General features: G+C 47.5%; 1 long non-coding RNA gene across 1 annotated transcript; it reads left to right on the forward strand.

Moving 5' to 3' along the window:
- The first annotated feature begins 23274 nt into the window (after nt 1-23274).
- LOC140905973 (uncharacterized) lies at nt 23275-30182 on the forward strand. The gene is made up of 4 exons (XR_012157009.2): nt 23275-23741; nt 24012-24213; nt 25002-25186; nt 29333-30182. It is a non-coding gene; the product is annotated as an uncharacterized LOC140905973 (long non-coding RNA).
- The last annotated feature ends 41907 nt before the right edge of the window (nt 30183-72089 follow it).

Genomic DNA, 72089 nt, shown 5'->3' on the forward strand with positions numbered 1-72089 from the left:
TACCTAAATACCTTTAACAATCTGGCCCTAAGTGCCCAAGTCAAGTTTGAAAATAGAGCTTAGGTTCTGTGACAGGGCCGGGCCAGATGGCTCTAGGAGAGTAATTTTTTTTTTTTGAAGCAGAAAAGAATTTTATTTGTGTAACACTTACAAAAAATCACCAAAAAGGATAAAGCAAAACTATGCAACAAAACAAAAGCAAACACAAGGTATAACACAGCAGCCTTCAGGAGGGAGAAGTGTTCAGGCTAGCCTGGGCCCAGAGTGGGGGGGCTTCCTCGACACTCGTGGTCTTCCACCCTCCTGAGTTACCTGGTGGCCTAGAGCGGGGGGCTTCCTCGAGACTCATCGTCTTCCACCCCCCTCGAGTTACCTAGTGTCACGCCCAGTGTCACCGATTATTCCTCTCCTGAGAGTGCCCGACAAGATGGGCATGGCTGCGGGGTGGGCGGTTTGGGGGTGGGGGAGACGTACACCCGCGTGTGATAGGACCCCTCCTAGGTGACAGTGATGATGGTATCCACAGTGGCAATGGCTGGGGCTTGGGTCTCTCGCTCTTCCCCTCAATCAAAGGGTCAGATGGAGGGAACCGGACGGGGTCACCGAGCAGAGAACCTCGGACAGCGCCCACCGCTCCTCAAAGGCATCAAGGGAGTCGGTGGACAGCGCCCAGAAGCACTCCGCCCAGATACGTGACTGTACTGAGGATCGGAAAATGGCCCTACAATTGCAGGAGGCTTCATTAGCCAACCTCCCATCTCTAGTTTTATAAATGGCTGTTTTAGCTAGGGCTAGGAGGAGGTGAACCAGGAGATCTCGCGATTTTGTGGGGCCACGGATGGGGAGTGTGTAGATAAAAAGGTGAGGGGAAAAGTGTAGCCAAAAGCATAATAAAATATTCGTGAGGAGCCGGAAAAGGGGCTGCAGCCTGGCACACTCTAAATATACGTGCACCAGGGTTTCCCTCACGTTGCAAAAAGGGCAAGTATCCGGGATGGGGGTGAACCATGTCAAAAACACGCCCGTGCTCACAGCTCCGTGAAGGAGCCTCCAACTAATGTCCCCGACGGGCCTCGGGACCAAGGTAGAATACAGGCTGGCCCACCGGGGTTGCTCACCCTCCAAAGGTGGAAGGAGGGCCCACCACTTTGTATTGGAGCAGGACACCAGGGTGTGGGCGTGAAGGGTGTGAAGCGTGAGTGTGTATAGATATTTCCATGGCACGATTTGGAAGCTGACCGGCTGCAGTTCATGCAGCCGGCTCACAGTGAAAGGGTGAGGGGTTTGTTGGGATCTACGGGGTAGGGGCCCAATTGAAACTCCGGCGGGCCTGGGGTAGAGGGTGGGCGGGGTGCGCCCTCGCGCAGGGCTCGGTTGAGATAAGCCCAAGCAGCAGGCGTCAAGGTGGCCTTCACCTCCTGAAGTATGCACCGGGGGGTATGAGGTCTGGAGAGCACCATGCGCCGAGCGAGCGTCAGGGGATCCAGCCAGTCAACCTACCTGCACTATAAAGGAGCCTCTGCAGGGCCTGGAGGCGGAAGACACGGACCTGAGTGTGCAGACACTTCAGGCCCTGCCCTCCTTCCTTCAGGGGTAGATGAAGAATCCCAACAGGGGCCCCGTGCATTCCTGACCAAAAGAACTCTAGAATCGATGTCCGGAGGTTGGTCAGGAAACCCGGGGCCGGGACCAGGGTGTTGCATCGGTACCAGAGTGTGGACAGGACTAGTTGGTTAAGCACCAGTGCTCTCCCTCGGAGGGAGAGACATCGGAGTAGCCTCGTCCATTTCCGGAGCCGCTCTATCACCCCGCCTTCTAAATTTTGCCAGTTCTCTGGCGGAGAAGGGTGCATGACAGAAAGGTAAACGCCTAGGTAGAGCAGTGGACCCGCGCTCCACTGGATGGTCTGAAGCGCGGGTGGGAGGGAGCTCACCTGCCACCAGTCCCCCACCGCCAAGCCAGAGCTCTTGACCCAGTTGACTCGGGCGGAGGAGGCTGCCGAATAGATGGCCTGGCAAGCCTCCACCCGCGCCAAATCTCCCAGGTCCTGGACCACTAGGAGCATGTCATCGGCGTACACCGACAGAACCAGCCACAGCTCTGGCTCCCGCAGCACCAACCCTGTCAACCTCCTGTGGCGGAGACAGAGGAAGGGCTCGATTGCCAGAGTGTACAGCTGGCCCAAGAGGGGGCACCCCTGCTGTACTCCTCGCCCGAAGCTGACCGGTTCGGTCAGCGTCCAGTTGAGCCTAACCAGACACTCCGCGGAAGCGTACAGCACCTGGAGAAAACTCACAAACTGAGGTCTGAATCCAAATGCCTGCAGAGTGCCCAGGAGGTACCTATGGTCCACTCTATCGAATGCCTTCTCCTGATCAAGAGACAGGAGGGCGAATGACAGATCGTCTCTACGCCTGAGTTCCGAAAGATCTCGGACTAGAAATAGGTTGTCAAAAATGTTGCGACCCGGGACAGTATAGGTCTGGTCTGGGTGGATCATGGACCCTAGCCGCAGCGAGATTGCTTTTGCTACGATTTTGTAGCCCGTTCTAAAGAGTGAGACAGGACGCCAGTTTCGTAAATCGCGGAGGTCCCCCTTCTTCGCCCAAGATGAGCACCGCTCGCCTGCACGAAAGAGGGAGGACCCTGCCCTACAAAGACTCAGCCCACACAGTGGCTAGGTCTGGGCCAAGGATATCCCAGAACACACGGTAAAACTCCACGGTCAGCCCGTCCATGCCCGGAGATTTATTGGTGGGCATGCGACGGTAGGCTTCCGAGAACTCGGCCAGGGTGAGAGGCAGCTCTAGTCGGTCTCGGTCGCCCACGCTGACCGTGGGGAGTTCCTCCCAGAGCACCTTGCAAGCGCCAGAATCGGTCGGATCTGGGGAGAAAAGGCTTGTGTAGAAGTCACGGGCCCTCTCACACATTTCTACCGGATCCGTGAGGGGGGCGCCGTCTTCTGCTAGAAGGCAGGTGACGTGTTTCTTGGCCCCCCTCATTTTCTCCGGGGCGTAGAAGAAACGGGAGCCGTGATCCATCTCCCGAAGGAGGCGGATGCGGGATCGAACAAAGGCACCTCGGGCCTGATGATCCTCAAGGGCCCAGAGCTCCTCCCGCTTCTCCCGGCACGCTCCGCAGAGGGACGGGTCCTTGGGGCTGGCAGCCAGATGCCTCTCCATCTCTAAGACCTCCCGTTCCAACTGCTCTATCGCTGCATTTCTCCGTCGGCTGGTGCCCCGAGTGTAGTCACGGCAGAAGAGCTTGGCGCGGACCTTCCCTAGATCCCACCATCGCTGCGCCGAGGGAAAGGCACGCCGCTGCTCTCTCCAGGCCAGCCAAAACTCCCAGAAGGACATCACGAAGCCCTCATCCTCCAACAGGCTGTTGTTAAAATGCCAATAGGCCGGTCCCAGCCTCTCTGCGTGGAGGGAGGCTGTTATGGTGGCTAGATGATGGTCAGAAAATGGGGCCGGCCGAATGTTGGAGGACTGGGCTTCTGAAAGTTGGAAACAGGATAAATAAATACGGTCCAACCGAGAGTGGTGTGACCGACGGGCCTCCACCCGGACAAAGGTGAACGTGGAAGTGTCATCTGGGTGATGGTCACAGCAGACGTCCACTAGGGAGTGATGTTCGACTATTCCTCGGAGAATGTGCGTGGTGGCCGGGCTCAGCTCGGCCCCTGAGCGGTCCTGTTCCTCGAGGGTGGAGTTAAAGTCCCCTCCCAAGACTAGACACTCGTGAGAATCTAGGGTGCCGAGGAAGTTGGACACCTGCTGATAGAATTGTGGCCGCTTCGGGCTCATTGTCAGGGCATAGATGTTAACGAGGTTGACAACGAGCCCCTCCATACGGACTCGGAGATGCTGCAGGTGGCTCGGCATGGCCTCAGTGACCCCTAGCACCTCGGGCCGTAGGTTGGGGGAGAACAGGGTCGCCACTCCAGTTTGTCGAATCGTAAAGTGGCTAAAGTAGACCCCGTCCCCCCACTCCAGCCGCCAGCTGTCCTCGGCGATCTGATCCATATGGGTCTCCTGCAGGAAAACCACATGAGTACCCCCCTTCCCGAAGGTAAGAGAGCACCTGGGACCTGCGGAGAGCCATCCTGCATCCTCTGGTGCTCAAAGTTGCGATAATCAGAGGCATCATGTGGAGGGCTGGGGGGGTGGGGATTCCGTGTTGGCGGGAGTGTTCATGGCCCCCAGCGGGTCGCGCAACAATCCATGACCCAACCCGTAAGTGAGTAAATCATCATGGAAGCCGCGGACAAGCCCGTAGGCCGCGGCACCGTGCCTTCCTTTCCCTCCACCCTCCTTTAAAAGGGCCCTTGTGGCCTGGAGAGGTTGATCAAAGTCCCCCATACCTGTAGAGCCAGCTGTACCCTGTTGCGGGAGCCACGGCTGTCTTCTAAAAACTCCCGCAATGCTTTTCGCAGCTCATGGTGGGGTGGGGTTGCGATTTCCTGGTTATTCCCTCGTGGGGCTCTTGGTGCAGCCTCGTGGTCTGCTGAGGCGGGCAGGCAGGGTGCGGACCACCATCGGGGCATCTGACAGGCTAAAGTTATTAGGTCCATCTCAAGCCTTGGGGTAGAAGGGGATGGCGGAGGGAAAATTGCAGCTCCTAATGGGTCGCGGCAGGAAAATGCAAAGGCTGCTCCTTGGGGGGAATCCCACAAACGTGAAAGCAATAACCCCAGGGGCGGCAATAGCATTGCAGGAAGAGGTGGATTGGGCAGGGACGGTGTGGGGGCGGGGTCAGAGGCGAGGCTCTGGGCTTCGGGAGGCAAGCAGCTGAGAGGTGGTGCCTCCCAAGCAGATTCGAGGGTTAAGGGAGTGGGGATGGGGCTCCCAGTGATGCTAGGCGCAGGCTCTGTGGTGGATTTGGCAGCCATGGCATCAGGTGGTGGACCACCTTCTGTAGGGTGCCCGCCCAGGAGGGCAGTTAGGGGGAGGGAGCATGGGGAAATGGGGACTGGGGTAAGGTTGCCCAGATCGAGGCCAGCCGGCAGTAGGTCATTCTCTCCCTGGGTGACCGGGGTCAAACCTAGGGCCTCGATCTCCTCATACATGGAGAAGAGGTCATCTTCTGCCACCCCGGAGGTCTCCCCTCTGGCGCCCGCTACGACGGTCGCTTCGGGATTCGCGGGAGGTTTGGGTGATATTCGGGCAGAAGGGGCATCCTCTGGGGTCTCAGAGGGGAGGGTCTCCCATGGAGGGGGAGTACTATTTTATCTTCCCCTCCCAACACCGGCAGAAGAATCTCACTCGTGAGCATAGTGGAAGGCTCAGTGTCAGTGCCTCCCTTCCTGGTCTTCGGGGGGCCTCCGCATCAGATGGGTGCAGCGGAGCTCGAGCCTTCCTCTTGCCTCACTTTCCCTGGACTAGAGTCCAGACTTCCATAGCATCGTCTGGGGGCTGGTTAGCAGGGGTCGTGTCGGGGGGCAGAGGCGATGGTTCAGGGACTCGGGGGGGTAACGGTGAGGCAGCATCGGGGGGGTGGTTCTCCGTGGGGCGGGCCCTCTCCTATGCCCGGTCATATCTTTGCTGCATCCTCCTCCATAGGCTCTGCCAGATTGTTAACAGCAAGGGTGGGGCTCCCTTGCTCGTCCGGGCGTTGTAGGGGAGGTGTCTCTTGGGCCCGGGCAGGAGCAGCGGTGGATCGAGCAGGAGGAGAGGTGGTTTCAGGTACCGGGCAGCCAGGGGCGTCGGCAACGATGGAGCCGATGTCCTGCAGGGTCTCGGGTGCCCCTCCCCACCTGGCCAAGGGGCAGTCTCTTCGGACATGCCCCGCTGATCGGCAAAGGTAGCACCGGGCCTCTCCTGTAGAGTAAAAGACCCGATAGAGGGCTCCCTGGCAGGGGACTAGGAAGGACCCCTCGAGTGCCTCTCCGTCACGCGCCGCCGGCGGCGGTAGAAGCTGCACTTGCCGGCAGAACAAAAGGACGTGACGGAGAGTGGGGTCCTTGCAGCCCAACGGGAGAGGGCTGATGACAGAAACAGGTTTCCCCAGGGTGGGGAGAGCGCGTAACAGGGCGGCATTGGGTAGAAAAGGAGGGACGGAGGTCACGACTAGGCAGATGCCCAGGTCCTCTAGCGGTTCCAGGGGAACGAACACCCCCCACCACCACCAGGCCCTTCTGCACCGCCTCCTGGACGGCAGCCTCCGATGCTAAGAAAAAGACCACCTTCCCGTACATTTTGGAGGCCGCGACAATAGCCATGGGTCCTACCACCCTCGCCAATGCCTGCACATATGTCTCCACGTGGGGCGAGGCGGGCACCAGGAGGCAACGGACGCCGTGCTTCCTGGTCATGGTGGGGAAGGGGCCCCGGCCGCTACTGATGGTAGCAGAGGCAGTGCGTGGGCGAGATGATGAGGCGACAGGTGGTGGGGGGGGCTGCTACCGCTCGGGCATATGCCCTGGGGGTTGGGGGAGGGACGCTCGGAGAGCTGGTGGAGGGAACAGCAGGGAGAGATGCCATGGTCTATGACGAGGCCACAGCGGTGGGGGCAGCCCCTGCCATGGGGGGCCTGGTGATTGTAGTGGGGCCCCTTTCCCTTCTTCACACCCTGGCCTTTCCGGCCAACTGGGGGGGCTCTCCTAGAATCTGGGGGGGCAGTGGGCGTAGTGGCGGCAGTAGTCGCCCCAGTGCCTCCTGCTGCCGATGACCCAGCGGGGGGCGGTGGCAGGTGTTTTGGCAGCAGTGGGCGGGGGGAGGCTTGGACGTTGGGCAGGGGGGTAGGTGGGAGAGGGGCAGCTGAGGTTGTTAGAGGAGCCTCACCCCTCTCATTCCCCACCATTGTGAGCAGGGAGAGACGGGGAGGCACCAGAAGGAGGAGTGGGGAGGGGGAAGCAGATTAACCACTTCTCCTGCTGGGCTGAGGGCGGTGGGGGGTGGGCCAAATGGGTCGGACAGGGGGAGGAAACAGGACTTCGGGTCAGGTAGTAGGGGCAAACTGTGGGGTGGGCAGTCCAGGGGCGGGGAGGGGGGTGGAACGTGGACCCACGCACGTTTGTCCAAAGAGTCTCATTTGGCCGGCTGTTGTATCTGGTCCGGATGACGAAATTCAGAGCAAGCAGCTAAATCCAGAGGCAGATGGCAAGTTGCCAGCAGGGATGGACGGCGGGGGGGCTGTGATGGTTGTAGTAGTGTTGGGGGGGCACCGATGGACCGGGAGGGACAGCTCCGTGCCACACCCCTGTGCCCCTACAAATGCAGTTAAGACACAGTCAAACTCCCCCCACACGAGAGTACAGTTCAAAAGTTACTCAGTCTTACGGCCCCCTCCATGATGATTTGTAGCTTCCCTGGGCAATGTCTCTGTCGGCTGTCTTCTCTTCTGGGATTTGTGGATCATTCCAGAAATGCCAAGCAGATAAGAAGAAAAAAATAAACTGTTGATTAATTACGGGTCCACAAAAACAGCAAATGGCTGGGTCTGAGGGCTTCCACTCCCTTCCTCCGGGGAGTGGGTCGGCATTCCCCCACCCCGGGGTTTCAGCTAAAGCAGTAGCAGTATCCGAGGGCAACCATGCGGGGGGGCTGGCAGCAAGCTGGCAGCCGACCAGCACTCGAACGGCAGCAGAAAAACAGCAAAAAAAAAAGAAGAAAAAGCATCTGGCCCGGTCAGGGGTGGGGGAACTGAAGCAGGGTCAAAAAGTAAGAAAAATCCAGGCCAGGGGCTTTAGGAGAGAATAGAAAGCAGATAGCTGAGCAGCAAGCGAAGAAGGTCCCTTTTCCCTGGGTAAGGGAGCAGGGAAGGTTTGTTTTTTGTTTTTTTGTTTTGTTTTGTTTTAAAACAGAAAAGAAGTTTATTGGTAACACTTACAAAAATTACCAAAGGAAACAGAACAGCTATGCAACAAAACAATGCAAACAGAAGGTAACTGACTTCCGACAGGACCAACTTCTGGCGCACTGAGCAGGACTCCGCCACCTGCACACGGAACTGGGGGTTGTGTAGCAGGGGCTCCGTGAGGAGATCTGCTCCCACGGTGGCCGCCACGGACCTGGTTGCTGAAAACAGTTTCAGGAGGTCCTGGTAGAAGATCGGCAGCCCGGAGAGGTCTCGTGGAAAACCTCTCTGACAGAGATAAAAGAGCTGCCGGTTGACCACGTCCGCCATCACGGACCCTAGCCGCAGCGAGATTGCTTTCGCTATGATTTTGTAATCCGTGCTAAGGAGTGAGACGGGACGCCAGTTTCGTAGATCGCGGAGGTCCCCCTTCTTCGGCAGCAAAGCGAGCACCGCTCGCCTGCATGACAGAGGGAGGACCCCGCTCTGCAAGGACTCAGCCCAGACGGTGACTAGGTCTGGGCCGAGAATGTCCCAGAACGCGCGGTAAAACTCCACGGTCAGCCCGTCCATGCCTGGAGATTTATTGGTGGGCATGCAACAGAGGGCTTCCCAGCACTCGGCCAGGGTGAGACACAGCTCTAGTCGGTCTCGGTCGCCCACGCTGACCGTGGGGAGTTCCTCCCAGAACACCCCGCAAGCGCCTGGATTGGTTGGATCCGGGGAGAAAAGGCTCGTGTAGAAGTCACGGGCCCTCCCACACATCTCCTCCGGATCCGTGTGGGGGGTGCCGTCTTCCACAAGAAGGCAGGTGACGTGTTTCTTGGCCCCCCTCGTTTTCTCCAGGACATAGAAGAAGCGGGAGCCGCGGTCCATCTCCCGAAGGAGGCGGATGCGGGACCGAACGAAGGCACCTCGGGCCCGATGGTCCTCGAGGGCCCGGAGCTCCTCCCACTTCTCCCGGCACGCTCCGCAGAGGGACGGGTCCTCGGGGTTGGCGGCCAGGCGCCTCTCCATCTCTAAGACCTCCCGTTCCAACTGCTCTATCGCCGCATTTCGCCGTCGGCTGGTGCCCCGAGTGTAGTCACGGCAGAAGAGCTTGGCACGTACCTTCCCGAGATCCCACCATAGCTGCACCGAGGGAAAGGCACGCCACTGCTCTCACCAGGCCAGCCAAAACTCCCGGAAGGACATCACGAAGCTCTCGTCCTCCAACAGGCTGTTATTAAAGTGCCAATAGGCCGGCCCTGGTCTCTCTGCACGGAGGGAGACCGTTACGGTGACTAAATGATGATCGGAGAATGGGGCCGGCCGAATGGCGGAGGAGTAGGCCTGTGAAAGATGGAAACGGGATAAGTAAATACGGTCCAACTGAGAGTGGTGTGACCGATGGGCCTCCACCCGGACAAAGGTGAACGTGGAAGTGTCATCTGGGTGATGGTCACACCAGACGTCCACTAGGGAGTGATGTTCAACTATCCCTTGGAGAATATTCGCAGCGGCTGGGCTTGGCTCGGCCCCGGAGCGGTCCCGTTCCTCGAGGGTGGTGTTAAAGTCCCCTCCCAGGACCAGGCACTCGTGCGTATCCAGGGTGCCGAGAAAGTTGGACACCCGCTGATAAAATTGTGGCCGCCTGGAGCTCATTTGCGGGGCATAGATGTTAACAAGATTGACCACGAGCCCCTCCATACGGACTTGAAGGTGCAGCAGGTGGCCCGGCACGGCCTCAGTGACCCCAGCACCTCGGACCGTAGGTTGTGGGAGAACAGGGTCGCCACTCCAGCTTGCCAAGTAGCGAAGTGGCTAAAGTATACCCCGTCCCCACACTCCAGCCGCCACCTGTCCTCGGCGGCCAGGTCCGCATGGATCTCCTGCAGGAAAACTACAGAGTACCCCCCTTCCCGAAGGTAAGAGAGCACCTGGGACCTGCGGAGAGCCATCCTACAGCCCCTGGTATTCAGGGTCGCAATAACAAGAGGTGTCATGCAGAGGGCTGGGGGGGTGGGGGTTTCTTGTTGGCGGGGGTGTTCATGGCCCCTGGTGGGTTGCGCAGCAACCCGTGACCCATCCCGTGGATCAGTAGATCGTGTCGGAAGCTGCGGGCTCGCTCGTAGGCCGCAGCACCGTGCTTTCCTTGCCCCCTGCCCTCCTTTATAAGGGCCCTTGTGGCCTGGAGGATTTGGTCAAAGTCCCCCCATAGCTGAAGAGCCAGCTGTACCCTATTGTGGGCACCACGGGTGTGTTCTAGGAACTTCCGTAGTGCATGCCGCAGCTCATGGGGGGGGTGGGGTTACAATTTCCGAGGTGTTCCCTGGTGGGACTCTTAATACAGCCTCGTGGTCCGCTAAGGCGGGTAGACAGGGTGCGGACCACCGACGGGGCGTCTGACAGGCTGGGGTTATTAAATTCATTTCACGCCTTGGGGTGGAGGGGGATGGCAGGGGAAAAATTGCCACTCCTAATGTGTCGTGGCTAGAAAGAGCAAAGACTGCTCCCTGAGGGGAATCTGCGAAAGGCGGAAAGGAAATTACCCCAGGGGCAGCATTAGCATTGCAGGAGGAGGGGACTTGGGCAGGGACAGGGGTGGGGGCAGGGGCAGGGGTAAGGCTCTGGGGTTCAGGAGGCAAGCAGCTAAAAGAAAGTGCCTCCTGAGCAGAGTCAAGGGTTAAGGGGTAAGGGAGGGGGCTCCCAATAATGCTAGGCACTGGCTCCATGGTGGTCTTAGCAGCCATGGCATCAGGTGGTGGACCACCTTCTGCAGGGCACTCACCCGGGAAGGCAATTAGCGGGAGGGAGCATGGGGAAAGGGAGGCTGGGGTAAGATTGACCAGCTCGAGGCCAGCCGGCAGCAGATCATCCCCTCCCTGAGTGACCGGGGTCAAATCTAGGGCCTCAATCTCCGCGTACACGGGGGAGAGGCCAGGTCCTGCCACCCCGGGGGCCTCTCCTCTAGGGCTCGCCTCAACGGTCGCCTCGGGGTCCGCGGGGGGTTCGGGTGAAATCCAGGCAGAAGGGGCGTCCTCATAAGTCTCGGAGGGGAGGGTCTCCCGTGGAGGGGGGATTCTGCCCTCCAATGCCAGTCCGTCTTCCCCTCCCGACACCAGCGGATGGATCTCGCTCGCGGCCGTGGTGGGAGGCTCAATAGCAGTGCCCCCTTTCCTGGTCTTCCAGGGGGCTTCCGCGTCGGATGGATGCAGCGGAGCTTGAGCCTTCCGCTTGCCTCGCTTCCCCTGGACTCGGGTCCAGCCCTCCATATCATCATCTGGGGGCTGGCTAACAGGGGTCGTGTCAGGGGGCGGAGGCGATGGTTCAGGGGTTCGGGGGGGTAGCGGTGAGGCAGCATGAGGGGTGGGGGTTTCTCCTTGGGGCGGGCCCTTTCCTATACCCGGTAATATCCTTGCCACATCCTCCTCCATGAAACTCCCTTGCTCGCCCGGGCGTTGTAGGGAAGGTATCTCTTGGGCCCGGACGGGAGCAGCGATCGGTCGAGTAGGAGGAGGGCTGGTTTCAGGTGCTGGGCAGCCAGGGGCGTCGGCAGCGACGGGGCCGATGTCCTGCCGGGTCTCGGGGGTTTCGGGTGCCCCTCCCCCCCGGGCCAAAGGGCAGTCTCTGCGGACATACCCCGCTGAATGGCAGAGGTAGCACCGGGCCTCTCCGGTAGAATAAAAGACACGATAGCGGGCTCCCTGGTAGGGGACTAGAAAGGACCCCTCAAGCGCCTCTTCGTCACGCGCCCCTGCCGGTGGTAGAAGCTGCACTTGCCGGCGGAACGAAAAAATGTGACGGAGGGTGGGGTCCTTGCAGCCCAACGGGAGAGGGCTGATGACAGGGTGGAAAGAGCAGGTAACAGGGCAGCATTGGGTAAGAAGAGAGGAACGGAGGTAAGGACGAGGCGAACGCCCAGGTCTTCTAACGGTTCTAGGGGGACAAACACCGCCCCCACCGTCAGGCCCCTCTCTACCGCCTCCTGGGCGGCATCCTCCGAGGCAAAGAAAAAAACGACCTTCCCATACATCTTGGAGGCCGCCACAATAGCCGTGGGTCCTACCACTTTCGCCAACGCCTGCATGTATGTCTCCACGTGGGGCGAGGCGGGCACCAGGAGGCAACGGACACCGTGCTTCCTGGTCAAGGCGGGGAAAGGGCCCCGGCCGCTGGTGATGGTGGCAGAGGCGGGGGGGGCGAGATGACGAGGCGGCAGGCAGGGGGGAGCCCGCTGCCGCCCGGGCATACGTCCTGGGGGCCGGGGGAGGGACAATCGCAGAGCTGGTGGAGGGAAACGCTGGGAGGGGCGCCACGGTTGATGACGAGGCCGTAGCGGTGGGGGCAGCCCCTGCCATGGAGGGCTTAGTGGTTTTAGCGGGGCCCTTTCCTTTCCACCCGCCCTGGCCCTTCTGGCCAACCGGGGAGGGTTTCCTAGAATCTGGGGGGGCGGTGGGTGCAGCAGCAGCAGCAATCACCCTGGTGCCTCCTGCTGCCGGTGCCCAGCGGGGCGGGGTGGCAAGTATCTTAACAATAGTGGTGGGGGGAGGACCTTGGGGGTCGGGCAGGGGTGGTGGTGGGGGAGGGACAACTGATTTTGTTAAAGGAGCCTCGCCCCTCTCATTCGCCGCCATTGTGAGCAGGGAGAGACGGGGAGACACCGGAAGGAGGAGGAGGAAGGGAGAAGCGGAGTAGCCGCTCCTCCCTATGTGCTGCAGGCAGGGGGGTGGGGGAAAGCCGAAGGGGTTGGACTGGGAGGGGGGGGAACAAAATCGGGGTCCGGTAATAGGGGCAAACTGTGGGATAAGCAATCTGGTGGGGGGGGTGCAGACCCACGCACGTTTGTCCAAAGAGTCTCGTTTGGTCGGCTGTTATATCCGGCCCGAAAGGCAAAGTTCAAAGCGAACAGATGGATCTGAAGGGAGATGGCAGGTTGCCAGCAGGGACGGATGGCGGGGGGGCCGTAACAGTTGTAGTCAGGGTGGGGGAGTTAGGGGCACCGATGGATCGGGGGTGGGGGTCTCCACGCCACACCCCCTGTGCCGCCACAAACGCAAGTAAACCACAGTCAAACTCCCCCCACGAGAGTATAATTCAGAAAATTACTCAGTTTTACGGCCCCCTTCACAATGATTTATAGCTCTCCTGGATTATTTCTCCTGTCTTCTGAAATCTTCTTCTCCAGCTGTGTGGGCTGTGTTCCAAGGCTTCTGGCATGCTGAGAATGTTGTAAAGTCCGAGCTGCCAGCAAAACAGCTGGGTCTGGGGGTTTCCACTCCCCCCTCCGGACAGCAAAATTGGCAATCTCCCCCCCCCCTCCTCCGGGGGGCTCAGCTGAGACAAATAGCTGCGCCCGAAAGCAGGCGTCGGGGCGCCAGGTGCTGGCGGCAAGCTGAGGGCTGACCAGCACGTAGACGGGAAAAAAAAACAAAGAATCAAAACAAAGCAAAAAAAGCATCTGGCCTGGTTGGGGGGGGACTAAGGCAGGTTCAAAAAGTAAGAAAAATCCAGGCCAGAGGGCTTTAGGAAAGAATAGAAAGCAGATAGCTGAGGAGCAAGCAAAGGACGTTCCGTTTCCCAACAGGAGAGGTTCCAGAACAAACAGGAACCTTCTGGAGCTAATTAAGACAGGGTGATTAGAAAACCTGAAGCCAATCAAGAAGCTGCTAGAATCAATTAAGGCAGGCTAATCAGGGCACCTGGGTTTAAAAAGGAGCTCACTGCAGTTTGTGGTGTGCGTGTGAGGAACTGGGAGCAAGAGGCCCTAGAAGCTGAGAGTGAGAGCGCGGACTGTTGGAGGACTGAGGTGTACAAGCGTTAACAGACACCAGGAGGAAGGTCCTGTGGTGAGGACACAGAAGGTGTTCGGAGGAGGCCATGGGGAAGTAGCCCAGGGAGTTGTAGCTGTCACACAGCTGTTCCAGGAGGCTCTCTAGACAGCTGCATTCCACAGGGCCCTGGGCTGGAACCCGGAGTAGAGGGCGGTCCCGGGTTCCCCCCAAATCCTCCCAACTCCTGGTCAGACACAGGAGGAGTCGACCTGGACTGTGGGTTCAGAAAAACGGTCACGTTGAGGGCGGCCGTGAAGCTCCAAGTCGAGCAAATCCGCCAATAAGCGCAAGACCCACCAAGGTAGAGCAGGAACTTTGTCACAACTGGTGTCAAAAGTGGGATCTGGTGTCCACAGCACAGCGGAAGAGGGAGAGTGTTTGGAAGGAAGGGAAAAAAAAAAGGGAAGTGGGTCTATTTTTATTGTTTTTCACCACAATGGAGGAGGTAGTGCGGGCACTGATACAAGCCACGGCTGCCCAGCAGGAGGCTACTCGTGTCCAGGCAGCCGCCCAACAGGAGGCAGTGCGGCTGCAGCAAGACACTAATCGCCTGCTGATGGACCAGCCTTAGAACTGTAAATGAAGAGTGGATCATTGTGTTCAACAGTGGGAAGTCTATGGATCCATGCTGTGCTAGAAATGTTTGCCTGTCTGTTTTCATCTATAAAAGTGTGCCCTGGGAACGATCCTACATCTCTGATCCATTTGGATGCTGTCGGGGGGACACCAGATGCAAGCCAGAGGTCCCCAAACTCATATTTGGGCAACCTTAAGAGACTATAGGAAACCAGCAAATTACTGCACCTGTGCTATCATAATGAACTTACAACCTTTAATTCACCTATAATGGATTTGCTTGCTTTAACCTCTCAACAAAACTCATTTCTTTTTCTTAGCTAATAAATCTTTTTAATTTAAGAAAGGAATTGGCTTCGGCATTGTCTTTGGTGAGATCTGAAGTATACCTTGACCTAGGAAAAGTGACTGGCCATTGGGGGCTGGAAGAACCTAGTATGTAGTGGTTTTGCTTTTAATAACCTCTCATCATAAAGTCCAGTCTGTCTGGATGGCAAAGTAGGGGCTAGCGAGCCTAAGGGTAACTGTCTATGGCTCCAGGGAAAAACTAATGTAGTGATCCAGGAGTACCCATTTGTTACTGGTTTGGTGAAATCTAATTATAACGTATACTTCCAGTTTGGGTGTGTCTGCCCAGTTTTCTCACAGTCCAAACTGTGATTGGCACTCACATCTGTGACCTATTTCAGGACACCGTGATACTCAACTTCCCCATTTGAGTTCTCTAAACCCCAATCTTCAGGAATGCTGGAGAGCCACAATTACAATTTACTTCAGTGAGAGCTTTAGGTGCTCAACATCTCTAAATAACACACTATGCAAGAGAAATCCTGGACACATTGAAGTCCACAGGTTGCCTTCGATTTTAATGGAGCTATGATTTTACCTTGCATGTCTCAAACTGGCCACTCTAAAACTGAGTAAGAATTTTCAAAAAATTAGGCCTAAATAACTTGGCAAAATTAATACAATTTCAGCCAGGAAGTTTATTGCTAACTGATTGCTTTGACTAGTTTCTATTTGCTATTCATAATGATGATGGTCAGCTAAGCTGCATGGCATTTTTCCACTCCCTGACTGGATGTTCTATTCTTTTAAAACAGGATGATAGTAACAAACAATCTATTATATATTTTGGTAAGAATGTTCTGATTTATGTTGAAATTTGTCAAACTTTGGGGATTCTTGAAGGTCTTTGTGAATAGCTTGCACCCCTTTGAACAATTATGACCTTTACATAATACCCACCCACATGTGAAAGTGACCTGAATATGCTGTTTTTCACAAAATAACTGTAAGTCACCTTTAACCCCCCCCCCCCCCATTTAACAGCCCTATAAGCAGTCCTGTGCATTAATGAAATTACCATCTTCCCTTCCCTAAACAAGGACTTTAGAAGTTTACTATGTGCCTTGAAATGCTGTACCTGCTTAGGTGATAAAGAGAACATAGCTTTTTTTGTGATAGGGGAATATAATTCTTGAAAGCCTACATCTTTCATGCCAACATTTTTTTTTTAATTTAAAGTTGCATTTTGCACAAAGAACCATATTAAATCTTTGTTTTTCAAAGTGCCACTGCTTTAAAGTTTCTGCTTTCACTCAAAATATGCCAAATAAACACGTATGGTAATGTCTTAGGATATGTTGGAAAATACAGCAGTGAAAAGGATTCAAGCAAACAGGCCCACAGTCAGTAAACAGAAAAGGAATAACACTTTTTCATTCTCTCTGTAGATGAACAAGAAGCAATTAAGCTGAAGCGAATCTTAATTTATGAAAATATTGTTTACACACTGCTTCATAGGGGCCAAACAATGAAGAGTGATTGACAGAAACTTCAGTATGTGTGGGGAGACTTGTAAGGTTCCTGGGAATGAAACATATTTGTCTTTGTCGAATGAAATGTGAGTTGAAGAGCCAAAGCTTTACAGGGGCTGAAGAATTAAAATGAGTCATTTCCTCCAGCTCCCCAGCCATGTATCCCTGAATGGTTTGCTGATACTATTTGATTATTTTGAAAACAGTAGGAAGAAAACTTCTAGCAGTTTAGGATACCTTAATGCCAAGTGCAGCTCATGAAATGAAATAGAAAAGACAAGGTACAGTAAAAAGATGGACAAAAGAGATGTCCAAGGCCTTGGCTATAAACAAACTTTCCCTGATTTAGTAAAACCCTATACGGGCGCTCTTCTTTTCTGTATTTAGCCACAACATGACTGTACTGGATCACAGTAGAAGGAAATATTTCGCTGTCAGGCTCCTTTCAAAAACAATAGCTAAATAATGAAAGGGCAGTTGTCTGAAGCTGCTAGGGCATTTTCAAATAGTTCCGGTAGTGCTGCACTGAAAAGCTGAGTGCAGGTGAGATGTTTAAAAGTGCATGTTGAATTCCACTTCTCAAATGGATCATCAGTTTAACAGATAGTGAACACTTCCATATGCTATTATGGATTTTGTGCAGCAATCTACCATTGAAGCAATATTACATATTCATATGATTATTATTTGTATTACTGTAGTGCCTAGGAACCTCAGACATAGACCAGGATCCCATTGTCCTAGGCGCTGTGCACACTAGATCAAAAAGATGATCTCTACCCCAAGAAATCACACAACAAAAAGTCAGGAAACAGAGTGAAGGTTGAGGCAAACCTTATCTCTGTTTGTGTGTCTTCAAAGATGGCCTTATATACTTTTGTCAATTATTACAGTGTACATTTTAAAACTACTTTATATATAGTGCATAGACTGTGTTGAGCGTGGTGTACTACTGCTTAATACAGAGCATGCATCAAACCTAATTATAATAATTAATTAACATTTGGTAGCAGGAACAAACAAAGATATTTTAAAAAAGAAAAAAACCTGCTTCTCTCTTTTGTTATATTCAATGTTGTTGAAGTTATGTTGGTCTCAGGATATTAGAGAGACAAGATGTGTGCAACAATCTGGTCAACTGACCTTTTAGCTGAAATACCCAAGAGTTTATTTGCCTCTGAGGCAAAAATTACTATTGAAACCTTGTTAAAGGGCCATTCTGGTACCCTGTGTGTTGGCAGTCGATATAAAATTGGTGCCTGGAATGTTAGAAATAGCTAAAGCTGTCCTCCTCTTTGAGAAGCTGCAAAATCTGAATATTGATATCTGAGCCTTCTCTGAAAGTGAAAGGAATGCCAAGGAAAGTGTGGGTCCCTTAATGAAAGAGGGAGGCAACCTAGTGACAGAGGATGTGGAAAAAGCTAATGTACTCAATGCTTTTTTTGCCTCTGTCTTCACGAACAAGGTCAGCTCCCAGACTGCTGCGCTGGGCATCACAACATGGGGAATAGATGGCCAGCCCCCTGTGGAGAAAGAGGTGGTTAGGGACTATTTAGAAAAGCTGGACATGCACAAGTCCATGGGGCCAGACGAGTTGCATCCGAGAGTGCTAAAGGAACTGGCGGCTGTGATTGCAGACTCGTGGTGAACGAGGGAAGTCCCGGATGACTGGAAAAAGGCTAATGTAGTGCCCATCTTTAAAAAAGGGAAGAAGGAGGATCCTGGGAACGACAGGACAGTCAGCCTCACTTCAGTCCCCGGAAAAATCATGGATCAGGTCCTCAAAGAATCAATCCTGAAGCACTTACATGAGAGGAAAGTGATCAGGAACAGTCAGCATGGATTCACCAAGGGAAGGTCATGCCTGACTAATCTAATCGCCTTCTATGATGAGATTAATGGTTCTGTGGATGAAGGGAAAGCAGTGGATGTATTGTATCTTGACTTTAGCAAAGCTTTTATACGGTCTCCCACAGTATTCTTGTCAGCAAGTTAAAGAAGTATGGGCTGGATGAATGCACTATAAGGTGGGTAGAAAGTTGGCTAGATTGTCGGGCTCAATGGGTAGTGATCAATGGCTCCATGTCTAGTTGGCAGCCGGTGTCAAGTGGAGTGCCCCAGGGGTCGGTCCTGGGCTGGTTTTCTTCAATATCTTCATAAATGATCTGGAGGATGGTTTGGATTGCACTCTCAGCAAATTTGTGGATGATACTAAACTGGGAGGAGTGGTAGATATGCTGGAGGGCAGGGATAGGATACAGAGGGACCTAGACAAATTGGAGGATTGGGCCAAAAGAAATCTGATGAGGTTCAACGAGGATAAGTGCAGGGTCCTGCACTTAGGACGGAAGAACCCAATGCACAGCTACAGAGTAGGGACCGAATGGCTAGGCAGCAGTTCTGCGGAAAAGGACCTAGGGGTGACAGTGGACGAGAAGCTGGATATGAGTCAGCAGTGTGCCCTTGTTGCCAAGAAGGCCAATGGCATTTTGGGATGTATAAGCAGGGTCATAGCGAGCAGATCGAGGGACGTGATTGTCCCCCTCTATTCGACATTGGTAAGGCCTCATCTGGAGTACTGTGTCCAGTTTTGGGCCCCACACTACAAGAAGGATGTGGATAAATTGGAAAGAGTCCAGCGAAGGGCAACAAAAATGATTAGGGGTCTGGAACACATGACTTATGAGAAGAGGCTGAGGGAACTGGGATTGTTTAGTCTGCGGAAGAGAAGAATGAGGGGGGATTTGATAGCTGCTTTCAACTACCTGAGAGGTGGTTCCAGAGAGATGGTTCTAGACTATTCTCAGTGGTGGAAGAGGACAGGACAAGGAGTAATGGTCTCAAGTTGCTGTGGGGGAGGTTTAGGTTGGAAATTAGGAACAACTTTTTCACTAGGAGGGTGGTGAAACACTGGAATGCGTTGCCTAGGGAGGTGGTGGAATCTCCTTCCTTAGGAGTTTTTAAGGTCAGGCTTGACAAAGCCCTGGCTGGGATGATTTAATTGGGGATGGGTCCTGCTTTTGAGCAGGGAGTTGGACTAGATGACCTCCTGAGGTCCCTTCCAACCCTGATATTCTATGATACTATGATTCTATGAAATGTTCTGGCCAGGAAGTGGTGTAAAGAAAGTTGAAGGCCATATGTTTTTGTTCTCAAATTGCTACTCCAGGGGTTGCTCCAGCAAGGGGTGGCTGTTGTACTTTCACTCAATGCCCAATGGGCATTGCAGCATTGGCAGTTAATGAGTGACTGATCAGCGTCCAATTCTGTTTCTTCTAGGCTGATGCAATTGAACTTTTCCGCTGGTAAGATGGACAATAACCTGTTTGCTGTCAGTGTGATGAAGTACACACACCACACTTTTCCGGGCCATTTTGTCCAACATGCTGTGTCAGATTGCTGCTTTGGATGTAAATCTTAATTTCCTACTTGAACCATCCTGACAGTATCCTATTACAGGCTTCTCATACCACACTGGAAGCTATTAACAACATATGCTCTCCCAGAAGGCTCTGGTGTATAGAAATAGCCATGAGAGGATGAGACCCTTTCCTAATTAGCAACTGTTGCTAGATGGATATATCTACAAGTGCCACAATGCAGGGTGCTATTGGGAGAGAGAGAGAGAGAGACGGATGTTTGGTTAGAATGTGCTTCCTCCTACTAGATGGTTACTTCTGAAAATTTGAGTTAATCAGTAGTGGCTGTTACATTATCCGACAAACCTCATCCTCATCCCTAACTGAACCCTTGTTTTAGCCAGGTTTTGTAAATTGATCTTGCCTATAAAATATTGGATTGGATACCACACAATCATTTTACAAGGATCAACATGGGGGTGCTGGGTGTTCCCCCCGAGGTACAGAGTGTCACAAATATTTCCCCAGAAAAGGTGTAAGGGAGAAAAGTCAAATAGCTCAATTAATCTTTTAAAATGGAAACCGTAGGCCTGAGACTCTACTCTGTTACTTTGGTTTTATGCCAGTGAGAGTTGCCCCAGTGTAAAATAAATACATAAATAAATAAATATGTTCTTACCAAATGTAGAATAAGTTTTTTATGGCTTTATCACTTTCCCTGAGTTTGGAAAAGAGCTCTGTTTTCACCAGCGAAAACTGTTGTCCCATGACAAACATGCAAAACATACAATTCTGGAGCTGGAGGGGTAGGCCTATAGTTCTGGAGCTGGAGGGGCAGGCCTATAGTTCAGTGTGGTCTACCAACCCCTGGCAAAAATTATAGCAGACTTGTTTCTGCACTAACTTACATCAGTGACTGATTTGGCTCCAGGATCAGAGGAAGCAAAAAGATTACTTAGAGCCATGTTCATCTCCCCCAATTAACTAAGAACTGTGCCCTTTCAATCTGCAGGAAATAACATTTGTACCTCAACGCTGCTAGTATTTTTTAAATTTAGTATTCTAAAAGGGTAGTATAGCTAGAATGGATATATTGTGAAGCTGTAGAGAATTAAGTAATGCCATACCTTTGTGCTTCTATTAAGTACCTTTGAACTGTAGGGCTTGCTGTATATGCAACATTCATCCAATTACCTAATTAATATGAATAGCGCTAGTAGTCTAATAAATGCATCCTGGTAATTACTAGGCACTAATGTGGCTAGTCTCTTTTCACTCATGACCCTTGTAGTTTGACTTTTTAATTTAACTGGAAAAAGATGAAATTCTCTCAAGAGATAATCTGTATTCTGCCATTGCTAAATCCCGTATCTCTCAGTCAATTTTAAGAGGTGAGTGACTGGGCGATGTGGGTTGTGATGCAATTGTAAGTGGGGCAATAGTCCCGCTATTGTAGGGAACTTTCCTGGCTTCTGCACTACCCCGGTGAAGTGGGCTAGCGAAAGGATCTGAGTCCTCGCTCCCGCTTCCTTTACCCAGTGGCCTCCCTGCCCTTGAGGACTCCCCTTCCACTCTCCTGTCTGGCAGAGTCCTCGTAACCCCAACAAGGCTGGGCCCAGAATTCCTGGGGGGCTTGACCCCCAAACCTGCTGTGGTCACCTAGGACGGGGGCTAGGGTGTCCCCACTCCGGGGTACTCTCTCTGCACTGGGCATTTCTCTGACCCACTGACCATTACATACAAGTTAAAGCAAATGCAAGTTATTTAATCAACAATTAATTTTAAAAAGAATAAGGAAAATGGGAAAGGTTAAAGGAAACACATCAACCCGCTCTGTGGCGGGGAACATCACAAACAATGTCTCTGGAATGTCCGGGCAGTTCACAGTCTGTTCCTTGTAAGTCCCAGGCCTTCTTCTCAGGCTCTGGCTGTGCTGCAGGGATGCTGTGGGTTGGACACTTGCTCTGGTGGTGGCCACATGCTCTCAGGCTCTAAGTGGTAGGACCCTTCTTCCCAGTGTCACCCCTGCCCTGTCGGGGTTACGATCCAAGCCTGGCCTGCAGAGCCTCTTGGCTGAGGCGTCTCTCTGTGCTGGGCCTGCTGCCCAGGGTCCCTCTCGCTCTCCCCAGCTGCTCACCGCACCCAGCTCCAGAGTGCTCCAGCCCCAGCTCCACCACTCGGTCTCTGCACTGCTGCTGCTGCTCTGCCTCCAGCTCCCTGGGCTGCTTCTTTGGCCCCTCTGGCTCTGGTTGCTGCAGCTCTGCTCCCAGGACAGGTCTGCTCTCTCTGGGCTGTGCCTCTGGCTTTGGGGCAGCAGCTCTGCTCCCAGCACAGGGTCTGCTCTCTCTGGGCTGCTTTTCTGGTCCCTCTGGATCTGGCACAGCTCTGCTCCCCAGCTCAGCTTGGGCCCCTGCTTTCTCCTTAGCTCGGCCCCACTCTGTCTGTCTGACCCAGGCATATCCAGCTCACATGGAGGACGGGACGTCCCTGCCCTCCTGACTCCCTGATTAGCCTACTCACCCTGTCATTCAGGCTGACCTGGAGCATTGGCCTCTCCCCATTGTTCCTGGGAGCTGTCAGTCTCGGGGTCCTGATTCCCCATTGACCCTTCCTCCTTTTTAATACTGGGAGCTAGCAACTAAAACACCCTCACTGACTGTTAGTAAGGGGGCAACTGTCCCCTTACACAATTCATGTTTTTTTAAATGATAGAATATACATGCTCCTATATCCATTTTTATTACCCGTAATCTTCTTTTGCTACTTGCTTATCAAGTAAATAAAATGATTCTTTTTGGCATAAAAAGGAATTAACAAAACTATTGAAATATTGTCCAACTTCCCTGAGTGAAATCACCTAAATGTTTGCAGACAATTTTAATTCCATCTCAGACCAACCATGGAATAGAAAAACAAACAGTTCAGTATATAAGAATTAATATGCCCTTAATTATGTAAAATATAGTGCAGTAGATAAAATGGTATAGGTATGGCGAAAGTACTATGTGTAGATGATGTTACAATGCATGTGCAGGATGAGAACTGATAATTTTCCAAATCTTTCTGAACATTTGGACCCACTCATCTCCCTTTCTTCACACTAATTTGAAACAACTACAATCAGCATCTGGGAGAACACCGTGACACAATCCATTTATATGTCTTGCACAGCAATATTTATTTCTCATAAAAAGTCAGGTCAGGATGTAAATCAACAAGCCCGAAGAGTACATTATCACACTGTGCAGATTATGTTTCAAGACGCTGTGAACTAGTAGTAGGTAACTTTGATATGTTTGGCTACAATTTTGTGATTAGGAAGAAAATGACTACTATTAATTGTTTGATTCCTAGATCCTACAGTGATTGGGACTCTGCGGAAATGTATAGGGGGCAGTAGTAGTGACAGTGATTAAAAGTAAAAAGAATAAAACATTTAACTGATAACTTCAAATGAGTTGGAAAAGGTTTAATTTCTCTTGGAAATTTTCATGAGATATATTTACCTGTTTTTAGCTAGTGCTAGTCTCTTGAGGGCCATAACACTTTGTTTTGATTCCAGGTGTTGGGTTTAGTGTATGGGTGCTGGGTGGCCTGTGATATACAGGAGGTCAGCCTAGATGATCTGGTGCTCCTTTCTGACTTTAAACTCTCACTCTATTAAGCACTGATGGTATGCCTCAGGTGACACAAGATACCAAGAAAGCGTGGTACCTGCCTTGTAAACCTTATGTAGGCACCTTTTACTAGAGGGGCCTCTGAACTTTATTGGGAGTGTTCCGGGGAAAAGCCTGTGTGCCGCAATCTAGCCTTAGAGACTGCAACTCCCACGAGGCCTTGAGGAAAGAGGCAGAGACTTCCTGCTGCAGGGCGAGCAGGCAGTGAACTCCATTTTGGGAAGAGGAATGAGAGTGCTGCTGTGGAGCTCTGTCCATACCAGGAGCTGCTGCTGCTGCTGCTGAGAGCCTGCAGGGGCTTTGATCCAGCAGGAAGCCTCAGCGGCTGTTGGTGGCTTCACTGGAGCCAGGGCAGAGACTGTTGCTGTGCTTAGAGCTGACTGGGGTGGGCCTGCAGTGAAGGACTGTGAGTAACCTCCACTGTTGTTTGGGAAAGTACTTGCTCGGGAAGGGACACCACAGAGAGACTGAGTCTGAGTCGAGCAGAGTGATCTTCCCATCAAACCAGGACCCAGAGTTGCTGACGTCTGGTGGGGCCAGCTCCAATCGTCCGAGGGGTTGTGCAGATTGTTGCCTTGGTGGGCCTGATACACAGAAACAACTGAGTGCTGTCTCCAGCTGCAGATCTTCCAGAGCGCCCACACAAGCCGGTGTCTCGGACTCTGAAATCCAGAGGAGTGTACACTGCGGGGTGGGGTGAGTGGTGGCAGTGTCAATGCCAGTTAGAGAAGTTTAATTTATCACTGTATCCTATACTTGTTAATTGATTTTATTCAACTCCCCCCCCCCCCGGGGATTTGAATTAATCGTGAAATATTTTAGTCTGTTATACCCTGTTCTTTAAGTTGTTAAGTAAAGGTGTGTTAGCTCTAATTTAAGTATATTGGATGTATATTATTTATAATTGGTATTTTTGAGTTACACCCATGCCACAGATTATATTATTATTATTTGTTATGAGAATAGCTTTATTCCTGGAGGTTCCCAAGGTACACCATTGAGTGTGTACAGAGCCCAGCCACGTGGAGGCACTGCCAATTTCAAATTCCTTTCGGAGCAAAGGACTGCAGCAGAGGTGTGGATAGAGGATTCCCACCTATCCAACATCACCACTGGGATACTCAGGATCTCCTTTAATGTCAACAACATCAGGCGCCCAGGCACACAGGTGAGTGTTGCCTGCTCCTGAGTAACCCAGGGAGGAAAGGGGTGGTGGGGAGTTACACTTATAATCCAAGAAGAGCTCTCCCCCTCCAACACACACACACAAAAACAAATATCACTGGGAAACTTAGAGTTTTTGGCTATACTAAACTCTGATCTTTCTCCCATTAAAATCAAAATAAAAACTCCAGTTGATTTCGGTGAGTCAGGACAAAGCCTCTAGAATGAGATTTATTTTTCCATTAATGGCTGCATGGGAGCACTTTTAATGCTATGCAATATCACTGGTGGGTTATGTGGAAGACCTGAGTTTTGAGGGAATTGTGTGAGGAAAAGGTGCCGGGATGGATAAAGAGGGAATTCTGGGGCATGGCTAGTATAGAAGTGGGCATTGTGGAAAACTGTGAAACTTCTTATATATATATTTTATGAAAGAATGAATCAATTTTCCAACTCATATACCATTGTTACCCATTGGGGCAAAGGGATTAAATTCTTTCTTTTCTAATGGGCAGGTGTGACAGATGTGGGCTCTTGAAAGCGTGGAAAACTTCAAAGACTATTATACTGAGATGTGCCAGACTCTGTGGTCCCACAGAATATTCATAAATCTTTGTACAAATAATAGTTATATGTATCTTTGTGTTCCTGGCTCACTGGGTGGGTTTCCTATGGAATCTGGAACAATGGGGGTGATTAATACAAAGTCCCAATGCCAGTTATTCAGCTATCCAGCCTTTGAAACTTTACCCCCTTGAGGAAAGGGGAATTGAGTGGTTTCATCTGTTTCAGGAGATCTGGGTAACAAAGGTTCCAAACTGTAGACAGTGTCAGCTCGAAGTGACTCCAGGTTGACCCACAAACTCACGTGTAACAAACTGATGTGACACCTTAGCCAAGAGAGCAAAATGCTGCTGGAAGGAGATGAAGGACTGGAAACAAACCCAGGTCTCCATGTGGAAGATGGGTGATACATGGTAAGCTTAGTATGTTTGTAGACTGTTTATTGTTGATATGCTTTCTCTGTAATGCTTTTGTTCTAAAATAACTGTACCGTGCTTTGTGAGAGCTGGCTGCTCTCTGGTAAGTGCTGACATAGCCTCTGGGAGATAATAGAATAGCAGATGCTGGGCTAAAGCTAGACACGCTGAAATATTCACAGTGAATTGAAAGAGCATTGTGACCCTAAACTGTGTTCTGGAGGGAAAGTAAAACCAGTGCTGGCCCACAGAGAGGTCACGTCTTTAGGGCTGAGACCTAAAAGGGTGTTCTTGACGGGACCATGGAGAGCGTAGAATTACAGTTAACCCTGGACCTGATAGGCATGAAGAAAAGAGTTAGAAAAGGCTATTTTTGGGGAAAAGCTTCATAAAAACTTTCAAATAGACGAAAAGCAGGGAAGCTTTGCCAAAATGGGTTAATTAGTTCTGTATACCGTTTGTGTAACGGAAGAATAAACCAGTGAGTTGAACACAGTACAGTATCTTACTCAAGGGCTGTTCTTTTCCTATAGAAAGCCATCTAAGAATAACACAAATTTGAGTTAACAGTTCAAAACAGAACATGTGAATAAGCATCACTTGTCTTGATGCATTATCTTAAACCACTGACTGAGGGTTGGATTATGTCATTCTAAGTGCAAGTTATACATCCGAATTCTGAGAGGCAGCTTAATCTTTACTTGTCACATGTTACATCTTTAAGGACCAAGTGAGCTCTTACAATTGAAACTCTTCACAAGTTATTTGTGGTGTCAGGTTTGATGTATTCTGACAGATGGGATGTAGCCAAGCTTTTGACAGATTTTCAAAAACAAAACAGAAAAATGAAATTAAGCTCTTTTTCAGGGATACATAAGTGACACAGTCATGAATACAGTGGGCTCTGGAGGAGAATTGCCCTATCTGTACTCATATAAGTCATGATCAGCTCTTGCTGAGTGACAGTTATAGCTAGTTTTTTCAAAACGAATGATCCAAATGCTCATAGAAACATGTTAGTGTCCCTTTAAGATGGAATAAAACAAGGAGGCCTGATGAACAAAAGCATTATAATTTTAATCATAGCCCCAAATTGTGAAGTTGAGTTCTGGATCAGAACAGAATAATTATTAGATCCGATTTTTCTAGTTCAGGGTGTCTAGCATTTATGTAACAGTCAAGAACATGATACCGATTATAAACAGACCAATTAATTCCAGATGAGTGCCCATACAAACTTCAAACTGTACCATATATCTATTGTCCATGCTGCATATGTTACAAAAAAAACCAAACATATTTTACAGAATTTTAAAAAGACATAGTGCTGCTATTTGTCATATCCCCCTGCTTGTATTGACAGGCTGCCTAAAAAGTATAATAAATATAAGCAATCTTTTTAATACAGCAGTTTAGTCAATCGTAGTCCGAAATGTAAAATCCTGTATCCTTCAACTGACCAGTGCTAGAAATAAGTCCAGAATGCTATTGGAGAGAGAGGATTTCCAGCTCTTAAGTGGTAGACGGAGCCAATTTATATCCCTGAAGGTTAGGATCCCAAATCTGCACCAGGATCTTCAAGTGTGCTCCACCGTGCCCTTGAAGAATTAATTGACTTCAATAGGACGCCACAATGATATAGATGTCAGTGCTAGCAGTTCCTCATACAGGACTAATGCCTAAAAGTGAAATTGATTTAGGATTGGATATTGCCTACCCTGCATAGTGCATTTTAGGGAAAATCATTTCATATTTGAGGGGAAGGAGTGTAACATTTTGGCAGATTTTTCTCTTTTTTAAAATAGAAGCTCTAGGAAAATTTCTTAGGGATTTGAAATGTTAGAAGTAGTTTTGGCAGTTATAGATCTGTGTTCAGACAGCAGGTGAGGCAGACGAAGGCACGGGATACTGTAGAACAGTATGATAACATGGATTTCAGCACCATACGTGCTTTAAAGTAGATTGGGAACTTTTAGTCACCCTGTCTCATAATACAAGAACACAGAGACATTCACTGAAATTGAATGGTGGCAAATTAAAAAATGCATACAAGTATTTTTTTCATATAGCTGCACAATCAGCCTGTGGAACTCATGGCCACAGATATAACTGAGACCAAGCGTGTAACAGCATTCAGAAAAGGATTTTTTGTTTACACAAATAACTTATCTAGAGTTAACACAGTAAATATTAACCAAAAAACCCAACAAGCATTTTCAGCGCATAAGCCTACTTCTAAGTATTAGGGGCTAGGAGGAACCTCTCCCTGTGGGCAAGTTGTCCGACAGCTGCCTGCAACTTCTTCTTCTGAAGTATCCAGTAGCTTTTGGAGCTAGAATCCTGCTGGTTTGATCCATTATAACCATTCCCGTGTGTCAGTAAGTATTTCATTGTAACTTTCCAGGAATAAATGCACATTCTTTCTTTTCCTTATTTTTTATGACCCATTTATCAAGTTCTCCCACATAATGCCACTGCCCAGTCAGTGGTGCCACTGTCCCTCTTACTACTCAGTCTGTCCAGCAAAAGGAGACTTATGTTACAGTGTTACCACAAGTAGAGTCCTATAAAGTTGAAGTCTTTGTTGATAAGACTCCATTTGTCAACACTTTGGTCCTCAATATGTATGGGCAGATTCTCTCCATTTTTATCTTTTTTTTTTTTTTTTGGTCTAGTATGAACAAGCCTCTGGCAACTTTTGTCCTTTGAAATAGCTGTTCTTCTCACTTGGCAATGGCGTCTTTTTATTATTTGTATTGTATTTTACAGTCTTATTTTTGCTTTTTTACTGCATGTAACATTGACCTTCTGATGTCTTCCATGTCCCTTAAAGGTTGGTTTTGTCACCGGATATCGCAGCAGCTGTGCTGTGCTGAGAAGCTGTTGGAATATGCATATGTAACAATTCAGCCTTTTCTGAATACCAGAGTAGTAATCCTGAGAAAAATCAACCTGGTTAATAATAGTATTAGTACTTAGCTGACATTTTAGTGATTATTAACGTATTCATTTGATTAGGGTAGCACTCAAAAGCACTACAAGGATTATCCTGGGCTCTATACAAAAGTATTCAAGGCCTAGGAAGGGAATTCCCCCCACTCCCCAGTGTTTTCTGTGACTATCTCTCCCTCCCCTGCCCCCCATCCTCTGAGGCATCAGGGATTTCCATAGCTGGAGATGGGACACTGGTGTGGTGGGCCAGGACTCTGAGGTGGCACAAACAATTTTCTCTCTTACATGTTTCACTGGCTGACTCTTGCTCACATTCTCAGGGTCTAGCTCAAGGATCAGCAATCTTTGGCACGCGGCCCGTCAGGGAAATCTGCTGACAGGCTGGAACAGTTTGTTTACCTGCAGCGTCCACAGGTTCGGCCAAACGGAGATCCCACTGGCCGCGGTATGCCGTTCCAGGCCAATGGGGGCTGCAGGAAGTGGCATGGGCCAAGGGTTGTGCTGTATTTGGGGTTGGGAAGGAATTTTCCTGCAGGACAGATTGGCAGGGGCCTTGGGGAGTTTTTTGCCTTCCTCTGCAGCATGGGGCCTGGGTCACTTGCTGAGATTACCTGGCTAGATGTCACTTAATCAGTTCCCTACCATTGCTGGAGCCTCAATTACTGTTATACCTCAGTTCCTCCTGTTCTCTGCCTGTGGCACACAATACTTTAGTCTCCCAAGGTCTGTAATACTGTGGCCTGATTATAGCTGTTTGCTTGGTGTGGAGTGGCTGGGAGGTGTTAGTTGTCCTGTACAGAAGGTCAAACTAAAATGGTATGGTGGTCCCTTCTGACCTTAAATGCTGACACATGAACAGATACAACCCCTTCCCCAAAGATCTTACAATCTCATATTTTTCCATATGTATAAGCTATGTTTATTTGCAAGCTTTGAAAAATGTTGGCTTTGAATTAATGAAGTTATGGCTAGTTGCGAATACCATTTGGATCGTGCAGAGTAGAAAAATAGCAAAGTATACATGTCTGTCTACGCTTCATGTACAGTGCAGATGTGTGTACCAGTGTTCTTTTATTAACATATTTTCCCATGATTCAGGGGAATAAGCTGGCCTTTGGGGACTGGATTTGCTTTTATTTATTTTTTTAATTTAATCTTTCCCCATTTTGTTTTCTCTCTTCAATCTTTTAGGAAATGGCAGGGAAATTTAAAGTCACAAGTTAATATGAATGCAATGAGAAGCTTGAAAAAAGTCAGGAAACTCCAAAAGTTAAGTTTTCTGTTCGTATGCTAACATGATATGTTGCATTTACTAATCCTTTGCTTGCTAACTGACATTTTTTATTTAATCTATACCATCATGAAGGGGGAGGGGTATGTTTGGTCTTTCCAGCATGAGGGAGTACCCAGCAAGCATTCCCCCATGGGATCTCCTTTTTCCACTGCATCAAATGCAAACTACACGTCTTCACTTTTTCAGTCTATCTCTTCCATTGGTATATTCTCAAATGCTGTCAAGCTGCCCATATACAGCTGTGATCTACCAGCAATGCCAGCCTTTATTGTCCTTTAGTCACATTTTCCCATAAGCACCTTTGCATTATCTCGATGCCACTGGGTAGGCAAGCTTTGTCAAAAATCTGCAAGTCCACTACATTATCCTCCTTGACATCTCTCCATTAAAACTCCTGTTTGTTGTGATTCCTGCAAAACGCTCAACAATGGATAGGCAGTTGTGACTGCTGCTTCTAATAACACTCTATGCTCATCACAATTTTCTCACTGTTATTTTGTTAATTTGTTGTATCTACCAGTTCTCCTTCACCTCCCTGTATGCTCTTAGGGGCCAAAACTATCTTTTATTTTTGTGTGTGTACAGTTCTTATCCGCATTCCCTCACTGGGAACTGTAGATGCAAATTGTGATGCTGTATGGAATTGGGGGTGGGGGGCACGTTAGGATATTATGAATACCAATATTGTAAAATTGCAATGAGTTATGCCAGATATACCATGTAAGGTATCTGCAAAAATGTTATAATTTGCCAGGTATGATGATCTTATTTATGTGTTTGTATCACCTTTGTATTGTAGGTTATAGGCATGGTATGTCTGTAGTTCCAAACTTGTGCTGAGCATCTGGGTGACACTCCCAGACAGATTGGCATCAGCACTGCCTAGCCTGATTGATAGCCCATCAAGGGACATCATCTATACAATTGAGAGAAGGCAAGGGATACACCTTATGACTCAGCAAGGCATGCAGGGGCATACCTATGGACAGAACTCTAAAGCTACCAGGCCATGTGCTGGGCAGCTTGTGTTTGAAACAAAGGAAATCAAGCTGCATGGCAAAAGACTATAAAAGGCAGCTGCATTTTCTCCATTTTGTCTTCAGTCTGGCTTCTTGTCTTCACACGTGCTTCTTACCTCTGGAGTAACCTTTCTACAAACGAAGGCCTGAAAAAAGGTCTGAATGACCCATCCAAGCTGTGGATGTATTCCAGAGGGATGTTCAAGCCAGCAAACTCACCAATACTGCTAGGAACCTGATGGACTTTGAAGTCTTTGTATGTTTTGCCATTTAAATCTCTCTTCTTGGTCTTTCTTTTTTATATAATAAACCTTTAGTTTTAGACACTAAAGGATTGGTTGGCAACGTGGTATTTTGGTAAGATCCAAACTATACTAACCTAGTAACATGGCTGACCCTTTGAGGTCAGAAGAACATTTTGTATATGTGAACAGAGTTTTTAAATAACTTCTCACTGTACTGGACCTAGGTGCTGATTGGGAGCCAGAGAACTGGAATGCAATAAAGGGGGCTCTGTGATTTCTTTTTTGCTTCTTGATAACCAGTGTGGGGGATTGAAAGCACAGTTTGTGACTGGTTGGGAGTTTAAACTAAGTGTGACCCACCAGTCTTCAGATTATCTGCTCTCCTGTTTGAAGCCTGCCCTGACATTGGCATTTCCAGTTATGGCTGCCCTAGGCACACCGGGTCATACTAATGCAGCGCAAATATTTAATAATAATAATTAATGAGAGGTTAGCTAGCCCAGCACAGGGGCTGTGTTGTGTGGAAAGCGCTGAGGTTGCCTTAAACTGTGGAAAGTCTGGTATAGACCTGGACCCAGGATCAAGGAGCCACTCATTTGGGCATTCCCTAAATATTGTTTGTATTTGGGTATTATACTTCATGGGTGTGAACAAAGATTTTCCATAATATACCCAGTTAAGTATAAAGTTTTAAAAAGTCCTTTGAGATATCGGTAAATTTTCCTTGTTATCTAGCAGTACACTCGCACAACATACATTTGTGTCACTGACAGCAGAAATTGGCAATTATGCAAGCAGATAAGTTATTCCAGATGTAACTAATGAGACACTTCCACAAATCAGAAAGATCCATTAAAAAAGAAAATCTACGAAGCCTCGAATAGAATAGAATTGGATTATTATCAAATTTGGCAAGAGTCTATTGCAGGAGTGGCCAGACTTGCTGACCCTCTGAGCCACATACGATAATGTCTGTAACCTTGAGAGCTGGGCAAGCCTGCTGGGGCTTGGGGCTTTAGCCCTGCGGAGCTGCCTGCCAGGGTGCAGGGCTGCCCTATGAGGGTGAAGCCCCAAGCACTACCATCGTGCTGAAGGGCAGAAGCCCTGAGCTCCTCCGCCAGTCTGGTATACAGAGAAAGGGGGGCATGGTGGGCTTGGTAAAAGAGCTGCATGTTGCTCGCAAGCCACAGTTTGTCCACCCCTAGTCTATTTCTGATAGTTTGGTGAAGGATGCAATAGAGAGAGAGTAATATCCTTAATCAACAGTTTGCAGTCATTACATGAAATAAAACAATCCCACCGCTGATTCAGAAAGTCCTGTAAGTGCTGTTCTGAGGCAACACAGATTAAAACAGGTATATCAATAATCAAATGGCTTATGACACAAGACTTCAGGTGCCTCTAGCAAATGGTATGTAACTAATAATTAATTATTTACAATTGCTTTTAAGGGAGAGAATTCTTGACAAGTATTGAAAAGGCAGAGGCAGATCTAGATATCAACTACTCCTATGTAATTGAGATAGAATCTGCCCAGATGGGAAAATGGCAGACATTATTCATGTAGAAAATGTATAGGTGTTTACTAATCTAGCAGATAATGACTGGTGGCTTTTAAGAGAAAGTAGCAGAAATAAATACTCTTCAGCGATTCTCAGATGGCTGGCTGATCCTATAGAGCAGAAACAAAACCAGTTACCTTTAAAATTACTATCTTAACTTCAGAAGAAAATTGTTACTAGGATTCAACACTTCTAAATATATTTACATGACAACTATATAAAAATATTCTACAGCAAAACACTAGTCCAAATTCCATCTTTTACTACCAGAGATGCGTTTGGGGGAAGCGGGGGGAGCAGCAAAGATGTAGCACCTAAGTACTGACTCCAAGACATTCTACATACAACAGCTGATGCACATAGGTTGCGTCAGTGGATCAGAGGCAAGCGTGCTCAGAAATGGCATGTGCATCTCTAGAATGTGCTGCATTCTTTTCCCCAGATCTACCTCTGATTATCAGATGGAGTGGGAAACAAGGCTTTGATCAGACCCAGAAGCCATCTAGGAAAGAGTGCTGCCAGGAATGTTCATTGCCCAAATAGCCAAGTGTTTCAGGAACTGTACTAGTGTATATAGGCAAAAATAGCAATAATGATACATTTCTTGAATAGTTCTGGCTGATACGCAAAGGAAAGGCTGGCATGTTTTCAAATAGGAATTGTGCCGAGCAGGTTGAACTAACTCTTGTCAAATAATTTAATGAACCTGAGATAGTTGCTGTTGAAGATCCAGCCCAATATCCAGCATGAAACTGCAATGTCTTTCTTAATGTAAAGCTTGTCTTTTTTAGATCTTCAGGCCCAAATAATAAGACAGCTCTTTAGCTCCTTATGTCCTTGACTCTAGAAAAAAACATCTGCAGCTTCACATGCAGTGAGGCGCGTATGTGCCAGAGGATGGCTTATTTCTAAGTCAGATAAACAAAACACAGTCCTCTCTGTTCTAGAGGCAATGTACATTACTGGCAGACCATTCTGTAAGTCAAAGTAGGAGGTTAACCCTGGGCTACCCAACCAAAAATGCAGGGGAAATTGAACTCTGTTCTTTCCCCAAAATGACAGTATATCATTTGATCAGTTTAATGGAGCAAAGAATCCTTAAACTGGTTAAGAGTTTTGGAAGATTCCTTACCCCTCTCCCATTGATTCTAATCAGCTTTGGGTCAGGCCCTAAAAGAAGATGGTAAAAGAAGGTGGGACATATTTTAAAGTATTTAAACTAAATGTGAAGTCCTGAATGTTATTTTAGATACATTATATCTATATGTTCTACCTCTTTCCCCCAAGGTAACCCATTTCCCCTTGTTTTTTCCTACCTCCCTTCCCTTCCTCAGACGTTCTTGTTAAACCCTGGATTTGTGCTGGAAATGGCCCACCTTGATTATCATACACATTGTAAGGAGAGTGATCACTTTAGATAAGCTATTACCAGCAGGAGAGTGGGGTGGGGGGAGGTATTTTTTCATGCTTTGTGTGTATAAAAAGATCTTCTACACTTTCCACAGTATGCATCCGATGAAGTGAGCTGTAGCTCACGAAAGCTTATGCTCAAATAAATTGGTTAGTCTCTAAGGTGCCACAAGTACTCCTGTTCTTTTCATGATTACATAGTGAGGGGCAGATTTTCACTGCACTCTTGCACTGTAAAGAGGCCTTTGTGTCAATAGAAATCTGTACATCGCTGTGTTCAATACCAGGAGGAACGGGGGGAAGCAATAAGAGGCTTTTATTGAAGTGTAAGATAAAGAGTGCAAATCAAAGAACAGAGGGAGGACTTTATCAATTGTTTCCTGACTGACAGACATTTCTACAAACTCGGTAAAACTCAGAAAAATTATATTAGAGGCAGTAAACTTGCTGGACTTAATCAGGGTGAATAACAAACCCATACTTTTCTATAAGAGTCCTAGTGACCTGAATGTTTCTTCTGTGCTGGGAAAATAATGTGAAGATAGTTGATTTTGGAGCGAATCTATGTGCATCGCCTTAGCGCAACACACACAGCTCAAAAACTTACAGGTGCTTTCAACAATTTAGGGCAAAATTGTCATATGCATAATGATCTTTATTCTCCCCTGTACGGGGTACTTGCCTTGGAGATCACAAAACAGCAAGAAGAGCATCATGAACTTGCAGTTATTCTCCCTCTCATGCAGCTACACAGGCAAAACGAGGAGTAGGCAAAGCCTCTTTTCCATCACCACCACCATGCCCTAATGTATTAGCCAGCACAGCTGAGTAAGCAGAGCAAGGGAAATGATCTGGATTCAGTAATGGACTGGCACAGTATTACTTTCCTCCTGGAGAAAATAGAGAACCAGGGACAGAATTGTCACAATTCGGTACTGTCCTTTATTTGGGGCTCATTAAGAAATCTATAATGTTAGTAAATATTAACCTTTTTAATCCTCTTTTTTTCCCTTGTAAATTAAATTTATTTACATATTAACTATTGCCCCAGAATCTCTGATATTAGCAAAAAGTGTTTGTTTGTTTTTTTAATTCTAAGGCCCAGAATGATGACTCTTAATCTGTGAGTGACCTGTACTCAGGATTTTTTTTAATGTAATTGAGATTTGGGCTGCATCTAATTATTCCCACAGACCTGGAGTTGCTGAGGATATAGATGTCTAGGGAAAAGACCCCTCAAGCGAATGAAAATTGTCTACAGACGTATGCTAGACTGAGACTGGGTGATTGATATGGGGTGCCTATGATTTAATTTATCTTCAGTGATTGATAAGGCATACTTGTTGTTGCAGATGTTTTCTTTAATGGATGAATTAAAGATCCATTGAAATGTTTTTAACCCCATAAGAACTGCCGTCACAGCCATTAGTAATAATGACTGGATTAGCATTCCCTTTAGTTTATCGTTCATGTAACCTAACTATAACATAAAAGAAATTCCATCAGTAATTAGGTAAAATGAAAAGGTAAAAAAAAAAAAAAAACACAGGAGTTAATGTAATCATGGGAAAGGATTTTCCCTCCAAAAAGGAGTTTTTGTCTCACACCCTACAACTGAAATAGGGTTGGAAACTTAGATTAGGAATAAATGCTGTCAGCATTCTACCAGGTACAGAGGAAGGGACCAAACTGCCTTCTTTTCACCGTCTACGGGGAATGATAAATTATATCTTCTTTCTGTAATCTGTATAGTACTGCACTAATCTCTGATCATTAATCTTTGATTAAATAATTCCATTTGAGCCTGTTATTTGACAATTTAAAATCATTATTAACTTCAAGCATACAAAAACAGACTAGCTCCTAGTAAATTTATTGAGGTTAGGGAGAGTGTTAATAAATGTTTCTGTGGTAATGGGCTTTGGGACTATAGGCACAGAATAATTTGCATTTTTGAAGCTAAATTAGCTAAGAAGAGTCAGGAGCTGTTCTGAGCTTTTTGAGATTTAGAGCCATTGCTTATTATATATTTCTTAGGAACTGAGATCCCACAATTGGGCCTGATCCCATTAAATCCTATATGTGAGAATAATGTTACTGAGGATATTAATCAAGGCAACAATTTATGGGACTAGTGTTACTCGTGTGAACATTTAGCATTGGATTGTTTGGTAGAAAAGTATGAAGTTATGTCAATAAAATTTGATTTTAACATCACTGAGATTTCTTTATCCCAATGTTTGTAAGTTTCCAGGTGAAAAGGGTTTTAAAGGACAAAGAAGTTGATCAGAACCCAGGAAATTCACACTTTTAAAATTAAGACTGAAAACTGTATCCAGAATTTGATATCCTGAAGCCAGCTCCCCAAATCATAAGGGGAAAGATAACTGATACAATTCTGGAAGGTCTTATCTTTAATTCTTGTGCTGTTGAAATCTGTCTGGATCTTGTTTTTGTTGATTGAATATTTCTTTTCTGTGAAACTATCTGTACTGCTCTAAAAAAATTCACTGAATGTTTTAGAACCTTTGGAAGGATGGTTTTTTAAACATTAGTTTTGTTTTTGTCTTGAGACTGAACTTAACAGAGTTGTTTGGGGGGCAAAAAGGTGTATTCACCTAAATTATCCTACTCAGATTCTTTTCACCACTCTATCTAAGTCCTCATCTGTCCCAAAATTGTTCTTCATAGTTGGTTTCACAAAGTCATCTAAATTTATGGAGCAAGTAAGATTGTATTCAATTTCCTCAGTAGAGAAAGCAATAAATGAATCTGGGCCCCTAAGCTGAAAGCAATATTAGCAACAAATTTTAATGATCTGGCCAGGTTGTCTAGTGGTATTTCATTTTTCCTTTGACTGGGTGGGGAGAGGTGTGTTAGAGTTCTGATCCCCAGCTCATCCCTGACCTGGATGTGCTAGAGTGGTATTGCACTAGGCATGCTGGGAGCTGACCTCTCATTTTGTTCAAGGGAGCTCCCTTAAGCTGACAATGAAAGAAAGTTAACAGGAATTAATGCGAACCATACTGAATTCATTGTGTGAGTCACTGTGGCCTGGAACTTTGGAGGTTAATGCGAAAAAGCTCAATATGATTGGTTGGAGATCCCGAATACAGCTCCTGAAGAGTGAGAAACAACTGTGAATTCAGGGGACTCAGACTTTAAATAGGTTTCAGAGTAGCAGCCATGTTAGTCTGTATCCGCAAAAAGAAGAGGAATACTTGTATTACTAAAGAACCAAGTCTTTTTTTGTAGAGCATCCCAAGCATATTCATCATTTTACCAACAATATTGGAGCTCAAATAGGGTAGGTCAGAAAACAAGGGTTCTGCTTTAAAAAAAATGAAGTTTCAATACTTGTTTTCATTTCTCATTACACAATTTTTTCCCCACAAAAAAAAAAAAAAAAGAACAAGAGAGACCCCAGATTAGCCAATATGTTAGTCAGTAGGGCACTCCACGGGGATGTTGCAGACACAGGTTCAAGCCCTGCTGTAAATCAGGCAGAGTAGGTATTTGAACCTAGCTTTCCTATGTCCTAGCTAGTGATTTACCACCAGGCTAAAAAATCAGCCTCTCAAGTGCTCCTGTGAGTACTGTTTCACTTTGTAAAAAATAAATAAATATTCCTTTGATGTTTTCAGGAGGGACTGACTCTATACCTTGGTGGTCATAGCACTCACTTGAGATGTGGGAAACCCAGGTTCAAATCTCAGTTTAGGCTATTTGCTATTCTGGGCTGGGTCCTTTCTCTGATTTTGACCATAAATTCTGTCCTGAATCTGAAAAATCTTCCTGCTGATTTTTTTGTCCAAACCTATGTGTTTCCATGAAAAGTTCTCAACCTGCTATAAGCTCAAACCTTAACTCAATGGAAGTTTAGGGTACTTACTACCTTGCAGGATCAGGCACTTAATCATTTTAGACTCATGATGAAAAAATCATGGTTTCCCCAACCCCCCATACTAATGCACAGGGAAGCCAAACAACTTGGCAGCATTCTGTATAACTGCTGAAATGTTGATGTTTCAAACCACAATCTTTTTGGTCATGTTTAATATAGCAGCAAATATAGATGGTCTCATTTTGCTCTCGCTTACAACTCTGTAAGTCCAGTGGCTTCAATGTAGGTACTTTTCTTTTCTACAAACATAAATGAGATTAGAAGGCAGCCCACAGGGAGCATGTCTTGATTCTGTTGTAAGTACTATCACTTAAAATAAAGTTGTAAATAAGTCTTTTCCTTTACATTTGCCTCACATAGTTGACACACCTTCCAAAATTTACAGTGAAAAATTTTTCCTTCAGTTTTTTAAATAATTAGCATCTTTTCATGATTAGTACTTTTTATTACCTTTACTAAGCAGTTTATATTTTTAACTTTAAAATGTGCCTATTATGCCAACCATTACCAATATTTATAGGGCATGTGACAGAGTCGGGCCAGATGGCTCCAGTAGAGCTGCTAGAAGGCAGATATATTAGCCCCAGGCTAAGTAGGTCCCTTTCCCCTGAGTAAGGTAACAGGGAAGGTTGTTTTTTTTTTTTTTTGAAACAGAAAGAAAATTTATTGGTAACGCTTACAGAATTACCAAAGGAAACAAAACAACTATGCAACAAAACAACGTAATCAGAAGGTATAACACAGCAGCTTTCAGGAGGGAGAAGTGTTCAGGCTAGCCTGGGCCCAGAGCGGGGGGGCTTCCTCAACACTCGTGGTCTTCCACCCTCCTGAGTTACCTGGTGGCCTAGAGCGGGGGGGCTTCCTCGACACTCGTGGTCTTCCACCCCCTCGAGTTACCCAGTGCCGCGCCCAGTGTCACCGATCCTCCCTCTCCTGAGAGTGCCCGGTAAGATGGGCACGGCTGCGGGGTGGGCGGTTTAGGGAGGGGGGGGTAGACACCCATGTATTATAGGACCCCTCCTAGATGACAGGAATGATGGTATCCACAGCGGCAATGGCTGGGGCTGGCGTCTCTCGCTCTTCCCCTCAATCAAAGGGTCAGACGGAGGGAACCGGACGGGGTCACCGAGCAGAGAACCCCAGACAGCGCCCACTGCTCCTCGAAGGCTTCAAGGGAGTCGGTGGACGCCGCCCAGAGGAACTCCGCTCGGATACGTAAGTGTACTGAGGATCGGAAAACGGCCCCACAATCGCAGGACGTTTCATGGGCCAACCTCCTCTCTCTGGTTTTATAAATGGCTGTTTTAGCCAAAGCTAGGAGGAGGTTGACCAGAAGATCCCGCGACTTTGTGGGGCCATGGATGGGAAGTGTATAGATAAAGAGGTGGGGGGAAAAATGAAGCCAGAAGCGTAATAGAATATTTGTGAGGTGCCGGAAAAGGGGCTGCAATCTGGCACACTCTAAATACACGTGCGCCAGGGTTTCCCTCACATTACAGAAAGGACAAGTGTCCGGAATGGGGGTAAACCGTGTCAAAAACACGCCTGTGCTCACAGCTCCGTGAAGGAGCCGCCAACTGATGTCCCCGACGGGCCTTGGGACCAGGGTGGAATACAGGCTGGCCCACCGAGGTTGCTCACCCTCCAGAGGTGGCAGGAGATCCCGCCACTTTGTATCGGGGCGGGACACCAGGGTGTGGGCATGAAGGGTGTGAAGCGTAAGTGTATATAAATATTTCCGTGAAGCAATTTGAAAGCTAACCGGCTGCAATTCGTGCAGCCGGCTTGCAGTAAAAGGGTGAGGGGTTTGTTGGGATCTACGGGGTGGGGGCCCGATGGAAAGGTCCGGCGGGCCTGGGGTAAGGGATGGGCGGGGTGCACCCTCGCACAAGGCTCGGCTAACATAAGCCCGAGCAGCGGGGGTGAAGGCGGCCTTCACCTCCTGAAGCACGCGCCGGGGGGTACGGAGACTAGAGAGCCCCATGCGCCGAGCGAGCGTCAGGGGATCCAGCCAGTCTCTCCGGTCGTAATCCAGGAGGTCTCCGACCCTTGTAACTTCCGCCAGGACCAACCTCTGGCGCACCGAGCGGGACTCCGCCACCTGCACACGGAGCTGGGGGTTGTGTAGCAGGGGCTCCGTGAGGAGATCTGCCCCCACGGTGGCCACCACAGACCTGGTTGTTAGAAACAATTTCCAGGTCCGGAGGAGGTCCTGGTAGAAGACCGGCAGCCCGGAGAGGTCTCGCGGAAAACCCCTCGGAGAAAGATAAAAGAGCTGCCGGTCATATCGAAGCCCTTGGAAACGGCGGAGGAAGGCGTGCGCCAGTATGCTCCACGCCGAACTACTTGCACTATAAAAGAGCCTCTGCAGGGCCTGGAGGCGGAAAACGCGGACCTGAGTGTACAGACATTTCAGGCCCTGCCCTCCTTCCTTCAGGGGTAGATGAAGAACTCCAACAGGGGCCCAGTGCATTCCTGACCAGAAGAACTCTAGAATCAATCTCCGGAGGTGGGTCAGGAAACCCGGGGCTGGGGCCAGGGTGTTGAGCCGGTACCAGAGCGTGGACAGGACTAGTTGGTTAAGCACCAGTGCTCTCCCTCGGAGGGAGAGACATCGGAGTAGCCTCGTCCATCTCCGGATCCGCTCTATCACCCCGCCCTCTAAATTTTGCCAGTTCTCCGGCGGGGAAGGATGCGTGGCAGAAAGATAAACGCCGAGATAGAGCAGTGGACCCGCACTCCACCGGATGGTCTGAAGTGCGGGTGGGAGGGAGCTTACCTGCCGCCAGTCCCCCACCGCCAAGCCAGAGCTCTTGACCCAGTTGACTCGGGCGGAGGAGGCTGCCGAATAGATGGCTTGGCATGCCTCCACTCGCGCCAAGTCGCCCGGGTCCTGGACCACGAGGAGTACGTCATCGGCGTACGCCGACAGGACCAGCCGCAGCTCCGGCTCCCGCAGCACCAACCCTGTCATCCTCCTGCGGAGGAGACAAAGGAAAGGCTCGATCGCCAGAGCATACAACTGGCCCGAGAGGGGGCACCCCTGCCGCACTCCTCGCCCGAAGCTGACTGGTTCAGTCAGGGTCCAGTTGAGCCTAACCAAACACTCCGCGGAGGCATACAGCACCCGGAGAAAACTCACAAACTGAGGTCCAAATCCAAACGCCTGCAGAGTGCTCAGGAGGTACCCATGATCTACTCTATCGAACGCCTTCTCCTGATCAAGAGACAGGAGGGCGAACGATAGACCATCTCTCCGCCCGAGTTCCAAAAGGTCTCGGACTAGAAAGAGGTTGTCGAAAATGCTGCGACCCAGGACAGTATAGGTCTGGTCTGGGTGGACCACGTCCGCCATCACGGACCCTAGCCGCAGCGAGATTGCTTTCGCTACGATTTTGTAATCCGTGCTAAGGAGTGAGACGGGACGCCAGTTTCGTAGATCGCGGAGGTCCCCCTTCTTCGGCAGCAAAGCGAGCACCGCTCGCCTGCATGACAGAGGGAGGACCCCGCTCTGCAAGGACTCAGCCCAGACGGTGACTAGGTCTGGGCCGAGAATGTCCCAGAACGCGCGGTAAAACTCCACGGTCAGCCCGTCCATGCCCGGAGATTTATTGGTGGGCATGCGACGGAGGGCTTCCGAAAACTCGGCCAGGGTGAAAGGCAGCTCTAGTCAGTCTCGGTCGCCCACGCTGACCGTGGGGAGTTCCTCCCAGAGCACCTCGCAAGCGTCAGGATCGGTCGGGTCCGGGGAGAAAAGGCTCGTGTAGAAGTCACGGGCCCTCCCACACATCTCCTCCGGACCCGTGATGGGGGTGCCGTCTTCCGCAAGAAGGCAGGTGACGTGTTTCTTGGCCCCCCTCGTTTTCTCCAGGGCATAGAAGAAGCGGGAGCCGCGGTCCATCTCCCGAAGGAGGCGGATGCGGGATCGAACGAAGGCACCTCGGGCCCGGTGGTCCTCAAGGGCCCAGAGCTCCTCCCGCTTCTCCCGGCACGCTCCGCAGAGGGACGGGTCCTCGGGGTTGGCGGCCAGGCGCCTCTCCATCTCTAAGACCTCCCGTTCCAGCTGCTCTACTGCCGCATTTCGCCGTCGGCTGGTGCCCCGAGTGTAGTCACGGCAGAAGAGCTTGGCGCGCACCTTCCCGAGATCCCACCATCGCCGCACCGAGGGAAAGGCACGCCACTGCTCTCGCCAGGCCAGCCAAAACTCCCGGAAGGACATCACGAAGCTCTCGTCCTCCAACAGGCTGTTATTAAAGTGCCAATAGGCCAGCCCCGGTCTCTCTGCACGGAGGGAAACCGTTACAGCGACTAAATGATGATCGGAGAATGGGGCCGGCCGAATGGCGGAGGAGTGGGCCTGTGAAAGATGGAAACGGGATAAGTAAATACGGTCCAACCGAGAGTGGTGTAACCGATGGGCCTCCACCCGGACAAAGGTGAACGTGGAGGTGTCATCTGGGTGACGGTCGCGCCAGACGTCCACTAGGGAGTGATGGTCGACTATCCCTTGGAGAATATTCGCAGCGGCCGGACTCGGTTCGGCCCCTGAGCGGTCCCGTTCCTCGAGGGTGGTGTTAAAGTCCCCTCCCAGGACCAGGCACTCATGCGAATCCAGGGTGCCGAGAAAGTCGGACACCTGCTGATAAAATTGTGGCCGCCTGGAGCTCATTTGCGGGGCATAGATGTTAACAAGATTAACCACGAGCCCCTCCATACGGACTCGAAGGTGCAGCACGTGGCCCGGCACGGCCTCATTGACCCCTAGCACCTCAGGCCGTAGGTTGGGGGAGAATAGGGTTGCCACTCCAGCCTGCCAGGTCGCAAAGTGGCTAAAGTATACCCCGTCCCCCCACTCCAGCCGCCACCTGTCCTCGGCGGCCGGGTCTGTATGGGTCTCCTGCAGGAAAACTACAGAGTACCTCCCCTCCCGAAGGTAAGAGAGCACCTGGGACCTGCGGAGAGCCATCCTACAGCCCCTGGTATTCAGGGTCGCAATAATAAGAGGCGTCATATGGAGGGCTGGGGGGGTGGGGGTCTCGTATTGGCGGGGGGGTTCAGGGCCCCCGGCGGGTTGCACAGCAACCCATGACCCATCCCGTGGGTGAGTAGATCGCTTCGGAAGCTGCGGGCTCGCTCGTAGGCCGCAGCACCGCGCTTTCCTTGCTCCCTGCCCTCCTTTATAAGGGCCTTTGTGGCCTGGAGGAGTTGATCAAAGTCCCCCCATAGCCGAAGAGCCAGCTGTGCCCTATCGCGGGCACCACGGGAGTGCTCTAGGAACTTCCGTAGCGCATGCCGCAGCTCATGGGGGGGTGGGGTTACAATTCCTGAGGTATTCCCTGATGGGCCTCTTAATACAGCCTCGTGGTCCGCTAAGGCAGGTAGACAGGGTGCGGACCACCGACGGGGCGTCTGACAGGCTGGGGTTATTAAATTCATTTCACGCCTTGGGGTGGAGGGGGATGGCAGGGGAAAAATTGCCACTCCTAACGGGTCGCGACTAGAAAGTGCAAAGACTGCTCCCTGGGGGAGTCTGCAAAAGGCGGAAAGGAAATAACCCCAGGGGTGGCATTAACATTGCAGGAGGAGGGACCTTGGGCAGGGGCAGGGGTGGGGGCAGGGGCAGGGGTAAGGCTCTGGGGTGCAGGAGGCGAGCAGCTAAAGGAAAGTGCCTCCTGAGCAGAGTCAAGGGTTAAGGGGGAAGAGGAGGGGCTCCCAATAATGCTAGGTGCTGGCTCCATGGTGGTTTTAGCGGTCACGGCATCAGGTGGTGGACCGCCTTCTGCAGGGTGCTCACCCGGGAAGGCAAAAAGGGGGAGGGAGCATGGGGAAAGGGAGGCTGGGGTAAGGCTGCCCAGCTCGAGGCCAGCCGGCAGCAAATCATCCCCTCCCTGGGTGACCGGGGTCAAATCTAGGGCCTCAATCTCCGCATACACGGAGGAGAGGCCAACTCCTGCCACCCCGGGGGCCTCTCCTCTAGGGCCCGCCTCAACGGCCGCCTCGGGGTCCGCGGGGGGTTCGGGTAGCGTCCAGGCAGAAGGGGTGTCCTCAGAAGTCTCGGAGGGGAGGGTTTCCCGTGGAGGGGGGATTCTGCCCTCCAATGCCAGTCCGTCTTCCCCTCCCGACACCGGCGGATGGATCTCGCTCGCGGCCTTGGCGGGAGGCTCGATAGCAGTGCCTCCTTTCCTGGTCTTCCGGGGGGCTTCCGCGTCGGGTGGATGCAGCGGAGCTCGAGCCTTCCGCTTGCCTCGCTTCCCCTGGACTAGGGTCCAGCCCTCCATAGCATCATCTGGGGGTTGGCTAGCAGGGGTCGTGTCGGGGGGCGGAGGCGATGGTTTAGGGGTTCGGGGAGGTAGCGGTGGGGCAACATGAGGGGCGGGGGCTTCTCCTTGGGGAGGGCCCTCTCTTATACCCGATAATATCCTTGCCACACCCTCCTCCATGGGCTCTATTGGGTTGGTACTAGCAAGGGTGGAAACCCCTTGCTCGCCCGGGCATTGTAGGGAAGGTATCTCTTGGGCCCGGACGGGAGCAGCGATGGGTCGAGTAGGAGGAGGGTTGGTTTCAGGTACTGGGCAGCCAGGGGCGTCAGCAGCGACGGGGCCAATGTCCTGCCGGGTCTCGGGGGTTTCCGGTGCCCCTCCCCCCCGAGCCAAAGGGCAGTCTCTGCGGACATGCCCCGCTGAGCGGCAGAGGTAGCACCGGGCCTCTCCGGTAGAATAAAAGACCCGATAGCGGGCTCCCTCGTAGGGGACTAGAAAGGACCCCTCAAGCGCCTCTCCGTCACGCGCCCCTGCCGGTGGTAGAAGCTGCACTTGCCGGCAGAACGAAAAAATGTGACGGAGGGTGGGGTCCTTGCAGCCCAACGGGAGAGGGCTGATGACAGAAACAAGTTTCCCCAGGGTGGAAAGAGCGGGTAACAGGGCAGCATTGGGTAAGAAGGGAGGAACGGAGGTAAGGACGAGGCGAACGCCCAGGTCTTCTAACGGTTCTAGGGGGACAAACACCCCCCCTACCGTCAGGCCCCTCTCCACCGCCTCCTGGGCGGCATCCTCCGGGGCTAAGAAGAAAACGACCTTCCCATACATCTTGGAGGCCGCCACAATAGCCGTGGGTCCTACCACCTTCGCCAACGCCTGCACGTATGTCTCCACGTGGGGCGAGGCGGGCACCAGGAGGCAACGGACACCGTGCTTCCTGGTCAAGGCGGGGAAAGGGCCTCGGCCGCTGGAGATGGTGGCGGAGGCGGGGGGGGGGCGAGATGACTAGGCGGCAGGCAGGGGGGAGCCCGCTGCCGCCCGGGCATACGTCCTGGGGGCCGGGGGAGGGACAGTCGCAGAGCTGGTGGAGGGAAACGCTGGGAGGGGCGCCACGGTTGATGACGAGGCCGCAGCGGTGGGGGCAGCCCCTGCCATGGAGGGCTCAGTGGTTTTAGCGGGGCCCTTTCCTTTCCACCCGCCCTGGCCCTTCTGGCAAACCGGGGGGGGGTTTCCTAGAATCTGGGGGGGGGTGGGTGCGGCAGCAGCAGCAATCACCCTGGTGCCTCCTGCTACCGGTGCCCCAGCAGGTGGGGTGGTAAGTACCTTAACAATAGTAGTGGGGGGGGGACCTTGGGGGTTGGGCAGGGGTGGTGGTGGGGAAGGGACAACTAATTTTATTAAAGCAGTCTCGCCCCTCTCGTTCCCCGCCATTGTGAGCAGGGAGACACAGGGAGACACCGGAAGGAGGAGGGGGGAGGGGAGAAGGCGGAATAGCCCCTCCTTCCGCTGGCTGCGGACGGGAAGGGAAAAAATGCCGAGGGAGGGGGGCTGGGAGGAGGCGGGGAACAAAATCGGGGTCCAGTAAAAGGGGCAAGTTGTGGGATAAGCAATCCGGGGGGGGGGTGCAGACCCACACACGTTTGTCCAAAGAGTCTCGGTTGGTCGGTTGTTAGGTCCGGTCCGGAAGGCAAAGTTCAAAGCAAACAGCTGGATCCGAAGGGAGATGGCAGATTGCCAGCAGGGACAGACTGCGGGGGGGCCGTGACAGTTGTAATAACGATGGGGGGGTAGGGGCACCGATGGATCGGGGGTGGGGGTCTCCACGCCACACCCCCTGTGCCGCAACAAACGCAAGTAATCACAGTCAAACTCCCCCCCACGAGAGTATAATTCAGAAAGTTACTCAATCTTACGGCCTTCGTCACAATGATTTATATTATTTCTTCTGTCTGATGAAATCTCTGTCTCCGGCTGTGTTGGCTGTGTTCCAAGTCCTCCGGTATGTTAAGAATGTTGTAAGGTCCGAGCTGCTGGCAAAACGGCTGGGTCTGGGGGTTTCCACTCCCCCCTCCGGACAGCAAAATCGGCAATCTTCCCCCCCCTCCTCCGGGGGCTCAGCTGAGGCAAATAGCTGCGCCCGAAAGCAGGCGTGGGGGGGGGATGGCCGGCGAAGGACGTAGACGGAAAAAACCCACAAAAAATAAAAAGAAAAATCAAAAAAGCGTCTGGCCCGGTCGGTGGGGGACTAAGGCAGGTGCAAAAAGTAAGAAAAATCTGGGCCAGGGGACTTTAGGAAAGAATAGAAAGCAGATAGCTGAGGAGCAAGCAAAAGACGTTCCGTTTCCTAACAGGGAAGGTTCCAGAACAATCAGGAACTTTCTGGAAACAATTAAGACAAAAGACTGATTAGAACACCTGCAGCCAATCAAGAAGCCGCTAGAATCAATTAAGGCTGGCTAATCAGGGCACCTGAGTTTAAAAAGGACCTCACTTCAGTTTGTGGCATTCGTATGAGGAGCTGGGAGCAAGAGGCACTAGGAACTGAGAGTGAGAACACGTACTGTTGGAGGAATGAGGAGTACAAGCATTATCAGACACCAGGAGGAAGGTCCTATGGTGAGGACACAGAAGGTGTTGGGAGGAGGCCATGGGGAAGTAGCCCAGGGAGTTGTAGCTGTCGCACAGCTGTTCCAGGAGGCTCTCTAGACAGCTGCATTCCACAGGGCCCTGGGCTGGAACCCGGAGTAAAGGGCAGTCCCGGGTTCTCCCCAAACCTTCCAACTCCTGGTCAGACACAGGAGGGGTTGACCTGGACTGTGGGTTCACAAAAACGGCCAAACTGAGGGCAGCTGTGAATCTCCAAGGCGAGCAAATCAGCCAATAAGCGCAAGACCCACAAAGGTAGAGGAGGAAGTTTGTCACAGGTAGTACACCTGATTGCTTTCTTTTAATGATTTTTTCTGTCTGTGAGTTTCTCTAGGAATGTTCCAAAGATGGGTACAGGTGTATAAGCGTGTAATTCTGCTCTGGAAATCACAAATTGTTCTTGAACAATTTGATAGGGATCGTAGAATCTACTGTATAACTCCCTATTTTGCACTAGTGCTTGGGTCCATTTTTCCTGTATGATTCCAATAATAGCGTATAGAATATCTTCTCAGCATCAAGTGTTAATAAATGTTCAGAGCAGTATGGGAAAACATCAGGGCAGAGAGGGGGTTAAAACGAACTAACAACTAAACCATGATGAACAGGGAGCATGGAATGATTTGCTCCACAACTGTCCAGTCCTTCAAAGTAGAACTAAAATTTCTTGCTTTTGGGGGAGGAGGGGAGGCAGGGGCGTCTTTCTATAATCCTAAACCCTTGTACGAATCAAATACCAAGTGCACTGTAAATTTATTAGTGAAAATTTAAAAAAAAGTTTTCATGCTGTAATTAGTATTTTATATGAAACACTGAGCTGTTACTACTGAGTAACACGATGCTTTTAAAGCTTTAGCTACAGGTTAGTCACTAATAGACGTATAATCAGACATTTAGGGAGGGAAAAAGTGAGTTTATTATTTTTAAGATAACCTAGTTGCATTTTGTGCAGATGACTTACAAAAGTCAAATCTTGAAACCTCCTCTTCTTCATTGAAATTCAGATGAAACCAATTCATATAGTTATACCAGGACACTGACATAATTATGAATGCCACGTAATTGCTGTAAAGTAGGATAATTACTTCAAGGAAGACAGTTCTCTTGCAGTATTGATTCCCATCAAATGTGTCAGTCAGATGTTAAACTTTAATTAAAGGGTGATCTTTGTCAGTCACTCTGTTTCCCAGATTTAAATTCGAGACTATATTAGCATCTTCAATTAAATTTACCTTATTCACTGTCAGGGATGTCTTTGGAAGAAATAAACTCACTCCTCCAGTATTCCCTTTCTGGGAGTTCTGAGGTGGTGACAGTACCACTGAGACCTCTTATCAACGTTGGCATGAGTAGGGCACAGCCTTTGGGATCATTGGTTCCTTATGCATTTTCAAGAATTTGCTTACACAAAGGTTGCAAATGTTTACTGCCCATTCCCACCTCTCCCACCCCATATTCCATCAACAGGCCCAACTTCAACTGCCAAACAAGTAAACCCTTTAATATCATGTTGAATGCTCTTGGACTGTCATGGACCAGAATTGAAAAAATAGTAGGAATAACTTGATGTAAGGTTGTAACAAGGTAGGAACTTGGGCCCAGATCCTCAAAACTCCTGAGTTCTGCCCCTTTTAGGATTTGAGCCCTAACTCCATTTAATATCAATAGAAGTTAGGAGCCTAAATAACTTTGAGAATCTCTGCCTTGGAGACTTTCAGATGAAAGTTAGTGTAAGATATCATGTTTTAAAGTACTTCAATAGAATGTTTTTGACCATAGTCATTCAAGTTCCTTATCTTTCATTTACCATTTAAGATCTTGTAACACCTCTCCTTAATAGATATTGGGAGGTTTCATAGTATTTACGTTTTGCCAGATGTCAAGTAAAATTTCATAAGTCCTTTAATATCTGTGCAATGCAGTGCATCAATAGAGAAGATTAATTCAAATTGACTTCATCCTTTAGAACAAACAGACACACAACTATGATCAAACTAACATAACTTTTAACTTCTACAGCAAAGGGATATGCACAGCAGCCTAGATAAAATAAGAAGTGACCCAAACCTTCAAGAACAACAGACAGCTGCAGCGGCACAGGAGCTAGCAAACAGAGCTGTAAACAGGGGAGTTTGAGTGGGAGTTCGAAAGGGGAGATTGTCTTGTGGTGCTTGTTTTTTGCTGTGGGTGGTGGTGTTTTGGTGTGCTTTGTGTTTCCCAGATTAACAGGATTTAGGTGGCAAGGCTATGACAGATACAGAGGCAGCAGTGGGAGTGGCCCATGTAGCGGAAGACACAATGAAGATGACTGGTTGTGGTATGTACATGATCCTGGAGGGGGCACCTGGTAAGAGTTTTGTCTGTATGAAATGCCATCTGATAGAGCTGGTGGAGGAAAAGATCCGAGGTTTGGAGATGCAGGTGGAAAGTCTGGTAGAGTTTAGGAAGGGGTTTGAGCAGATTATGGGGCAAAGGCATGAGGTCTCTGAAGGGAAAAGCTCAGACTTGCAGATGGAAGCGGGACTGGGGAATTCTGAGGGGAGACTGGGTGAGGAAAGTGGTCAGTGGAAGCATGTGACTAAAAGAACCAGGCAGAGGAAAAGACGGGCCAGTGAAGGAGAAATAAAGCTTAAGAATAGGTTTGCAGAGTTGGAAAATGAAGAAGGGGCTCAGCAGGTGGTCACTGAAGGTGGAAGGGCAAGGAAGAATAGAAGAGCGGCTAGTCCTATAGGAAAAGGGGAAGAGTTAATTGAGATTACACCAAATATGAGCCCCAGGAGGATACAGGATGGGTTAAAGAGGATTACAAGGGAGAATAGGAATGGAAAGAACTTGCAGCCAGAAGGAACAGGGGATAGACTGGAGAATAGCACCATCACTAGGAAAAGGCAGGTCTATGTGATTGGGGACTCTTTACTGAGAAGAATAGGTAGGTCTGTAACTAGAGCTGATCCAGAGAATAGGAGGGTGTGCTGTCTTCCAGGTGCTAAGATACGGGATGTAGACCTGAGGTTGAAAAGGATTCTAAAGGGAGCCGGAAAGAATCCCCTAATTATCCTTCGTGTGGGAACAAATGATACGGCTAGATTCTCGCTGGAAAGTATTAAAGGAGACTATGCTAGGCTGGGGAAGACGCTTAAGGAAATTGAGGCTCAGGTGATCTTTAGTGGGATTCTGCCTATTCCTAGAGAAGGGCAACAAAAGGTGTGACAAGATTATGACTCTCAACAGATGGCTTAGGCAGTGGTGCTATAAGGAGGGCTTTGGGATGTATGGCCACTGGGAGGCATTCATGGACAGAGGACAGTTCTCTCGGGATGGACTTCATCTGAGCAGGGAAGGAAATAGACTTCTAGGATGGAGGCTGGCACAACTGATTAAGAGAGCTTTAAACTAGGAATTTGGGGGAGATGGTTGGGAGATGTCCAGGTAATCTCCACGCCAGAATTTAGCATTGAGAGGAAAGAAAATGAAGTAAGAGTGGATACAGCTCTAGGAGGAAGGGCAGTGTAGATACAAGTCTAATACTGGTAGTAAAATGACCTTGCCTAATAGGGTACAGAATGTGAGTGAGGCCAAACAGCAAAAATTAAGATGTTTGGACACTAATGCGAGGAGCCTAGGTAACAAAATGGAGGAACTAGAGCTACTGGTGCAGGAGGTGAAACCAGATATTATAGGGATAACAGAAACATGGTGGAATAGTCGTCATGACTGGAGTACAGGTATTGAAGGGTATGTGCTGTTGAGGAAAGACCGAAATAAAGGTAAAGGTGGTGGAGTAGCATTGTATATCTATGATGAGACAGAATGTAAAGAAATAAGAAGCGATGAAAATGGATATGACTGAGTCCGTCTGGGCAAAAATTAAATTGGGGAAGAAAACTATTAGAGCCTCCCCTGGGATAGTGCTTGGGGTGTGCTATAGACCGCCGGGGTCTAATTTGGATATGGATAGAGCCCTTTTTAATGTTTTTAATAAAGTAAATACTAATGGAAACTGTGTGATCATGGGAGACTTTAACTTCCCAGATATAGACTGGAGGACGAGTTCTAGTAATAATAATAGGGTTCAGATTTTCCTAGACGCGATAGCTGATGGATTCCTTCATCAAGTAGTTGCTGAACCGACTAGAGGGGATGCCATTTTAGATTTTGTTTTGGTGAGTAGTGAGGAGAAGAAATGGTTGCAGGGGATAATCTTGGTTCAAGTGATCATGAGCTAATTCAGTTCAAACTGAACAGAAGGATTAATAAAAATAAATCTGCAGCTAGGGTTTTTGATTTCAAAAGGGCTGACTTTCAAAAATTAAGGAAATTAGTTAGGGAAGTGGATTGGACTGAAGAATTTATGGATCTAAAGATAGAGGAGGCCTGGGATTATTTTAAATCAAAGCTGCAGAAGCTATCGGAAGCCTGCATCCCAAGAAAGGGGAAAAAATTCATAGGCAGTAGTTGTAGACCAAGCTGGATGAGCAAGCATCTCAGAGAGGTGATTAAGAAAAAGCAGAAAGCATATAGGGAGTGGAAGAAGGGAGGGGTCAGCAAGGAAAGCTACCTTATTGAGGTCAGAACATGTAGGGATAAAGTGAGAAAGGCCAAAAGTCATGTCGAGTTGGACCTTGCAAAGGGAATTAAAACCAATAGTAAAAGGTTCTATAGTCATATAAATAAGAAGAAAACAAAGAAAGAAGAAGTGGGACCGCTAAACACTGAGGATAGAGTGGAGGTCAAGGATAATCTAGGCATGGCCCAATATCTAAACAAATACTTTGCCTCTGTCTTTAATAAGACTAAAGAGGATCTTAGGGATAATGGTAGCATGACAAATGGGAATGAGGATATGGAGGTAGACATTACCATATTTGAGGTAGAAGCGAAACTCAAACAGCTTAATGGGACTAAATCGGGGGGCCCAGATAATCTTCATCCAAGAATATTAAAGGAATTGGCACAAGAAATTGCAAGCCCATTAGCAAGAATTTTTAATGAATCTGTAAACTCAGGGGTTGTACCATATGATTGGAGAATTGCTAACATAGTTCCTATTTTTAAGAGAGGGAAAAAAAGTGATCCGGGTTATTATAGGCCTGTTAGTTTGACATCTGTAGTATGCAAGGTCTGGGAAAAAATGTTAAAGGAGAAGGTAGTTAAGGACATTGAAGTCAATGGTAAATGGGACAAAATACAACATGGTTTTACAAAAGGTAGATCATGCCAAACCAACCTGATCTCCTTCTTTGAGAAAGTAACAGATTTTTTAGAAAAAGGAAACGCAGTGGATCTAATTTACCTAAATTTTAGTAAGGCATTTAATACTGTGCCACATGGGGAATTATTAATTAAATTGGATAAGGTGGGGATCAATAGGAAAATTGAAAGGTGGATAAGGAATTGGTTAAAGGGGAGACTACAACGGGTCCTACTGAAAGGTGAACTGTCAGGCTGGAGGGAGGTTACCAGTGGAGTTCCTCAAGGATCGGTTTTGGGACCAATCTTATTTAATCTTTTTATTACTGACCTTGGCACAAAAGGTGGGAGTGTGCTAATAAAGTTTGCGGATGATACAAAGCTGGGAGGTATTGCCAATTTAGAGAAGGACCGGGATATCATATAGGAGGATCTGGATGACCTTGTAAACTGGAGTAATAGTAATAGGATGAAATTTAATAGTGAGAAGTGTAAGGTCATGCATTTAGGGATTAATAACAAGAATTTAATTATAAGCTAGGGACGCATCAATTAGAAGTAATGAAGGAGGAAAAGGACCTTGGAGTATTGGTTGATCATAGGATGACTATGAGCCGCCAATGTGATATGGCTGTGAAAAAAGCTAATGCGATCTTGGGATGCATCAGGAGAGGTATTTCCAGTAGGGATAAGGAGGTTTTAGTACCATTATACAAGGCACTGTGAGACCTCACCTGGAATACTGTGTACAGTTCTGGTCTCCCATGTTTAAGAAGGATGAATTCAAACTGGAACAGGTACAGAGAAGGGCTACTAGGATGATCCGAGGAATGGAAAACTTGTCTTATGAAAGGAGACTCAAGGAGCTTGTCTTGTTTAGCCTAACTAAAAGAAGGTTGAGGGGAGATATGATTGCTCTCTATAAATATATCAGAGGGATAAATACCGGAGAGAGAGAGGAATTATTTAAGCTCAGTACCAATGTGGACACAAGAACAAATGGATATAAACTGGCCACTAGGAAATTTAGACTAGAAATTAGACAAAGGTTTTTAACCATCAGAGGAGTGAAGTTTTGGAATAGCCTTCCAAGGGAAGCAGTGGGGGCAAAAGATCTATCTGGCTTTAAGATTAAACTCAATAAGTTTATGGAGGAGATGGTGTGATGGGATAACATGGTTTTGGTAATTAAATATTCATGGTAAATAGGCCCAATGGCCTGTGATGGGCTATTAGATGGGGTGAGATCCGAGTTACCCAGGAAAGAATTTTCTGTAGTATCTGGCTGGTGAATCTTGCCCATGTGCTCAGGGTTGAGCTGATCGCCATATTTGGGGTCGGGAAGGAATTTTCCTCCAGGGCAGATTGGAAGAGGCCCTGGAGGTTTTTTGCCTTCCTCTGTAGCATGGGGCACAGGCCACTTGCTGGAGGATTCTCTGTTAGGGGGCTTATTCCTTCACCCACTTACTTCCCTGGTCCTTCTCACATGAACAGAGAGCAACAATACCCGAAGTCCAAAGGTGCAAACAATTCGATGTTTATTGGGGTGAACTTCCAGCAAGCATGATTCCAGTTTCCTTCCTTAGTATCCTCCTTCCCAGCTCTGACACCACAGAGCCTTACACCTATGTCCCTGTTCCGATTCCTGCCCTTAGCCAAGCATGATTCCAACTTCCTTACTCCCATTCCCTGTTCCCATTTCCCCCTTTAGCAAAACATGATTCCAATTTTCTTACCCCCATTCCCTGTTCCCATCTCACACACCCACATGCCCACCCCCACCCACTTCCTCATTGACTACAGATTATATAGTAAAACTTGAGTTCTGCTTAGCTATACCTTAACCAATCATTTCCCTGAAATTTAACTAACCAATCCTAACATATTGTAACATGATTATGTAACCAATTATATCCCACCACCTCAATTAGTTTACACCCAGCAAAATTAATTATACAGCAGACAGGAACAATCACAGAACCAGACAGAGATTATACAGACAAACAACAGCAAAGTGGGAACTATAATGACAAAACAATACAGAAGTGAGGATTTCACATCCCAGCTATTGATAAGTGAGTTCTTGCCAGACAGGATGCTATCAAACTAAGTTTCCTTTTACATTTTCTAGGCACTTCCCTTTCTCTGGAGGTGATAGGAATACAATCCTGTCCTGATAGTGCCTAACAGCCCAATAGCCTAATTTCAATGTGACTAGTTTGGAATGTGAGGATGTGACCGTTCGCTTCCCAGCTTATGGCTGCCTCTGCTGCTTAGCCAAAGGCCTTAGCCTAAGAACAGGGCCTCAGACTGTCACAGTAAGAGAAGGCCCTTACACCAGCAGACAGTGATTTTGATTCTCTCTTTTATACCTCTATCACTAGCCAAGTGATAAGAATACACCTAAATTCTTAGAGTACAGGCCTTTGCAGACAGGCCTGAATATCTATATCCTAACATTCTCTGCTCCTTGAAGTCTTTAAACTACGATTTGAGGACTTCAATAGCACAGATATAGGTGTGAGTTTTTTTGTAGGAGTGGTGGGTGAAATTCTGTGGCCTGCATTGTGCAGGAGGTCAGACTAGATGATCATAATGGTCCCTTCTGACCTAAATATCTATGAATCTATGAAGTTAAACCAAAAATAAACCATTTTTATTTTTAAAAAAGCCAATATTCTTTTAGCTTCTTTCACGACCAGAAGCAAAAATACCAGAATGTCATGAACTCTTCTAGCTGCATAACAGGCAGGACAGAAAACTTGGAAGTTATTGTAAACTATATGAGATGCTGTTCTTGTGAGATTTATAGATGGATCTGTTAAACAATGTGGTTCTAACAGCCTTTCTTCAGTTGTGCAGAAGAAAATGCAGTATTTGAACTGAGTTAACTTTCCAATTCTTCAGAAGTTCACTTCTCACTGCTATAAGGGTAGGGAGGCAAAAATATATTTTGGTTTACAATATTGTGTGGAGGTACTCTGAAGTATGGTGATTACATCTGTGTATGAACCATGGTTGTTCATTCACTGATATTACCTCCTGTGGGAACTTGGAGTGTTCAGCACATCTTCTCATCAGGCACTATTACACTAGGCCTAATAGTATGGACCCAATCAGAGCCTGCTGTTGAAGCAAATGGGGAGTTTGCATAAGGAGTAAAGTTCAGCACAGTGCAGATGGCTGGTCTAAGGCTCTCTGTACCACTTGAACCCTGAATAGGGGCAGGGCTGGGATTCCATTGGCTGTATTGGCAGCCATGCAGAGGTGCCACTATATTTCCCATATCCCAGTGGAAAGGCTTTGGTAGTAACCCTACCAAATAATAATTATAATAACCCTACTGATAATAGCTCATCTTAATTAATTAGCCTTTTACAGCCAGCACTGCATTACTAGAATCACCTTCTATAACTTCCAGTCAGACACCTTCCCATTTTTGGTTGTAAATTGTGAGCCCAACATTTTTTAAACTTACAGTCTCTAGCTTATGAACATAGGACGGGACTGGAAGGGACCTCATGGGTCACTGAGTCCAGTTCCTTGCTATCGCAGGCAAGCCCATCATATCATCGTGTTCATAAGTGTATTAAAATGCATCTTAAATATGTTAAATATGTATGTTTCCTGCTCCACACAACAAACAAAAGAAAGTATTTCTTCACCCAGCGCACAGTCAACCTGTGGAACCCTTTGCCAGAGGATGCTGTGAAGGCCAAGACTAAAATAGGGTTCAAACAAGAAGTAGATAAGTTCATGGAGGATAGGTCCATCAATGGCTATTAGCCAAGATGGGCAGGGATGCAAAACCATGCTCTGAAGTATCTCAGTTTCCCAGAAGCTGGGAATGAGTGACAAATGATGGATCACTTGATTACCTGTTCTGTTCTTTCCCTCTGAAGCACCTGGCATGGCCACTGTTGGAAGACAGGATACTGGGTTAGATGGACCATTGGTCTGACACAGTATGGCTGTTCCTATGTTCTCCTATTAGGACGCTGTTCCAGAACCTCACTTTTCTGGTTAGAAATCTTTTAATTTTCAGCATTACTTTTTTCATGCCCAGTTTATACTCATTTCTTCCTGTGCTGATATTGATCTTTAGTTTAAATAGCTCTTCTCTCTCCTGATGTTTTTATAGGGAGTAGTCATAACCCCTCCCAGCCACAGATAGTGAGCATAATTCTCCTCTCAGTTACATCAGTGTAATTTCAATCACATTATCCCTGACTTATGCCAGTGTAAGTGAGGAGAGACTCGCCCCACCTGTTTCCTCTAAGGAGTCCCTGATTAGTAATTTTGTCATAAGATTTTATTCCTTTCAGGGTCAAGTATGTGTTGAGGAGTAGGCTGCAAAAGTAATAACTGATGTTGTCCCTTCTCTTGTCTGAGGAGAAAAATGAAAAGTATGTTGTTTCCAAACATCCTGCATGTTTTTTGCCTTTAGCATCATGACAATTAATCAACAACAATTTTTGTCAAGGGATTACGTTTTCAGCAAGGGGACAAATACATCTTCTGCATAGATTTTTTTTTTAAAGTGACCAGTCACAAAAGTCTTACATCCAAAGAAATGAGTGCAGCGTGGTCCTCAAGCTCAGAGGGGTCAGACAAGAAAAGGGGAAGGAAAGGAAAGACTGCTGTACATGTTTCATGGAGGAAATCCTGATGCTGCCTCCTAGCTAGTGTCATGTCAACAGAAAGCTAAGAAAAAAGGGAGAAGTGTGATGTGGTGTGCACACCCCTCATTAGGCAGGAAAGGGCTAATGACCCTGTGGGCTCACTCAGCCCTGTCCTACTTCACTTGAGAGAGATTTTAAACCTGGAGGGAGGGGTTAAAAAGGGAAACAGGCTGGATGCAGTGGCTGGCTGGGAGGAACAAAGGACATTTCATGCTAGCCCCTTGAAAAGGCTTGTCTGGGGCCAGGGCCTGTCCTCGGGCTGCCTGAAGGGAGGCCAGGATGTGGCTGGAAGATAACCAGAGGCTGCTAGATTCCAGGGTGTTCCTAGGGGCAGGTAGGCTCATCGCAGGACTCTTCCACGCACTTTGTTCCCTGGGACTATGGTGTTTTGTTTTTTTGGTTTTTTTTTTGCAGGGGTCTGTGGAGGAATGAGCCTGGGAGGGGGCTGGTGGAAAGATGCAGAGCAAGGTAAGGTAAAGAGGTGGTCCAGGTAGGAAGATTTTAGCTGTTTATTAAAGGGTCTCTGGGCTGGAACTCTGCATAGAGGGAGGGCCTGGATTCCTCTAAAGGTAGAAGGTAAAGGTAGCGTGGACGCTTCAGAGACAAAAGCTGGAAAGGATTATTAAGGTTGAAGTTGGGCTGAAGACGCACCGAGAAGTTGCTGGAGTATAGACATAAATGGCTCAATTTACCCTAGCAGGGCATATGTGACCCAACTGGAGCACTGAGTCATAAGAAGAATTAGACCACTGCAGGACTGGAACAGCTGTCAGCAGGGGAAAGGCACCTGAGGAGGATATCCTATTACTTCATGCCCTGAAGGAGAGTGGTGATTAGGGAGTGACTTCACCACAAGAAGGCAGCAGGGCAAAAGCCTCACAAAGTCATTCAAATTCTTAAGGATTAGAATTAAACTAGCTCTAGGAGCAAGTGGCAACAAAGGAAGGTCCATTTACAATACTTTAATGTATTTTTTTAATCAATGTTAATATTGTCTTGAGCTGAAATCAGATAAGTGATATGCTCTCCTTCCAGGCCTGCTCAGAGGTTCTTATCCCTGGCAGATCTCTCCAGTAAAGATAGTTTGTTATTCACTCCTAAGGCTTGCAGTTAGAAGGAGGAGATATTTCCATGAGAGCCTGTTGACACTGGGGCCTTGAAAGTGATACTGTTCTTTCAGTGCTGTCATTGTGCTGTCCTTTTAGTGCAGTCATTACAATACTTAGCAGAGGAAAGGCTCCCTCTGTTACGTTTTGCTAGGGAATCTCACTGAAACATAGAAGTTTATGAATGTAATGTAATTGTATTCAAGGACAATTATAACTGGGAATTTAATGGGGAAAAAAGTCATGAGCTTCGGCCAGAGCCATTTGTTTTCCCTTTTCCAGTGCTGTTGTCGATATTAATTAATCTTCCCTTTATTCATTCATAGACCTGCAAGGTGAAACTGTACATTTTTCGCTCAACTAATTCAGTTATATTTACAGTGAGGTTTAGGGGAAGCCTTCAGCTCTCATGAGAGTCATTAAAGCTACCGATAGATCATGTATCTCATCTGTCACAAAGACTTGCAAGTCTGGCATTCTCTAAAGGTTCTCTAACTCATGAGATTGTTGGTAGGTGTTGAACTGTGCTGGCTTACAGCAGTTGGGCAACCTGTTCCGTAGAATCCATGCTTTCATCTAATAATAAAATAATAATAATAAAGAAGTATTGGTCTCCAGTGTAAACAAAGGTGTAAATATGTGCTTTGACATTGAGATAGCTATCTTGAAGTAAATTAGTAGTGGAGATAAGGCACAGGTAGCGTTCACCTCCTCGATGTATCTAGTTACAGTAAACCTGAAGTGGGGGATCTACGGTTGAGCTCAAGTAGCCACATTGAGGATTTTACAGCAAGAGATCTTGAGTTAACTACCTTAAAGTAAAAACACTTTTTTTTCCACTTAGCTTAAATTTCTTGCTCTATATTGTTGTGAAGACAATTTATAAAATGTAAATACAGTGTAAACGGATGCTCTGATATCTACCATAGTCTGGAGGTAACCTGAAACAAAGCTTGGAGAGGAATAAACTATTTTCATTCATTTTAGTGAAGTGTTAACTCTGAAATAGAGCTTGGAAAATGTATTTTTTCCAGTTCACTGGCAATTCAGGAAAAATAATTAAAAAAAAGTTTTTGGGGTAAAGTAACTGAAACGTTTGATGAATTCCACATGAATTCATGAAATATTTTGGGGTCACCCAGTCTACATTTTTTGCTGAAAAAAGTTTCAGTGAAAAAATATTTGTCCAGTTTTATTCTGAAGAGTAATTTTGATAATTTAAATGTCAACATTTGTAAACAAGTTCACTGCTGATCAAAGCACACAAGAAAGAAGAGACACAATTGTGTCAACAAATCTACACAATCCACTGTAAGTGATGTATAATTTTTGTGTCATCTCTGCATGGAGAGCATGGTCTGTGATTTGAACTTGGGGGAGCACCATGACTCTCTCCCCCCTCCCCCATCAGGCAGGTTTTTTTGTAAAGATATATTCTTAGTCTTATGTTAATATACCAATATTAATATCTCCTAATCCAGAACTCTGGCTGGCTGCATTGACATTTGGAGTAGGAGTTCTAAGTCCCCTAATACACCTCTTAACAAATGTGAAGAAACGAATATTGATCCTCAAGAAACACAAGTAGTGATGGCATCTCATTCAGTTAAACGTCCATTCGATCATTCTGCTTGTTTAAGTTCCCACAGCATAACCTTTAGATTTGCTGCTATTTCTTAGGCCCTGTCCACGTTTAAGGAAATTCACACCCATCTAAAAACTTAATGTAGTTATACAAATTCAAACTCCTAACGAAGATACACGGCACCCACTTAAAGCAGGACTTACACCATTGAAGCTTAATTGGGTAACAAAGTGAAATAATTTGTACCAGTGTAAGTATCCTAATGCAGATAATCTGAGTTCAGTACAGGAATTATTAGTGATAAGGTCCTTTAAAGAAGGTCTGCAAATAAAGCAGTAACAACCAAACAGATACATTTTCAAAGTCGTCCTGTACAGGTAAACTTCTTCTGAACAATAAGTTTGCAATAATTTAGATTTTTCAGTCTACTTGATCTTTCACTATTGAAGTGAATAGGAGCTTTGCATTTAAGTTCCATGGGCCCAAGATCAGGCCCATTAGATGATGCTGTCTTCCTTACTAGGTGGTTCAGACAGGAGTTGTGAGAAAACTAATTCAAAGCAGTAAAAGAAAACTTCTGGGAACAAGGTAACTGAGTAATTTAAGGTAAGGTGTCTGGATCAGAAGTCATCCACTTTGTCTATAGCGTCACTGTAGATGTTTCAGTTATCACAAGGAGTGATGAGCAAACTGCCCTCTTTCACTAGTCTGGTATTTAGTGCCTTTGGCTTGAAACAAACATTACAGTTTAATTAGAAACTGGCCCATATATTTTTTAGAAAATAATGTTTTAAGGCAGGGAATCTGCCTGCCCTGCTTCTTTCTCCAGAGTGTGCTAACTCTGCCTTACTCATCTTACAGTCCCCCAGGGCCTTTAGAAACATCTGCTATTCGTATTTTGAGGGCTACAGAGTTTACTTTGTTGAATAAGTAAACGTGTTTCATTAGGAATGTAATGCAAGTGTAGGTATTTGCCAAAACTGGGCTGTAAATGTAGCTTGAACCCTGCAATGTCCCACTGAAGATGGCATGCAAACTACAGTCCGTTGTGCAACTCCCCTGGTGAACACCAGTTAAACTGGCAGGAACTGGGGATACTGAAGTTGCAGTATCTGGAAGAGGCAAAAGATACTCTTGAGGTTTTCTGACATCAATCAAGGCCTTCAGTCAGCTAAATCAGGTAGACAATGTTGGTAAAGGGGTTTGAAAGATGTAAAATGAAAGTATAAATGCCAAGGATGAATCTACTAATTATTATAGATATATGCTGGGAAAGTGATATAGTCCATATGGTTTCAGAACTTGTCTGTCTCTATCACTTTGCTACAACACAATCTCTTTTCAATGTGAAATCACAAGAACCAAACTGAGAGGCTCTTCCCCACTTTTTCACAAAGTATAATTGCCCTTCAAATTCCAAGAAGAGAAGAAATCATATATATATAGTATATTAATATTTCAGAGTGTAAAACATACTGAACTTGTGCACCAGTTGATTTTCTGAACTCAAGGGTTTTCTGCCGGAGATTGGTTGACCGATTGGAAGGCATGAGATGCACTGTCCTATGCTTGGGAGCTCCACGACCACCGCTCCCCAGAGAAGGAGGCGGGTGGTGGTGGTCGGGGACTCTCTCCTCAGGGGGACTGAGTCATCTATCTGCCGCCCCGACCGGGAAAACTGAGAAGTCTGCTGCTTGCCGTGAGCTAAGATTCACGATGTGACGGAGAGACTGCCAAGACTCATCAAGCCCTCGGATCGCTACCCCTTCCTGCTTCTCCACATGGGCACCAATGATACTGCCAAGAATGACCTTGAGCGGATCACTGCAGACTACGTGGCTCTGGGACGAAGGATAAAGGAGTTTGAGGCGCAAGTGGTGTTCTCGTCCATCCTCCCCGTGGAAGGAAAAAGCCTGGGTAGAGACCGTTGAATCGTGGAAGTCAACGAATGGCTACACAGGTGGTGTCGGAGGGAAGGCTTTGGATTCTTTGACCATGGGATGGTGTTCCACGAAGGAGGAGTGCTAGGCAGAGACGGGCTCCACCTAACGAAGAGAGGGAAGAGCATCTTCACAAGCAGGCTGGCTAACCTAGTGAGGAGGGCTTTAAACTAGGTTCACTGGGGGAAGGAGACCAAAGCCCTGAGGTAAGTGGGGAAGTGGGATACCGGGAGGAAGCACGAGCAGAAGTGCGTGAGAGGGGAGGGCTCCTGCCTCATACTGAGAAAGAGGGGTGATCAGCGGGTTATCTCAAGTGCCTATACACAAATGCACGAAGCCTGGGAAACAAGCAGGGAGAACTGAAAGTCCTGGCAAAGTCAAGGAATTATGATGTGACTGGAATAACAGAGACTTGGTGGGATAACTCACATGACTGGAGTACTGTCATGGATGGATATAAGCTGTTCAGGAAGGACAGGCAGGGCAGAAAAGGTGGGGGAGTTGCACTGTATTAAGAGAGCAGTATGACTGCTCAGAGCTCAAGTATGAAACTGCAGAAAAACCTGAGAGTCTCTGGATTAAGTTTAGAAGTGTGAGCAACAAGGGTGATATCGTGGTGGGAGTCTACTATAGACCACCGGACCAGGGGGATGAGGTGGACGAGGCTTTCTTCCAGCAACTCGCAGAAGTTACTAGATCGCAGGCCCTGGTTCTCATGGGAGACTTCAATCACCCTGATATCTGCTGGGAGAGCAATACAGTGGTGCACAGGCAATCCAGGAAGTTTTTGGAAAATGTAGGGGACAATTTCCTGGTGCAAGTGCTGGAGGAGCCAACTAGGGGCAGAGCTCTTCTTGACCTGCTGCTCACAAACTGGGAAAAATTAGTAGGGGAAGCAAAAGTGGATGGGAACCTGGGAGGCAGTGCCCATGAGATGGTTGAGTTCCGGATCCTGACACAAGGAAGAAAGGAAAGCAGCAGAATACGGACCCTGGACTTCAGAAAAGCAGACTTTGACTCCTTCAGGGAACTGATGGGCAATATCCCCTCGGAGAATAACATGAGGGGGAAAGGAGTCCAGGAGAGCTGGCTGTATTTCAAAGAATCTTTATTGAGGTTACAGAGACAAACCATCCCAATATGTAGAAAGAATAGTAAATATGGCAGGCGACTAGCTTGGCTTAACAGTGAAATCCTTGCTAATTTTAAATAAAAAAAAAGAAGCTTACAAGAAGTGGAAGATTGGACAAATGACCAGGGATGAGTATATAAATATTGCTCGGGCATGTAGGAATGAAATCAGGAAGGCTAAATCACACCTGGAGTTGCAGCTAGTGAGGGATGTTAAGAGTAACAAGAAGGGTTTCTTCAAGTATGTTGGGAACAAGAAGAAAGTCAAGAAAAGCGTGGGCCCCTTACTGAATGAGGGAGGCAACCTAGTGACAGAGAATGTGGAAAAAGCTAATGTACTCAATGCTTTTTTTGCCTCTGTCTTCATGAACAAGGTCAGCTCCCAGACTACTCCACTGGGCAGCACAGCATGGGGAGGAGGTGACCAGCCCTCTGTGGAGAAAGAAGTGGTTCGGGACTATTTAGAAAAGCTGGATGAGCACAAATCCATGGGGCCGGATGCGCTGCATCCGAGAGTGCTAAAGGAGTTGGCGGATGTGATTGCAGAGCCATTGGCCATTATCTTTGAAAACTCATGGCAATCGGGGGAAGTCCCGGACAACTGGAAAAAGGCTAATGTAGTGCCCATCTTTAAAAAAGGGAAGAAGGGGGATCCTGGGAACTACAGGCCAGTCAGCCTCACCTCAGTCCCTGGAAAAAATCATGGAGCAGATCCTCAAGGAATCAATTCTGAAGCACTTAGAGGAGAGGAAAGTGATCAGGAACAGTCAGCATGGATTCACCAAGGGCAAGTCATGCCTGACTAATCTAATTGCCTTCTGTGACGAGATAACTGGCTCTGTGGATGAAGGGAAAGCAATGGACGTGTTGTTCCTTGACTTTAGCAAAGCTGTTGACACTGTCTCCCACAGTATTCTTGCCAGCAAGTTAAAGAAGTATGGGCTGGATGAATTGACTATAAGGTGGATAGAAAGTTGGCTAGATTGTCGGGCTCAACGGGTAGTGATCAATGGCTCCAAGTCTAGTTGGCAGCCGGTATCAAGTGGAGTGCCCCAAGGGTCGGTCCTGGGGCTGTTTTTGTTCAATATCTTCATTAATGATCTGGAGGATGGTGTGGATTGCACCCTCAGCAAGTTTGCAGATGACACTAAAGTGGAAGGAGAGGTAGATACACTGGAGGGTAGGGATAGGATACAGAGGGACCTAGACAAATTGGAGGATTGGGCCAAAAGAAATCTGATGAGGTTCAACAAGGACAAGTGCAGAGTCCTGCACTTAGGACGGAAGAATCCAATCCACCGCTACAGACTAGGGACCGAATGGCTCAGCAGCAGATCTGCAGAAAAGGACCTAGGGGTTACAGTGGATGAGAAGCTGGATATGAGTCAACAGTGTGCCCTTGTTGCCAAGAAGGCCAATGGCATTTTGGGATGTATGAGTAGGGGAATTACCAGCAGATCGAGGGACATGATCGTTCCCCTCTATTCGACACTGGTGAGGCCTCATCTGGAGTACTGTGTCCAGTTTTGGGCCCCACTACAAGAAGGATGTGGAAAAATTGGAAAGAGTCCAGCAGAGGGCAATAAAAATGATTAGGGGACTGGAACACATGACTTATGAGGAGAGGCTCAGGGAACTGGGGATGTTTAGTCTATGGAAGAGAAGAATGAGGGGGGGATTTGATAGCTGCTTTCAACTACCTGAAAGGGGGTTCCAAAGAGGATGGCTCTAGACTGTTCTCAGTGGTAGCAGATGACAGAACAAGGAGTAATGGTCTCAAGTTGCAGTGGGGTCCCTTCTAACCCTGATATTCTATGATTCTAAGTGACTGAGGATCCACCAAAGACTGCAGAGGGAGGTATATTGAACAGTGAATCCCCAGATGCCCTAGCCACACTCTTTCTCAGGCAGTATCACCACCTATTTTGGACAGAGCTGTCAGACTGAGAACTACCGAGCTACCACTACCACCTGCCCCTCTATTAGACTTCCTCGGCCCTTGGCTTTTCAAATGCTTCAGATTCATTCTCTTGTGTTTTCTGTGGAGGAGGGGGTAATGGTAAGGGAATATTTTACTTTGTATTGTATTTTGTTTGTGCCCGTTCTTTAATTTTACCATTGACCAAGACCATCCTGTTTTTTTCCCATTACTAGAGACCTTGGCTCTGTTCTATGCAGTTCAGGTTCCTGCACTACACTCATAATCATATCATCTGATCACTTAGTGCTAGTCCTGCTGCTACCACTGACCTGCAGAGTGATCTTGAGTAAGTCACTTTGGCTCGCTATCGCATGCCTCAGTTTCCCCACCTGTAAAATGGAGATAAAGGTAATAAATTAATAGCTTTTCTATGTAAAGCAATACAGAAATCTTTAAAATCTAAGTATTATCTGAATAATTATATAATTCTATTCCAGTTGAATTAATAAGGTTATTTTGTATACTAATTTTAATTTGTAGGTACTTATACTCTGAAGTTTTTTAGTAATTAAGGATAACTATGAAGATGAAACATACAAAAGACTTCCTCACCCCATGAAAAATAGCATCCCAAACTCTATCATGAACACATGACAGTGGATGCTTTTCTTTCTGGGATGAGAAAATATTTTTTGTCTTTCCACTGACTGATTTCATATTTCATACACGGTTAGATGTTGATAGATGTTTGGCTGTGTGTGTGTGTTTCCTCTGTGTGCTGCCCCAACCCTGTGCAGACAGCTGGCATGACAGACCTTGAGTGAACTGCCCAATGGCCACAAGTTCTGTTAAGGGATGAAGGCACCCAACCAGGTTTATTGTCGACTAAGCACGGTACTAGTATCCCGCAGACTCTATCGGACCACTAATACATGTATGCCCGTAACAATGGACCAGCTCAGTGAATGGAGAGACTTTCTGTTCTTCCCTAGGCTAGACAAAGGTACTCCCTCTGAGATGCATCTTTATACCCTGATACAAACAGGGTATAGCAGGTCCTGCCTCGTACCAGGCCTCTGATACAAGGGCTTATGTCTCAGGCTCTCTTCCTATTACATCATAAAACAGCAAGTAGTGTGATATTATAATTGATTGTTCCAAATTTTAAAACATAAACTGGACCAGACAGTGGTCCTGCTACATGAGAATGCTGATTAATATCACAGTAAATGGCTCTTAAAATTTTTGGTCCAAGAGTGAAGAAAAATCAAGTCACCATCAAAAATTAAAATGGATCCACTGTAAAGTGTTTGTGTGTCCCTGTAGGTCTGTCTGCTTGTCCCTGACATCCAGCCCCAGTTCCTAAAATAACAAAAAAGGGGTGGGGAGAATTCTCCTTTTAGAAGAGCGTATGTCTGTAGCAATCTAGTTCTGAATGTCGCCTCCTGTGAACTTCAATGGCACAGCCCCTGGCTTCATTCCAGGTCTTCTCCTCATCCCCAGTCCTATGGAAGTTCCAGGCCAGCTGTGCAGAGGAATCCTAGCAGGCAAAAAGCAATTAACTTAAGAGTTTGGAAGAGCATCTTCACCAGGGTCTTTCAAAAATAATTCTTGAATAAATAGGTTTACTTGTATCAATGCTGTTAGATTTAAAGTGTACCTGACCTTTTTATTTTTTTCTTAAATAAAAATCTCAGGCCATGTCTACATTAACACTTATGTTGGCAAGACTTTTGTAGCTCACGGATGTGAAAAAAACAGCCCCCTGAGTTTTGCCAGCATAAGTGTTAGTACACAGGGGTGCACAGTGCTATGTCGACAGGAGAGGTCTCTCCCATAGGCATAGAGCGGCTACATGAGCATTCTTACAACAGTGCATCTGCATTTGTACAGCTGTGCCACTGTAAGCTCGTGTGTGTAGACATGGCCTCAGATCATTTGAAGATCGTCACCTGTAATTGTTGAAATGCCAAAGTTTCGTTGTAGTGTTTTCCTGGAAGCCTTCTATGATCGTTTTGTTCACTCTGTTGCTGCCCTAACTGCTTCATGGTTAGTTTGTGTTTTGATTGACACCTACCTGCATGTCTTGTTTCTTTTGTTTGTGTTTTGCAGATTGCTGTGCTGGGGTGCATCAGAGAGTAACACTTCATGATCTCTGTGTGTATATAATGTCTGCTGCAGTTTCCACGGTATGCATCCGATGAAGTGAGCTGTAGCTCACGAAAGCTCATGCTCAAATAAATTGGTTAGTCTCTAAGGTGCCACAAGTACTCCTTTTCTTTTCACTTTCCCTGCCCTATGCAACAATTTATTTTTAATAACTCTATGTTGTTTGCCTTCTGCAAATAAACACAGAGCGGGTAAGTAGTGAGGGAAACTTTCAAGTCTCTCTTCACAAGTTTGCCTTGCTTTTCTTTTAAGTAACTATTTTTTTAAAAAGGCCAAGTCTACACTACAAAGTTTTGCTGACATAGCTACGTCCATCATGGGGGTGGGAAAAAAACACACGCACCCCCACACCTGACAGCTATGCTGGCAAAAGCTTCTGTGTAGATGCAGCTATGCTGACAGAAGAATACTTCTGTCAGCATAAGTTATGTCTACATTAGAGGGCTCTACTGATAGAGTTTTACTGGCAGAGCTTTTGTAATATAAACAAGGGCTACATTTGTGTATCTGAGTTCTGAATTACTCTCTGCACTCTCTAGCTATCAAAGTACTAAAAGGAGCGTCTCTCCAAACACGCTGACAGAACCCAACAAACATGTTGTCTCTTGAGCAAGAGCTAGCATGAGGGGCAGAAGATTCTCCCCTCCCCTGAAATAAATATCCAAAGTTTCAGATCCCTATAAAATGTTTTTTTATTACACATTCCAGGAAAAAGGTACCCTAGGATTTGCAATATTTAATACATTTCAGTTTCTTTCTGGTGAAGTTATGGGGATGTTGAAAAATCAGGTTTATAACAGAGCTACTTTCAGTATTGACTATGGAATGACTAGTGCCACTCTACATTAAAAATAGAGGGGTGGATGATATGATTAGTTAAGGCTTATTTTGCATCGTTAATATATCACAAAAAGAAGAATTGTACCAAAGACTAGTCCTTTTTTTTTAAACTGAGTAAGCAAATTACATATGCTAATACTTTGTACTGAAATACAACTCTGATCCTTTTTTCTTTAAGAATAATGCACTTGAGGGAACATGTAACAGAATACAAAGTACAGCAAGAGAAATTCACTCCAGGCAGCCAGGCACTGCAACATATGTCTGTGGATAAGCCTGGTTACTGTTTACCTTGAAAGATGACTGTATTTAAAATCAATTGAGCCCATCAATAATATACTAGTAGTAAAAGACAAGGAGCAGGGTCTGCATTACAATTGTTATGCCCACCAGCAAAGTCCACAATAGGAGTTTTCCCTTATTCATGAACAGTTAGACACCTGTGACTTATTGGCTGACTTGCAGGAAACTTTTCATGGGTCAGTATTAAATGGTTACGAAGGTAGACAGGCACTCCAGAGTCTTAAAATTCTCAGATTTTAATTCTCAGGGGAGGCCCTGGTGGGAGAGGAGAAGAGGCTGAAGGAGTCTCTGCCATGACAGAGGAGTGGTTGAGCCGAACATGAGTGGCCCTTTGACCCCATGTACCAAGTCACAATATGTGGAGTGGAGAGCAAGACCCAGCTCTGTGGGACAAGAGCCACATCTGGGGGTGAATGAGGGATGGTCTCATGATTTCTGTGGGTGAAATTAAACCCATGAACCCCTGCTAAAGTTGCTTGTGAGCTGAAGGTATCTTTTAATTGTTACTGTTATGTATCAAAGCAGACCTCATACTGATGAATAGGAGTTTCCAAACCCGGAATTCTTTGTCTGAATCTGGTGCTAAAACTGGACTTAAATTTCAGTTTAAAAATGAGAATTGGGGATGCACTGATTCTATCCTTTTCAACAAAATTAACATTGAGAATATTAATCATCCACTGAAAGCCCCTTCTGCTGAACCGGGTACTGACATGTTTCTTTTGTGTAAGATTTTGTTCCCTTTCCATATATGTGCATTTTATAGGGCAATGCATGGCCTATGTAATGGCCATCTAGAATTGCAGTCTCTGTGCTAAGGGAGCACAAGGAATACTCTCTCCCTACTCCACAATAGGGACAGTGACGGGTGAGCAGAAAGGGGGGCCTTCCCTCCATCCCCCATTCCATGGGCCAGCCAGCACAGTTGTCTGACTGTGGCAATGTTGCAATCTGCTATCTCTGTATGCTTGTGCCCACCAGGAAGCAGATTGTGTGCCAGGGGCAGAATGCCTTCTTGACTGCTTAGCTTCCAACTCAGGGCTGAACCTACACAGTTTAATGAATCTCTTACATGTTCAGAGGCATGTCAGCACAATTTTCAGCCCCAGCAGTTGCTTAAATGAACTGTTGCGTGGGAACCTTAATGGAATTCAGTCTGATCATTTTAGAATCATAGAATCATAGAATATCAGGGTTGGAAGGGACCCCAGAAGGTCATCTAGTCCAACCCCCTGCTCAAAGCAGGACCAATTCCCAGTTAAATCATCCCAGCCAGGGCTTTGTCAAGCCTGACCTTAAAAACCTCTAAGGAAGGAGATTCTACCACCTCCCTAGGTAACGCATTCCAGTGTTTCACCACCCTCTTAGTGAAAAAGTTTTTCCTAATATCCAATCTAAACCTCCCCCACTGCAACTTGAGACCATTACTCCTTGTTCTGTCATCTGCTACCATTGAGAACAGTTTAGAGCCATCCTCTTTGGAACCCCCTTTCAGGTAGTTGAAAGCAGCTATCAAATCCCCCCTCATTCTTCTCTTCTGCAGGCTAAACAATCCCAGCTCCCTCAGCCTCTCCTCATAACTCATGTGTTCCAGTCCCCTAATCATTTTTGTTGCCCTTCGCTGGACTCTCTCCAATTTATCCACATCCTTCTTGAAGTGTGGGGCCCAAAACTGGACACAGTACTCCAGATGAGGCCTCACCAATGTTGAATAGAGGGGAACGATCACGTCCCTCGATCTGCTCGCTATGCCCCTACTTATACATCCCAAAATGCCATTGGCCTTCTTGGCAACAAGGGCACACTGCTGACTCATATCCAGCTTCTCATCCACTGTCACCCCTAGGTCCTTTTCCGCAGAACTGCTGCCTAGCCATTCGGTCCCTAGTCTGTAGCTGTGCATTGGGTTCTTCCGTCCTAAGTGCAGGACCCTGCACTTATCCTTATTGAACCTCATCAGATTCCTTTTGGCCCAATCTTCCAATTGGTCTAGGTCCTTCTGTATCCTATCCCTCCCCTCCAGCGTATCTACCACTCCTCCCAGTTTAGTATCATCCGCAAATTTGCTGAGAGTGCAATCCACACCATCCTCCAGATCATTTATGAAGATATTGAATAAAACCGGCCCCAGGACCGACCCTTGGGACACTCCACTTGATACCGGCTGCCAACTAGACATGGAGCCATTGATCACTACCCGTTGAGCCCGACAATCTAGCCAGCTTTCTACCCACCTTATAGTGCATTCATCCAGCCCATACTTCCTTAACTTGCTGACAAGAATACTATGGGAGACCGTGTCAAAAGCTTTGCTAAAGTCAAGAAACAATACATCCACTGCTTTCCCTTCATCCACAGAACCAGTAAATTTTGTTAATTTTGAACATGAGGATATTTTCTTGGAAACTAAAATGGACTTATTCTTAGAAATACCCCAGCTGATCAGCACTGTCAGTAATGTCATTGTGGATAACACCTTGCCATATAGAGTATTTGCTCTGTGCAGCATCCAAACAAGTCTTGCTAAGAGAATTTGTATTCATCCCACTGAAAGTAGCATAGCTGCTGTCAAACTTTTTATAGATATTTTCCACCAATGTTATAATGAATCTTTGTTATCTAAATACTGTTGCACTGTAACAGATGCACTTTCCCAAATCCAACCCCTACAGGACAATGCTGAATTCTTAGAGCATCTGTTTTTTTTAATGCAAATAGGCTAATTGTTACAGTCTCTTGGCACTCTTAGATGAGCTAACACATACCAATTTAGAAAAAATATGAGCTGTATGAGACAGGTGGATAATCGCCAAGGAGGAATCCTACCAACCTCTCAGAAATGCCAGCAGTTTATAGGTTTCTTTAAATGTGCATGTCATTTGGGCTCCTTTGTGTATGCATATTTTTGATTCCTCTTACTGATGAAGAATATCTACTCCAAGGGAGACTAGGAGAGAGACATGGAAAATGAACTACTGATCTGATTTTGAAAAAGGGTGCTCGCCACCATAATGAGAAATAAGGACAAAAAATGCACTTTCCCCAGTAAAAAAAATTACCTTTTGGATACCTTGTGCAGTTCTGTTAGTGTCTACTAAAAGAAAAGTTCCAGAAAAGCACATTACCAAATAAAATAAAATCATAAATGTTCTCTATCTCCTTGGAAAATAAGTGATCTATCTAGAGTATTCTTGAGTGAACAGGGAAAATTCCCTTGCACATAAGGAGTCAAATATAATCACAAAACACACAGATCAATTTGTGTAGGGTTGCACAGCATTTTGGAATCTAGTATTCTTAACCGTAATGAGAATTGTATGTGTCAAACCCTATAAAATGCTTTGAAAATTTATCCCCTAATCGAAGACTATTATTTATACTGGTTACAGTGGGATTTACTGTTCAATATCCATACTTTTCATTACATTGAGTTTTGATCAGTATAGCTAGCTATACCTAACATTCCAACTGCTTGCATTTTATCTGCCTGCTTATTTCCAAAGTATAAACATCCCAGTGGTGAGAACGTGAACTGCTGAAAGGGTACCACTGAAAAGCATTTATCACATGAAGACAGAACACATCCCTTAATTCCCTGGTGGGCAAAGGGGGTGTGTCCTCTACTACACCTATGCTTGGTCTGGAGGCTGAATCCTCCTGAGTGCCAAAGATGCTCTGGAGGGGTGGGGTTGGGTGGGGTGGGGGTGAAGGGTCAGAGGGAAGACCATGTGTCTCCTTTTCCCCACCCAACAACTTTTAATCAATAACATTAAAAATGCTACTAAACATTTCAGCCAAGATTTTAAGAAACAGGAGCTGAAAGTTAGGCTCCTAAACCCATATTTAGTAATCTAAATAAATGGCCTGTTTTTGTTGAGCAACTTGTTACAACCTGGGGCTCAGTTACCAGTCTGTTGTAAGTGGACCCATGTGCTTCTAAGCCAACTGAGTCTGGGCTGAGTATAGTCATTGTTTCTACCTCTAGGTCTCTAGGATTCTGTGACAGGGGAAACTAGGCCCAGAGGCCCCCCTTTTGGAGACCTCAAGGTCCTGCCACATCCCGTTGCAGAGAGGAGCAGAAGAGAAAACATCCAAGTGGCCTAGACTGACTGCAGGGGAATTAACCAATCAGAGGGGCTTCAGAAGCAGCCAAGCAGGGGCCAGGAGGGCTATATGAAAAGGAACAGCACTGTCTCAGACTCTCAAGACTCCCAGTCTGCTCTTGATCGTGTTCCAGTCCTGCCTGAGCCCTGTTCCAGCTTTGTCCTTGCCCTACTTTGACCTTGCTCTAGCCCTGTTACTGACTCGCTCCAGCCTGGTCTCCACTTCTTGATCCTCCCTGGATGCTCCTACTCTGAGTATCCAGCTTTGACCTTTGGTCTGTATCTGGACCCCAGCTTTGAACCCTGGTTTGCACCTGGACTCTAGCTATGGTACTGATTCTGGCTTGTCTATGGATCTTAGTTCTGACCCTGCCCTGTCCCCAGATCTTGATTCCAGTGCCACCCTTGGCCCAGTCCTGACCTGACATCTGACTTTGACAGCCACTCCAACCAGTAGGCCTGGGTACTAGGAGTCAGCACCTGACACCCCAAAGTGGGATCCTACTTTGCTAGGAATGGAAAAAGCACATAATAATAGACCGTCACTGCCTCAAAGACCTCAGAATCTAAAGGATCAATAAGGACATGAAAAAGGATGGTGAGAAAACAGAGGTAAAGTGCGTATTGTCTAGTAGCAGGTA

Source organism: Lepidochelys kempii, chromosome 2 (assembly GCF_965140285.1).
Source record: "Lepidochelys kempii isolate rLepKem1 chromosome 2, rLepKem1.hap1, whole genome shotgun sequence".
Classification (NCBI taxonomy): Eukaryota; Metazoa; Chordata; order Testudines; family Cheloniidae; genus Lepidochelys; species Lepidochelys kempii.